At 43.1% G+C, this 71,408-nt stretch overlaps 2 protein-coding genes across 4 annotated transcripts; one reads left to right on the forward strand and one right to left on the reverse strand.

Annotated features, from left to right (window-relative positions):
* Positions 1-5,882: 5,882 nt before the first annotated feature.
* On the reverse strand, positions 5,883-49,430 carry THBS4 (thrombospondin 4). The gene is made up of 22 exons (XM_062612350.1): positions 49,234-49,430; positions 44,243-44,446; positions 39,863-40,110; positions 38,702-38,807; positions 31,580-31,662; positions 30,897-30,948; positions 29,412-29,584; positions 26,346-26,483; positions 25,689-25,766; positions 21,630-21,782; positions 20,202-20,306; positions 19,859-19,966; positions 17,292-17,451; positions 16,519-16,637; positions 15,646-15,698; positions 13,437-13,630; positions 12,972-13,150; positions 11,727-11,775; positions 11,432-11,628; positions 10,768-10,940; positions 8,083-8,222; positions 5,883-6,105 (listed from the first exon to the last, which is right to left on the reverse strand). Exons 1-22 carry the CDS (start codon positions 49,319-49,321, stop codon positions 6,044-6,046), a joined length of 2,862 nt encoding a protein of 953 aa, XP_062468334.1. The 5' UTR covers positions 49,322-49,430; the 3' UTR covers positions 5,883-6,043.
* Positions 49,431-56,245: 6,815 nt separating this feature from the next.
* Positions 56,246-69,036, forward strand: MTX3 (metaxin 3). Of its 3 annotated transcripts, XM_062612427.1 has the most exons (9): positions 56,246-56,329; positions 56,856-56,925; positions 58,937-59,013; positions 60,515-60,607; positions 63,821-64,003; positions 64,151-64,227; positions 65,162-65,319; positions 65,674-65,762; positions 67,117-69,036. In XM_062612427.1, the coding sequence occupies exons 1-9, from the start codon at positions 56,249-56,251 to the stop codon at positions 67,225-67,227; spliced, it is 939 nt and encodes a 312-aa protein (XP_062468411.1). In that variant the 5' UTR covers positions 56,246-56,248; the 3' UTR covers positions 67,228-69,036. The 3 variants fall into 3 exon arrangements, with proteins under 3 accessions (XP_062468411.1, XP_062468412.1, XP_062468414.1); XM_062612428.1 differs by lacking the exon at positions 65,674-65,762 and having other exon boundaries at positions 67,091-69,036; XM_062612430.1 differs by lacking the exon at positions 65,674-65,762.
* Positions 69,037-71,408: the final 2,372 nt, after the last annotated feature.

Below are 71,408 nucleotides of genomic sequence, written 5' to 3' on the forward strand. Positions count from 1 at the left end.
AAAACCTCATTATGAATGTTTGGAAAGCAGATGAGTGTGCTTGTTTGCTGTTTACCACCTAGTTCCTCAAAGCGTGCAGGCAGCCCTTGCAGCTGGATGCCTAGTAAGGAACAGCACTGTGGTCACACATCAGTATTGTTACACGCTTGTGATACTCTTAGCTCTGCACTTCAAGCATTTCCATGGGGTTCAAAAAGCTCGTACTTGCCCAGCTAATTCAGTAAACCGTGGCTGGGTTGGGCCACTTTCATCTGAAATGGGTAATTCAGTGTTGCTAATCTATGCATAGTCAGAAGGAGGGCTTGTCCCCCCCAGAATCATAAACGCTGCATGTTTATTTATTTATTTATTTTGTGTTTTAGCACCTTTTTACAGATCTAGAAGCGCTTTGAGATTATGAACTGTGCACGTACAAATGCTTCATCGGCCACTGGTGTGGCCATTTCTGGGCTAGAACGTTCCTATTAATGAAGTAACTGTTGCACTATTGAAAAAAAGCTGTCCTTTAACAGTTCTCTGGTTTTGACCAGTGCATCAGCAAAATTTGGGAGCTCAAGACAGACTGCTCAAACTTTGGCTAGCAGCCCACGCTATCATGGGCATCTCTGAACAGACTGGTAACAGAATAATCCGCTGACTGCATTTATAGCTGACTAGCTATAAAGATTTTCTGCTATCAGCTGCTAGGCTTTTCTCCTGAATACGTTGCTGAAGCATGATACCATGAGACTGTACCTGTGTGGCTAGATGTGTTAGCTCAAGTCTCCATGCAGACTTAAGCTAAAACTTAAGCTACAGTTTTGCTCTCGTCTTTCCTTCTGGGCTTTAGAAGCAATGTCTTTTGTTTGCTGGTTGTCTCTCCCTGTTTTATTTGCCTTTTTCTCCTTGAATTGTTTTTAAAGGCATTGTAAACCTGCTTCACTCCCATTCTGCTTCCTGTCAAGTGGGATGTCTTTGGTGCTAGAAACTAGCAAAGAATTCTTTGCTATGTCTTGTTGATCCTTTCCTTTTATAGCAGGACAAACTGCAGTGTTAAAGTCAAGGATCATAGTTGATTATATGGATCAGTTTTCTCTATGAAAACTGCTTCTTTGTATTTTGAAATGGCCTACGAGTTCTTGTGGGAGGAAAGCACATAATGAGCGCCATGACATCTTACTTTGTGTTTTCAATTTTGTAAACAGTAATTTGAACTGAGCATTTCACATGACTGTACAAGGGAATGCCAGCGGTCGAGTGCTTAGAAAGCTTTGGCTTTTTGTTCTTGTAACAGAATACATAACTTGGGAACTGGTATCTCTCTGTGTTTTCAACATCCTGATGGCAGAATGCCCATGTGCCCATGGGTGGAGATAGAATCATAGACTAGTTAGGGTTGGAAAGGATCTTAAGATCATCTGGTTCCAATGCCCCTGCCATGGGCAGGGACACCTCACCCTAAACCATGTCAACCAAGGCTCTGTCCAACCTGGCCTTGAACACTGCCAGGGGTGCAGGCACACTGTGCAGGGTTTGAAGTAGAAACTTCAGGAGACTGGCATGGTGGCTGCTTTCTAATGCCAGATGAAACTCTGTAGGTGTCAAGGGGGTCTTAAATCCAGCTTTGATTTGGTTTGTTGGTTGTTTATCAAACCTGGTTTTGACTCATTCCCACCTGTTCAATAATGCTTTTTTTTAAAGGTGGAATTTATTTAGATACAAGCCCCATTTGCCAGTCTCCAATAGCTCCCAGGGCTGTGCTGGGCAGCCATTTGCACAAACTTCTTCAGAGCCACAGTGATCAGCTTTGAGACCTCTCCAGCAGCTGAAAGCTTCCAGGGCTTTTGCTCAGCAGAGCTGCGGGGTGCACCACTGCCGCCACATGTTTGCCAAAGAAGCCTTGGTGTGAAGCCAACAAGAATTTTGGAAAGCTATGGGGAAATAATACCTTTTAACTCATACCAGGGCTTTACTTCTCCTTTAACCAACACATGTCCAGGTGCTTAGGTGTCATTGGGCATCCATACAGACAGACTTAAGGCAAAAAGCATTGACTTTCAGAGAAAATTGTTCAACTTGCCATATGCAAGGTGAGAAAATAGTTACTGAGAACATACAGGTTCACTGTCTGCTTTTTGTTTACCACGAGGAGCAGTGCCTGGTCTGGTATATGCCATGTTTGAAAACTGGATGCAAAGTAGTCAAAATGTAAATGCATTTTCTTAGCAATGAGGGGATTTTAATTAGTCTTTTACAAGGTTCTTAATATCTCAAGGGAACTTTTTTGGTGTGTGTGTGTTTTGTTTCTTTTTTATTTTATTAAGCTGTAGCCCAGGGAAGTGGAGGTTTGCTCATTTATTGAACTTTTTTTGTGAGTTTTTGTGATCTGTAGTAACTGTAACACTTTGACTTTTAAGGCTTGGTAAAGAAGTCAGAGTTTTAAGATCTTAATTGTAAAATAGTCAACAGCTTTGCGTTTTTTAAAGCATGTTAATGGTTTTTATGAACACTTCCTTTTGTATACTGAGTGAATGTATTGTTATAGATTTAATGTTTAATGGACCAATAAAGTTTTTCATACATTTGAAATGAATTGGTCTTCTGTATAAAAATTGAAAAGTCCATTTATTTTGGGAGAAACTTGAGACATATACAAATATATGAGGTAAGGAGTTGCTGAGGCAGTAATGGTAAACTGGTTGATCGTTTTTATTCACTACACTGGGACATTGTTTAGCAATGAACATGTTGGCCTATGGAATATTACATGTCTTCCCTGTCCATCCGGTTTTGAATCCCTCCAGAGTGTGACCTTCACAAGATGACAGGTTGCACAGATTCATCTGTACAATCGAGCTCTGAGATGTGTCGGATACCTCTGACAGCACAAACAGAATATTTCCCAGGCCAAGGATAGACAAGGATTTCTCATTTGTTTTCTCACTTGCCTGGATGGTGTGGTGGATAGCAGCTGAATAAGACGCCTAGATCCACACCAGGGAAAGTGCTGCATCTCCCTGCACTGCCCTGCAGTCCTTGCTTCCTGCCATCCGCATTTGGGCTGTTGCAGTCTTGTATCAGCATCGGCTGGCTGCAGCCTGCCTGCTGGGGCTGGTTGTGTCTGTGCCATAGATCACACCAAGACGTGGGTTCCCTGTGGCTATGAGAAGCTGCCGACCGAGTTTCATTGGGTGGAATGGAGGCTGCTGTTCTCCATGCAGCTCTGGTGTGCGTAGTGGTAGGCTCTGTCTTTTGAGCATGGTGCAGGTGGCTCCTGAGCAGTGCAAAGAGTCTGTGAGAGCAAGCAGTCTTTGCTCAGCAGCCTGCCGCTGTTGTGCCCACCCCTACCTTCACCTCACCCTGCAGCACCACGGCAGGATGTTCTCCCATGGAGTTTCAAACCAGGAGAACAGAAGCATTTGAATTGTGTTTGTCACAGTGTTTGTAGCATGCAGGAAAGAGTTAACCTGTGGTGAGACGTTAGACCCTGGCGCAGGAGCCCCAGGACTCTGCAGCTGCCTCTCCAGCAGAGTGCTGCTCTGCTCTGCAGGTGGTGGGGGCAAGGGAAAGCTACACATAGGGTTTGAAAGATGTAGGATTGCAGCATTTTCACTTGCCAGAGGCCACACATGAAGCTATATCTGTGCTGCAGAATCATCCAGAAAGAGGTGGTGATGCAAGAGGAGCTTGTTTAAACACACACAAGGGACCGCACTGTCTCCGATGGGAAGGTGAAGGGCAGGAGGCTTCCCAAGCCCAGACCATGACCCAGGGGCAAATGTTTGTCTGCAACAGCCGGACTTGCTATTCCTTGGTTCGCTGTTCCTCAGTTCCAGCAGTCGGTGTGTCAACACAACAGGCAGTGAGCTCTGGCAGCCTGCTGTAATGTTCCAACAGCACCTTCTGAAACAAAGGAAGAGCTCGAGCTGCCTGAGCTGCAACTGGTTTCTGTGGCTGCCGGCTGACAAAGGCAGTGTGTTTTCTCCTGGGGGAGGTTAGAAGCTCACAGCTTCATGCAATTGACTTTGACAGCACAAGAGCCTCCTTCCTTCCAGTCTCCAGTGGCAGTGACAGTGGCATAGACTTGAAGAGAGCCTGGGAATGGCCAGATTCGAAGGTGGCAAGCTGGTGTGACCAACAGCCAGGGTGCTCCCTTCCCAGCCCCTGTACCAGGAGGAGAGCCTCCAGCCATGGGAGAGGACACAATGGGTGGAGGTTCAGAGGCTGGCAGGAGTTCGGATGTTTCCTGATGGAGCTGCTATGTGCTGGCATGCTCTGACCAGCACACGCTGCAGGCAGGGCATGGTGGGCCAGGTCTGTGGCACCCACTGTGAGGAACAGACCACTTGTGCAAGATGTGTGTGCTGCAGGCTCACACAGCACAGAATGAGAAACTGCTCCTGCTCAGACTGCACCCAAACCATCCAGAGAGCATTTCTGCCTGGGGAAGGGCAGCTCCATCCAGTGAAATCCAAGTGCAGGAGAAGGAAGACACAAATTTGCTTCATAGTCTGTGTTCTCTTTCATAAACAAATAATACTGCAGTTGCAGCCTATGTTCAGCTAGAAAAAGATGTTTATTCTCATCTTCTAAGCATAATGTGACAATACCCTCTGTGTTGCTCCAAAGTAACTAGCCTTCCAGTCCTCAGTTGAAAACCTAGTGATTGAAGTTGGGTTTGGTGAAGCCAAGGGGAAAGGAGGACTGACACGGGAGGCCCTTTCACAATTAAGTGCTGTGCCAGATGAGTGCTCCAGTGTTGTGACTCTGGGATCCCTCGTGAGTCAGGTCCCAGGGCTGTGCTGCTCCCAGAAGCCTTGGTGATTATCAACAGGCCCCGAGTGAAAACTCTTCCTGGACCCCAAGCTTTTGCTAGCACCATAAACTTCAATGGCATTTTTACTGTACTGAGAACAGGAAATGTTTTTATTGTTTTGATGCACTCACCTGATAACTCCGCATTTTCCCTGTGCTCTCATGCTGGGAAGGAGCCACAGCTTTTCATTTGCTCAGGGCTACTTCTGATTTTTTAAACCCTCGCCATACTCCCTACCTGCTGAAATACCATTTCCATTGTCCCTTTTAAAGCAATTACTCTAGAGGCTGCAATATCCTTCTCTTCAGCTGTCCTTGGAGCTTGTCCCACCCTCCCTTTCCTTACTTCAGCTTGAAGAAGAATATAGGAGAAATCACATGGTATCCAACACCTTTCTATACTTCAAATTACAGGGTACATTGTGATAGGGTGTTTTTTTACTGTTTGTTTTTTAGTCCTTTCCTAATGGTTGCTAATGCTTCATGCAGTGGTTTGGGGTTTTAACTTGGTGACTTTTCATGAGTGCAGTACCTGCTGAGAGAGTGCTCTGAGTGCAGACCGCAGGTCAAAGCCCGGCTTTGCATATGTGAAAATTAGGATCATTTTCTCTGTATAGGTGACTCTGCATTTATTTCCCTATGTCCTTTTTTTTTTGTTTAGTCACATGCAAGTAATAAGCTGTGAATACAATGCCCTGCAGTCAGCTTTTTGGCTTTTACAGGATGTGACAGTGTTACTCACAGTTTCCGGGGAGTGGGAGGGCAGGGAGGGAGGTCTAATAGAGTTCTTAGAGGAGGCCTACCAAAGGAGTTGAACTGCTCCACAGGAGAGAAAACTATCCTAGCAGGACTAGAAAGGTACTAAAAAGCCCTTGGCTTTGCCAGACTGCTCCCAACCACTTTGTGACTGGCTGCAACCTGTTGTTTCTGACACATTTCAGATATAGACAAAATTGCACTTTCTTCCCCACTCTCTTTAATATCAAATCCAAAATGGCAATAGATTCAAACTTTTGCTGAGAAACCACATGTCACCCCATTACATGCTGCTCCCTAGATTTCAGGGCAAATTCAAAAACAAGTGAAGCTCCAGCCTATTTTGTCTCCTTTTTATTTTATACAAAAAAGAAGTCTGACAAAGTCACATCAATGAGAACAAGCTGCAGTGTGCACTCCACAACAACAATCATATAAGGATTTAAAATATATTGGTTTATTGTTTGCAATAGCAGTGTTAGTTTGCTTGTTCTTAAATATCCCCAACTCCAAATTGCTGAGCTTGAAATTCTTGAAAGTCCTCTGGGATGGTATCTGAAAATAGGGAAATATGTAAAAGTTTAGTCTCTTCTGACAAAACAAGGGAGCACTTCAATTAATGAATTACCTGCATATTCTTCTTTAGGTACCATGCCTTCTCTTTTGTTTATGCATTAAGAATGAACAGGGACTGTTCTCAGTTTTAGCTGTATACCACTGAAAAGCAGAGGGAGGCTAACTAGACAGTGCATGCTATGGCGCCAGCCCATAATGGAGCACTACCAACCTTCAAATTACATTTCCATCCAAAAATTTTGTGGCTTCCACATCTATATTTTTATTAGTAAATGCTGACTGGAAAGGCAGAAAATGCGGTTGTCTTTCTCTGTACCCCAGACATGTCTCTATGTCAGCGCCTCTGTTTCTCATGGCTCCTAATTCAACTTCCCTGTAATGGTTTCCCACGCCGCAAGAAGAGACAGAAACATTAATTCAAGGACTGGTAGAAGAAAACCACTTCAGCATTGGTGAAGTTAAGCTGGAGGTGGGTCAATGTCATAAGAGCAACTACAGTTCTGCTGGAAGTGTTGAATTTGCAGGGTGCCTTTGCCAGCTCCCATTGTATCTGGACAGCTACAGAGCTAACCATAGAGCTAAAGCTGCAGCCAAAGATGGAGTCTCAACAATGAAGCTCAACTGCGTGACCTCAACTTTATTTTGGTTATTTCCACCCCGATGCAGGACAGGTAACTAAACTAAAAAAGGAAGTAACTATGTAAATACACACAGTATACAGCAAAAAAGGGCAAGTTCTTTGCTTTTTGTTGACCTTTTTTTGAGGCTTGAAAATTCCTTTTAAGCTTTTTCTAAAATGAAAGCAGGATGCTTGGGGACTCCAGAGACTTCTCTGAGTGGATTTAATCGACCTACTGAAGTGCCTGCAGCAAAGTCACTACCTGCTCACTGCCAGGACAGTATCTACAGCTTCAGCAGCAGCTTTGAAATATTATTGCTGGGAAATCACATATGTCTGCAAAAATTACTTGATAAGCGTCTGTTTTCAGACTCTTATCAAGTAATTTATAATTGAAAGTACCACTGTCTAAAAGTTTCCCTGTTTAACCATGACGTCCAAGCACTCGCTATAAGCATGCCGAGTGCCCAGGAACCAGGGTTCATCATCGGAACACACCACGGAGCCAGGGTCTGGCTGTGCAGTGGCTGTGTCCACCGCAGACATGGTCTTGGCTTCTTGGATCCACAGACAGCAGACAGAGAAACTATTCCAACTTGGCTAGTAACTTGTTTTCTGAAGGCTGCTTTGGTCAGGTAAGGGTTGATGCTGAGAGGAGCGGGGCAGCCTCTCCAACCTCACTACCAGCAAGGTAGTGTTGCCAGGGCAGAAATGTCCTGACACAAACAGCTTCTGTGTGAGTGACCAAGGATTGAGTTACTCTATACAGTGGGAGATTAGGGCTAAGATGGGAGGCTCTGACCCCAAGAGGTGTAAGCCAGCATGATCCGACAGTCTGAGAAGGATTCCTCCATGGGACAAAGCACATCTCATGATCTTGTCCTAACACAGACAGGAGCAACCAACAAATACACGTGTGATACTGATGCCTGGTGACTGATCCCAGTGGCTCTCCAGATTTCTTTCATGCTGTATTTACAGCTCAAGGCATCCTACATGTATAATGGCCCCAGAATGTATATTGTGTGTGTACAGCTCACAGTTGGTTGGTTTTAAATAACGTATTTAATTCTCTGATGACAGCTATACTACTTAGTTGGCACAATCTCTGCAGCAGAGTGACTGCTCTGGGAGGAGCAGTTGTGAGGTGTCAGTTCCCGTCTGGCTGGGCTGGAGCATGCTGCTGGTGTCAGGGGAGGTGTTTCACAGCTGTGAATAACTTGTGAATGAAAAGCAATGGAAGGGATGCAAAATGGCTTAATCCAGCAGCCACACTACCACACTACTTCATGGTCATTTGCTAGTTGTTAGGTAAAATGATGTAAAAGCAACATTACCATTGCAGCGGTATTTCAGGTTGGACCAAATAATATTTTCCTGAGAGAAGCAGAAAACTCCAAGCCGTCCTCCACGCATCGTGGTGTCTATAGTTACACCAGAGTCTGCCACTAGGTCAGAGCCTTCATAAAATCTTGCCCTTAATGAAAGCAGACAGAAGGTCCATTATGTCTTTTCCAGGGCTGCAACATTCATGAAAGTAATCTCATTATCGATGGCAGCTCCAGCCTTGGAAATGGTATTCTCCCTCCTTCTCATAGGAGAAAAAGAAGCTAAGATAGCTCCTCTTGGAGTCCGGGGACTGCAGTAATGCTGCATGCTGTCAAGAGCTGGAGAGGGAGGGTGTTTTGGTGGTTTTGGGGGTTTTTTACACATCCTACAAAAGCCCTGGAATATTTTTTTGTAGTCAGTCAGGTTGAGAGCTTTAACTCTGAAAATTTCCACAGTCAACAGTTACAGGAGAAAGGGAGAACCAGATTAGGCCAGTTGAAGAAGGCCAGATGGATATTGTCTCACACAGTTTGAAGCTAAACCTTTTTTTTCTCTTTTAATAGGCAAAGTTTCAAACAAACCATTTTGAATGTTAAACTTCACTGTGAGTTTCTTTAAAAATGTGACTGTGATTAATTCCAGGAACAGTTCTGATGATCTGGCATTTCGTTGTTGCAAATTCCCAAGCAGCTCTGGGAAGAGCTGTGCCCTGCCAGCTTCCCAGCATGTGCCCTGCATTTAGGGCTTCAGCAGAACCATGCTGGAGCTAGCTGGGATGCTGCAACACTGTCTGCACCAAGTCCTCAGCCTCTGGGGAACTGGGTAAGTGACTTAGAGGATGATGAGCCTGAAAGACCCTGTTTGGATGAGGACCCTGACATGCAAGAAAACAGTGGTAAAGTGAAAGAAAGTTCCTGTGTCTTTTTATAAAATAAGAAAAAAAAACAACCATCAATTCCTGTTATGTTCCTGAGTTTATTTCCTGATTTGCTGAGGTAGTTCAAAAGCATCTGTACAATGAATAGATTTCTGTGGGAGAGTCTTACCTCAAGTGACTTTTTCCTATGCTTCCTTGATGCCTCAGAAAACCTTTGCTAGACGCATTATGGTCTGTGGCACCTGGCCTAAACAGACCGCAGCAAGATTTAGACAGAGAGCTGGCAGAGGTTCACTTTAGGCCTGGCTGCCTTTAATTTCTGAAGGACTGTGACACTGACTTCGCTAGCTTTCCCAGTTGCAGGGGGCATTAATCAGGCTGGCTAGAGACTGCAACCACAGGCAGATGTTTGCTTGTGAAGCAGCTTCACAAACAGCTTGGACTAAACAAAAGTTGCCACCCAAGACCTATTCACAACTGCCCTGTGGCTGGGACACAACTGATAGAATAAATACTCATAATCCACTTTAGCAGGAAGTCAAATATGCTCATTCCCATTACCAATGAAGTTGATGCTCTGCACCAGAAAACTGGAATAAATATAATATCAAGTTACTGCATCTCAACTGCATGGCGGTGATTTTTTGAAGAACTGACATACATCTATTTCTGTTCTATTACAATGCTGCAAAACTGAGCTGATGATGCCAGTTTTTTTTTTGGTTTTTTTTTTTTTTTTTTGCATTTTAACACTGCCATTGATCTACAGGTATAATTCCTGCTGACCTGGATGGTGCAGAATGAAATGCTCCTTCCTGAGGGGTGATTTCTTCTATGTTTTTCAAATAAAAAAATAAATAACATGCATTACACAGCTTTGACAAACTTTCTGAATGTATGCTATGTAATCTCAAATCTATCGTGTCACAACAATTACTGATCTTAGTTAGGATCATAACCTTTTAAGTGGACAACTTTTACCAATTCTGTTATCCCAGAATCTGTAAATGAACTATCATGATTCCAACAAAAATACTCTAAAGGATCAAAATTAAGAAATTTTGAAATGAGGATGATCAGGGGACTGGAGAACCTCCTGTCTGAAGACAGGCTGAGGAAGCTGGGGCCGTTCAGCCTGGAGAAGAGAAGGCTGCGTGGAGACCTCATAGCAGCCTTCCAATATCTGAAGGGGGCCTATAGGGATGCTGGGGAGGGACTCTTCATTAGGGGCTGTAGTGATAGGACAAGGGGTAACAGGTTAAAACTTAAACAGGGGAAGTTTAGATTGGATATAAGGAGGAAATTCTTTCCTGTTAGGGTGGTGAGGCACTGGAATGGGTTGCCCAGGGAGGTTGTGAATGCTCCATCCCTGGCAGTGTTCAAGACCAGGCTGGACGAGCCCTTGGGTGATATGATTTAGCGTGAGGTGTCCCTGCCCATGGCAGGGGGGTTGGAACTAGATGATGTTAAGGTCCTTTCCAACCCTAACTATTCTATGATTCTATGAGATAAGTGGCCATCAGTTGCTTAGTAAACAAGGTATTAAAGCCAGAAAAGGGCTTATTAAGGTAGTAACCAGTTACAACACCCAGATGGCATAAAACTCGGGTTACAAACAGGCATAACTTGGAATTATGTTTCCTAAGGAAAGTATTGCAGGCTGAATTTCAAAAGTCTAGCCTGTTACAAGTTTTCATCAGTTGAAAGCTCAAACATCTCACAGGTTCCCAGGTTGTTGTCTGAATTAGGTGTTGAGAAACAACAGTTTAGGCAGACATGTATCTGTACTCACCGTATCTATCCTTTCCTCTCTTACCTGATGTAACCGATCTGAGGTCTATGCTGCAAGAACCAGCGGTAGGAGACTTTGTCTTTCCACCCTACATTTCGGGGGTCCTTCCACAGCAGCCTGACCTGGTCAGTGGTGTCCCCCGTGTGCCAGAGGGAGTTGCGAAGGTGCTCACCAGGGCCCGTCTTGGATTTCACAGCCTGCAGAAATACAATTTGCCAATGCCAATCACAGAGAAATGTGATTTTCAGGAGCTATAAGTCCTTCTGTAAAGGGGAGCAGGTCTGCAGAAGTACCCTCCCTCCTGCTCACATGCTCCTAACTTCTTTTTTTTTAACTCGAGCCACTGCTTGCATGGAAAACAAGGACAAGGAGGCAGTTTGACCAGCTACAGTCAGAGCACAATGACAGCAGAGACTAAACCCTCCAGCTGATGAGCAAGGGCAAGACTGCATGTATTTCCCTAACAAATACTGCTATTGAAAGGGCTGTGTGGCAGTTTTGCACGTTTCAGGGAGACAATAGCAGTAAGGCAGAGCAGCCACCATGCAGTGATGGCTTGGCAAATGCACAGCATGATGGCTTAGCCCACAGTAGTCAGATGGTCTGGTGGCACAGCCAACCCACGGCAGGATGGCATAGCCAGGCTGTGGTGACTGCTGTGTCACAAGCTAAGAGCTATGACCAGTACCTTTAGCTGAATGCCAGGCTCTGCAACAGCTCTGAAGGGAGTCGCTTGCCAGTACGTCTGTTCAGTCTGTTTCCACATTACCACATAAAAGCTAGAGCTGTCTTGATAACCAAAAATAAAGCCAGCGTAGTCATCATCTGTCACGGTGTTCACATGGAAAGTGCCCTCAAAGTCAACACCGTTAAAAGCCGTGTAACCTGAGGGACACACATGGGTTAAATTAAGTCTGCAGAAAATGAGTTCACATGCTCTAAGTTTTTTGCTGTAAAACTTGAACCTCAGAAAAGGTACTTACCAACAGCAAGGCCAGGATCACTGTTCATAGTCTGCACAATTTCCATGCCCTGTAAGAGTAAATTTAGGCTGTTTGGTGTCTGTGATGAGCTGAACTGGCTACACCTGGCAGCCCCTTCTGCCTCCCTCTAGCACTCCCTCATCTCCTCCCTTTGCTCACAGTAACACTTGTAATTAATTAAATCATTTTATAGATATTTATTTATAATTCTATATAATACAAATAATGATTTATAATATACAAATAATAATATAAATAAAAATGTCAATATAAATATATAATTATAATATGTAATATGAAATAATACTTATAATATTAATAATAATTTATAACCCTGTCGGTGTTTAAGGCCAGGCTGGACAGAGCCTTGGGTAGCATGGTTTAGAGGGAGGTGTCCCTGCCCAAGGCAAGGAGGTCGGAACTCAGTGACCTTAAGGTTCTTTCCAACCCTAATTATTCTACGATTCCATAATCTCTTTATATATTTATTTATAATTAATCTGAATTACAATGAGGACTATAATAAAATACTAATGTTTCAGCTGCTTGTGTGCCCTGAGTCAGGAATGATTTGCCTTTCCTACTGCAAAATTTGATTCTGCAAATCACTGAACCAGAACTGGGCACAGGGCTGGGGGGATGTCAGAAAGAGGGCTGGGGCAGAAGAGAGCTTTTCCTACCCTTAGCTTGTACAGTTTGATCATGGAATTTGGGATTAAACTGACTGCTGGGACTGAGTTAAGGAAGGCGTATACATCTCAGCTGGCTTGGCAGTGACTTTGCCAGTGGGAATAAACTGCACATTCCCTGTGACTCAGAACACATTAGCCTCCTGGAGGCTAAGATTTGTTAGTATAAGTAACAGTTACTGGACTCCATCTAGAGTAAATGCTCTGCTACACAGCAGGTCAGACTTCCAAAATTTTGGGAAGGATTCATGAAACTGTTGCTACAGAAATACTTAAATAGTGTGACACAAAAGTTGTGTACTCACCTTCTTCGCAGCAGTGAAATCTACCCAGAAGAAGCTGACCACCCTGTAGTTATTTTAGACTATGAGACGCACCAAAGCTATCATATGCTAAAAAAAATGTTTCTTTGTTGTAACTCCTGTAAAATAGTCAACCAACAACAGCTTCCACTTTCCACTTGTTTGTCAGAGGTCCAGCAATTACAGAGACAGTTTTACTGTGGTTTTCAAAAGATCTTTCTCAGCTAGGTAAGAAACATTAGATGTATTTTTACCTGGTTAAGAACCACCCAGTTGGGATCAATCTGCGCATCTCCCTCTGGGTCCAGCACCACTGTCTGATAGGCCCTGAAGTCTGTCAAGGTGATCTCTGCGTTCTCAGGGCACACATCAATCCGATCAATCACTGCATCCTGGTCAAAATCAGACTCACAGATATCCCCAACTCCATCACCTGAATGCATCAGAGAAGTGAAAGGTTTATGATTTAGCAAGTAGCCACCTCTGGGTGGATCAAGGTGTTTGAGAAGCAGCTGAAGTCTCAGCCCTGATGGCTGTAGTGCCTGGGGAGGGGACTCGAGGTCCTCTGCCTGGGCCAAAGGGTCTCTGTGTGTTGGGTTCCCTCCTGGCACTAGTGTATGCAGATCCAGTGACTGTGTTTGATCCTGGTGCACATGTGTAGTGCCTGGGGAAGGACACAGTGCCTAAGCACTGAAATGGCTCCTGAAGGCCCATCTTACCATTATCATCTTCCTGCCCTGGGTTGGGGACCAGCCTACAATTGTCAGGGCCGGGGGGCAAGAGGTCAGGAATGCCATCATTATCATCATCCTCATCACACTCATCACCTAACCCGTCCTTATCCGTGTCCAGCTGGGAGCTGTTGATGATGGTGGGGCAATTGTCTGTGCTGTCCTGGTGCCCATCGCCATCACTATGAGCAAAGAAACAGAAAGAAACGGCATGCCAGCATCAGCTCTTGCCTTTGCATGGGGGACAGCATGGGTACTCAAGTGGGAATTGCACTGGAGGCATGCCATAACAGGAAACAGACAGTGGTCACCACAACCTCTTGTCACTCAGGTGGCTGAACAGCAAGGAGACAAGCAGCAGACACAGACCATACAATAAAGCAGCAGGAATGTACAGACTAAGCCTGGAGCTATAAAAATACTCAAACAAGAAAAAGAAACCTTACAGGGAGTGGGAAAAGGTACCAAAGCCCAAGATCTCAAATGACATCCACACCTAAAGCATGTGTAAGACACATCCAACAAGTTCAGTGTCATCAATCAAAGGCATCCAGGAGACAGCAAGTACTCAACAGCTGATGTCCCTTGTCAGACATGTTGTCCACAAGTGTCTTGCTGCTCATGAACGTGCAGGTAGGTGTGAGTGCGAATAAGAATTTATGGAAGACTCTGCAGGAACACGGGAAATCAGACTTGTTTAAAACCAAGCACCACTTTCCCCCTCCTGCATATCAAGTTTGCTTATGTTACAGTCCAGCAGGCGAGCTGCATAGAGAGAAACAGAGCAGTTTGTAGCTCCCAAGCACCGCCCCCAACATCAGCTGGTTACAGTAAAGAGTCACAAGGAATGGGGAAAGACTACAGAAAAAGAGTTTGGGAAGTTATGGGGTGGCTGCATTGTTTCTCCATGCCAACAGTTAAGTGCATCTGTGCAAAAAAAATGGCCTGAAATCAGGTGTGTCTTGTACATATACCATAAATCAAATAGTTCCTGGTGATAAGCAGGCATGTTTCCTCTCAGTAGCTTTATGCTGAACCCAGGCAAAGCAGGTGACATGCAGCCAAATTAGGGCAGTGCTGCAACTTACAGCTATGCATATTCCCACCCATCTTTCACTGCTTAAGAAAAGTACTTTTATTTTAGGTCAGAGCAACTGGTATTTGCACATTCTTAAGATGAAATACAATGAGGACCATGCACATACATTTACTGCAAGGTTAACCTCAGGCAGAACTATAGTGTTTCTATCAGGAAATGCTTATACATATTAGCTAGGTTTGAGGAAAAGAAACCATCTCCCTTTTTAAAACAGGAAAAAAACAAGGCCATATCTACCTAAAACAGCTCTCAGCTGGGCCCCTTTGCAGCTAGTGGCCCAAGATTGGGAACGCTCCCTGTGGAGGTCAGGAAGTGGGCTCCCTGCACTTATCATCCCAGGCAGCAGCACTCACTAACTACCTGGGGGTAAGACCTTGCAGCCACCTGTGGCTGACAACATGCTGTGCCAGCATAGGATTTATCACTTCCCTTTCTTCTTCATTTAAGTATGGAGAGCAGGGTAGCACTTGCCACCCCTAATGCTGGTTATGCAGAAGCTGCTTCCAGGCAGGTGTGAGCAGTTTGTCACAGGACATGCTCCATGAATGCTCAGGGTGTGTAAAGCCAGAAAGGAGCACTGTCACTCTTGCTGTGCTAAAGCAAAGGGGCTTATCTTTTTTTTTTTATATGTTTTATTTTATTTTACACTTAGTAATAAAATTCTGTTTCTGGAACATTAGATTCTTATGGGAAAACATGCAGCCCTTAACTGAAATTCCTGCTGGATTGAAAAAGAAAGAAAAGAGGAATGAAAATAAAAGAAAAAAGCCTTTTACCTCACTAAAGTTCTGAGCAGTGCTCTGGGTTTTACAGCCAGAGAACTGCACTGAATGTCACTTCCACAGGAACTTGCAGGAAGCCTGTGTGAACATGGGGCTAAAGGTGAAAAGCTCTTAACTGTACTGCTGCAGGGAAGTGACACAACAAGGCTGATGGTTCAAACAATGTTTCCTGAAATAACACCTCTTTGAGGAGGTACTGGAGTTAAATTCAGGCTAGTCTGAGGGATTAAAGGTCTCCAGGAAGTCTGAGCTTGACTGAGCTCAAGACAGGCCTCTCCCCTTCCCTGCTGCTGTTACAAGCCATAACACAGCATACCTGTCCTGATTGGTATCACAGGAATCTCCAACCAGGTCGTTGTCAACATCTGACTGCAAAAGAAAACAGTGAAAGTTCCAGTATCAGCTGCTGAGAGCATCTACTAAAATGGCAGTATTAAACCAAAACACAACCAAATCAAATGCAATTAAAATAAAAGCATGGAAAAACATTTGTTTCACAAAACATATATTCTTGTTTGCATCATCCATTTAACCAAAAAGACAGTTTATTTAAAGGAAGAAGAAGAAAACAAAACCAACAGACAATGAGTAAACAGGGTTAAACTTGATTGGAGCAGCCCAAGCAAGGTGAGTAGTTCAAGCAAAATTCTTCTACTACTGGAAATAATTATCCCTCATTTCTAACCACAGCTGATGTCTTCAGCAGCTTTGAAAATCTACTGTTTCTATAAAGTTTCCAGCAATTTAAGTTAGTCACAAGGGGCTTAATCAGAATTCAAAACATGAAAAGTCTCACTGACTTCTCACCTAGCAGCAATGAAAAGTTTTACTAAATAAGGACATTGGGATTTTGTCCTAAATAAAGAAATATCAAGTGTAACTAAATCACGCCACTGTGTTGGGTCTGGCATTGGACTCTGTGGGATTGGAGCACGCCCATATTTCAGAGCACTCCAGCAGAAGATACTGTCAGGGCAAAAGTGCTAACAACTTCCCAAACTATGATAATACACCTGGTACCTCCCTTTTCCCATTGTCAGGAGACTCTGAAGCTCCATAAAACCTGCCCAAATACCTACTGTTAAAAAGGTAAATACCCTGCATGAGCTGCTTGATTCTCATCTCTTTTTTTTTAGCCTCAAAAGTACCTATCCGTCAATGAGGGTATTTTTTCCTTGTGCCTGCTGACCTGATTTGGGTTGCTGATTGTAGGGCAGCTATCACAGGCATCACCAACACCATCACTATCTGTGTCCTCCTGGTCCTGGTTGGGGATTCTCTGACAATTATCCAAAAGGTTCTTAATACCTAGTGAAAAGCAAGATGTTAGTTAAAAACAATTCCTTCATTTGTTACTGGACAACATAAACATCAAGAACAGTAGAGATGCTATTCCTCTTCAGCAGCTACTTCATCTTGGAATGACATTATAAGCCCACACAGCAGAGCCTTCTTACATGTGCATCCGTTCACTTAACAGAAGTTAGAAACATCTTGCTAAAGAACAGCTTTCAACCCCATCACACACACTTCATGAATTATATACAATTCATGCTATCCTGTTCCTGTTTCACAGCTTAGAAGATGGAACATTTCACCTTTGTTATTACGTTTGAAGGGTTGTGATTCTTCTTTTAAGCTCCTACAGCAATACAAATTATGTGGCTCTTCAGCATCTGGGATAGGCAGCAGCTGGGTACTCTGGGCCATGTTTGTACCTTTAAGGAATTACTGAATGACTAATGACCCTAACTTACACAAAAACCATGGCTAGGTTTATCTGTTACAGTGTCTGGGGCTTCCAATGAAGGCTAAAAGTTACGTATTAATATAAATGAAAAGGACTGGAAATACAGGTTTCACAAAGACAATGCAACTGGTGACAGGAAATCTCCTAACACATGGCACATTCTGGGCAAGTTTCAAGAACATCAGAGAAGCTGGAAGTGAAGAATGACCAACCATCTCCATCCATGTCATCATCACAAGCATCTCCTTTCCCATCACCATCTGTGTCTCTCTGGTCATTATTCAGAACATTGCGGCAGTTGTCACAAGCATCTCCAAATATATCTTGGTCGCTATTTCTCTGATTAACATTGGGAACCAAGACACAGTTATCCTGCAAGAGACACAGATCCAAATCAGGCACAGATTGGGTCCCAAATACTTAATTTCTACTTTTGTGGATTTATAAAACTCTTACATTTACGTCTACTTTCATAAAAAAGTATTACTGTGGGCAGTTTACATTTTACGTGAATATTGCTGACACCAAGCTGTCTGGTTTGGTTGATACACAAGAGGGAAGGGATATCATCCAGAGGGAACTTGACATGCTTGAGGTGTGGCCAATGCCAGCCTCATGAAGTTCACCAAAGCAAAGGGCAAGGTCCTACACCTGGGTTGGAGCAATCCCAGGCACAGCTACAGGTTGGGCAGAAAAGAGATTCAGAGCAGCCCTATGGAGAAGGAGTTGGGGATGTTGGTTGATGAGAAAAGGAACTGAACATGGCTCAGCAGTGTGTGCTCATAGGCCAGAAAGCCAACTGTATCCTGGGCTGCATCAAAAGGAGCATAACCAGCAGGATGAAGGAGGTGATCCTGCCCCTCTCCTCTGCTCTTGTGAGTCCTCACTTGGAGTATTGTGTGCAGTTCTGGTGTCCTCAACATAAAAAGGACATGGAGCTGTTGGAACAAGTCCAAAGGAGGGCCACGAGGATGATCAGGAGGCTTGAGCACCTCCCATATGAAGATAGGCTGAGAAAGGCTGTTCAGCCTGGAGAAGAGAAGGCTGTGTGGAGACCTCAGAGCAGCCTTCTAGTACCTGAAGGGAGCCTACAAGGATGCTGGGAGGGACTCTTCATTAGGGACTGCAGTGACAAGACAAAGGTGTAATGGGTTCATACTTAAACAGAGGAAGTTTAGGTTATATAGAGGGAAGACATCCTTTACTGTGTGGGTGTTGAGATGCTGGAACAGGAACACCCCTAAGAGTGTTCAAGACCAGGTTGGACAGAGCCTTGCGCAACATGGTCTAGGGCGAGGTGTCCCTGCCCATGGCAGGGTGATTGGAACTTGATCTTAAGGTTCTTTCCAACCCAAAACAACCTATGATTCTATGATTAGCTCTAGATAAGATTTCATGTGTCCCTTAAAGTTCTCCTTTGAATCATGCTGGGGGAACAGTAAATATAAACATGCAGATCATAAGCCTTTAATTATAACTTTGACTTCTGATTCTCATTTTGTCCATAGTGAGTAACTGAGTAACCTGTTTTGGTGCCCTGGCTTTCCTACATGGTCTTCCTCAAAAGCTGTAGCTCAGGGACCCTAACAGGGTTTGTCAGATGCTCTCAGTGAAAGTCCACTGCCGCCTTCTGGTAGAGACTCAAACCAAAGCTGAAACACTTTGAAAAACATGACTTTCTGACACAAAAGTACACAAGCTGGTTTTGATGTTGTTTTGGGGTTTGTTTGTTTGTTTGGTTTGGGTTTTTTTTTGCTTTTTGCTTTTTTTTTTTTTTTGTCAAACTGCTATTGACTTTCTTAAGATCATCAGGAAGCACATGGAGAAGACTTTATTTCAAACTGGTGTAAACTTTCCCTTGCCATCTAGCACACCCATGATCTCACCCTCTTGCACCCATGGACGCAGAACACAGCTTAGCAACAATACAGAAGTTACTGGTTGCAAAGGTCTTGAAACTGCATATAGATTTACAGTTAAAGGAGGATTTAACATGTTTCCTTGTAGAACATTAATAAAACCAGTTGCTTCAAGCTACCTGGATTTAGGCTTCGCCTCTGTGGCAGAACAGCCTGGGACAGACCTTCTGTGATTGCCAGTCTGTCCTAGCTCCGTATGGACATTTGTAATCTGAATAGAGTGCTCTTTTTTCCATCTTGGAAGTGCGTTACACAATACCACAGAAAGATCTTCATGTAGAACCACAGTGGGCTTGTGAGGGTATGGGGTGAACACAGAAGAGCTTTTATGGTCTGATTTTAATCTCTGATACATTCTGCAGTAGTGTACCCACATGGAAACCTCTTCCACTTTCAGAACATGATTCAAAGCTTTCTTCAAGCAATTGGCAAGACACCCATTGATTTGCGTGGGGTTTGGATCCCCCATGGAATATGATGTGAGGTCAACCTACTATTCAAAAGGACACTAACGAAGGTAATGTTCCTGAAGGCCATGCTATAGGAAAGTGTGACAACGACACAAGTTCTGTATGCAAAAAGCTCTAGAATTCAATGATAAAATATAATGGAGCATACACTAGTAAATCCCTCACAGAGGGATTTAAGGCTCTGTGAAACAGGCTAGGTTTTTTAGGTCTTATAATAGCGAGCATTCTGTAAAAGAAAAAGACAAGATTTAGACAGCTGCTTACTCTGAATGTATGACATAATCACTGGCAAATAGTAGTGAGCCATATTTCAAAATCACTGCCTACTGCACTAGTGTGAAATCCTACTGTTTACACAGACCCCCCTCCCCCCAGATCTATACACAGCACCTGCTCATTGGGAATGCCATCTCCATCTGCATCATCATCACAGGCATCTCCAATCCCATCACCATCGGCATCTTCTTGTCCAGAGTTTGGGACAAATCTGCAATTGTCCTAGACATAAAATGAGACTTGTCTAGTGCTCTATGGGTAAACTGGATGCCTTCATAATTTCAGGGACTTTTTCTATTACTGTTTTAATTAATCAATGAATAAAACGTAAAACAATTTAGCCAGATAAATTAAATTCCTTGAAAAAAGATTAATACATCTAATCGTGTTTCTTTCACTCTTCCTCTTTACCCCTTCATTCTCTGAATTATTATAGGATTAAGAAAGAATGTCTTACTTTTCTGCAGTTTTCAGCAGAGCATGAGAGTTCTTCATTAGGGTAGCCATCAATGTCAACATCTTTTCCACAAATATAACCATCACCAGCCCAGCCAATGCCACACTATCAATAAAACACCATGGTAGTACTACCAAAAGGTTAATGAGTCACTATAGCAATATTCAAGAAGGAAACCCCACAACAGTCTTGAAAACACAAACATACACCAGGAATGGACAGTCCCTGAACTACAGTGAGGTACGTTTCACCATCTCTCAAAAATGTGGAAAGAAAACTTTTGTTTCAAGCTTTCTATATCTAGACACAGCTAGAAAGAGCCAAGACTTGATGCTAAATGGAATGTGTGTCTGCAACACAATGGTATCAGTGGAAGCTTATAGATTTATTTTAGACACTGACCAGGAAGATGCGACCTAGAATATGCAGCTAGTAGTCAGCAAGGGGACCATGGCTTGATGGGATGACTGTGTTTTGTTCAGTATCTCAAGAATACGCCTGCAACTAGAGGAAGTTTTAAGATAGAACTGCACTGACAGTTACTAAATTTGCATCAGCAAAGCAAGTGCTTTTGCATGCAAGTTTCTCTTAGCCAATTAGAGTGGTACTATTTAAAACTAACGCCTAATTTGTCTTGTAACTGAAGACTGATGCATAGAAGTGCATGTCAAACTCTGTCCTATCCTTAAAATGAGGGCTTGCCTAACACAAATTTCTAGCTATCTTACCATTACAGTATGGACTTAAAATATCTCAGATTCTTTTTGAAACAGATGTACTTAAAAATGAGACCAAAACAAGTGCCAGCAAAAGCATGCACGGCATCCAAATTTAGGACACAGGATTAGTCTCTTGTTTCTCCCTGCAAGCTGGAAAAACTAAGTAATATACTTCAGTTACATTCTTACAATGGAAGTTATGTGCCACTTGGCACTCCTCTGGTTCCATGGCTGGAAAGCACAGTACAGCCTACCTACGTCTAGAATCTGTGGTCTTGGTCTCACTTAGAAAAACATCATCTCTGTCAGCAGGCAAGTACAGGCACACTGGGTATGCAGAGAGGATCCCACAGCTATGCAGATGAGTAGCAGGAGAGGAATTTGTCCTTGTGATGTCTTCTGTAGAGTGACATTCAACAGTCCTTTCTGAGGAGACTATAGAAAGTCTATAAAAGCCATTCCCAAATGATCTAATTGTATAGACACAGTAAATATGGTAAATGAGCATGGCTGCCTTAGATGCAGCTGTGAGAGATGCTGCAAGAAGAAAGCAATTGCAAGACAGACTTAGCCTGGTTATTTTCATAGCTGGTCTGGGCTAGTGTGCCCAGTTAGGATCCAGTTAAAATACCCAACACAAAGACCTTCCCAGTTCCAGCCTAAAAAAGGCTATTTTTCATTGTACAAAAGCATGAATTTATGAACTCACAATACATGTAACCTCTCCTCTCCTTTCCTCAATACAACGAGCATGGACACTGCATGGATTGAGGGCTCGATTTCTGCAGCTTCTTTCAGCTTGACATCCCCTGATTTGGTCTCCTGTGTATCCTGGTTTGCACTGGCCACAGTGGTAAGACCCCTGTAAGAACAAAAAGTTACTAGCCAGCCCTTCAACGGGACTTTTTTTCTTTTAAATCAGACACGTAGGCAAGATTCATGCCACACTGCTTATGCTGTGCAAGTGTAGTCTTTCATCCAATGAGGCCTCCTTGCACTGTGAACAAACTATTTCCTACACAAAAATCAGGTTTGGTTCCCTTGGTGAAAGTCGAAAAATATGCTCAACTGCTGCCTTTTAGATGAGTCTTTTGTTAAGCCAGAGAAAAGTTATGTAGCAGCAAAAGCTTCTTCACGATGTCTTGTTCCTGCCAGCATCAGTCTGAGCTGCTTCCAGGCAGCTTCCAGGTAGCCAAAACATGTAAAATTGTAAGCAGCACCTGTTTAATCAGACCGGATGCTCTTATTTCAGTGTAAAGCAGATCCATCAGTTTTTAATAAACTCAACTAGGCACAATTTTTAACCAGTGAGAGACAAGAAAGTTCAGCATGTCTTTGCTCCTTTTTTTTTTTTCTTAACTTGTATGTTTGTAAGCCAATTTGAGTTAAATGTTGGTCTTCAGAAAAGAATTCAGGAGCTGAAGACATAGTCATCCTCATTTACACTGCAATAAGAACATCCACGTCACCTTTTCCAGTGGTTTACCTAGATGCGTATATATATTTTATATTATGCCACTCTCTTGTGTAAACAAACCCCAAGGAGCTAAGCCAAGGAAGTGTGTGCTGGGATGATCACCATGAGATACAAATGGATAAATGCTGGTAAGAAGGGCTCTTCTTTTGACCCTTAATATGGCTTTTGTCTCAAAAAAACCCCCAACCCCAAAACTCACACACTTGTAGATTTGTAACCTATGATATAAAAGTTTATTGAAAACAATTTTTTTTTCTCTTATAAAGAATAATTATTTTTGACATGTTGAGAAACAGAAACAGTTAGATCTCCATCAAACTTGTGCATCCATCCCTTTGTAAAATTGAGGCGCTTCTCACATCATCACTCTTCCCCTACAAATCTTGGAACTGCCAGGACTGTCCTAGTCAGCCATCACAGACATATACATTTTCTGCCCATCTGGGTATTATTTTTGTCCTATGTTCGTAGCTTCATTCCAAACTTTAACTCTGTGCTGTCTGCATACTTCCAGGCTGAAGATGAATATAGGCAGATATATAAGGAGTAAAATAATCACTGGGCTATGCAAATGGTATAGCCTATATAAAACATAACGGCCTGTGCACTTTCTCCTAATGGATGCCAGGCTAATATCTTCTGGAGTGTCCTGAATTCACTCAGTAAATTCTGCCCTATATCAAGCCCTGGTATGCATTAAAATAGCCTTTAAGGCAGCACTTCCAGACCAAACTGTCTCTAAAGGAGACAGGAGTAAGAAACCCACACTGCTGTTTTGACAGATGGCAGGACACTTGTTGCCATCTACAAACAGGTCCTCATGACTTCCTGAAGAGAACTAGCTATGTCTAGTCATGCAGTAAGATACGGCAAGTGATAGAAATGTTCTAGATATTAAAAACCCCCAAATTAAAAACCACACAAAAAAATCCAAACCACAAATCATACTGAACATTGAAAGCAGTCCTAGAAAAACAACGTTATTCACAAAGAAAGCAATCATTTCAAACACTACTAATAGCCTCAACAATACTTAGCTGCACAAAGGACCACTTTTACACCCACAGGATACTTTCAAACTTTCCCTTGTAACGGAGAAAGGCTGCTTTGTACACCCAGCTATAGCAGAACAGTATTTACAGCAGCATAAGTGGCACAGATGGGACAACCAGGTGATCAGGCCCAGTCAGCACGTGTTTATGAAGGACAGATCCTGCTTGACCAACCTGATCTCCTATGACAAGGTCACCTGCTCAGTGAATGATGAAAAGGCTGTGACTGTTGTTTACCTGGACCTTAGCAAAGCCTTTGACACCATTTCCCAGGGCATTCGCCTGGAGAAACTGGCTGCTCGTTGCTTGCTCATTACTTTTCACTGGGTAAAGGACTGTCTGGGTGGCTGGGCCCCAAGAGTGGATGTGAATGGAGTTAAATCCAGTTGGCAGCCAGTCACAGGTGGTGTTCCCCAAGGCTCAGTACTGGGGCCAGTTCTGTTTAATATCTTTATTTTATAGTAAATCAAAGTTACTAAAGTCTTATCTTTGATGTGGATTAGAGGATCAAATACACTCTCAGCAGGTTTGCAGACAACACCCAGCTGAGTGGGAGCGTTTATCTGCTGGAGGGGAGGAAGGCCCTGCAGAGGCATCTGGACAGGCTTCATTGATGGGCTGTGGCCAATGGTACGAGGTTCAACAAGGCAAAGTGTCAGGTCCTGCACTTGGGCCACAACAACCCCATGCAATGCTACAGGTTTGGGGAAGAGTGGCTGGAAAGCTGCTCATGGAAAAGGAACTGCGTGTGCTGACTGACGGAGCTGAACATGATCCAGCTTGTGGCCAGGCAGCCAAGAAGGCCAACAGCATCCTGGCCTGTATCAGCAATAGCATGGCCAGGAGGCCCAGGGCAGTGATCATCCCCCTCTACTGGGCACTGGTGAGGCCGCACCTTGAATCCTGTGATCAGTTCTGGGCCCCTCACGACAAGAGAGACATTGAGGAGCTGGAGTGGGTCCAGAGAAGGGAAACAAAGGTGGTGAAGGGTCTAGAGCACAAGTATGATGAGGAACAAGTGAAAGAACTGGGGTTGTTTAGGCTGGAGAAAAGTAGGCTCAGGGGAGACCTTATCTCTTCCTACAGCTACCTGAAAAGAAGCATGTAATGAGGTGTCAAGTGATAGAAGAGGGAATGTCCTCAAGCTGTGCAAGTGGAGGCTTTGATTGGATATTAGAAAAAAAAAAAATTCAAAAAGGGCTATCAAGCACTGGAACAGGCTGCCCAGGGAAATGGTTGAGTCACCATTTTATAATGGTGACTCAATAATATATATTTATATTTATATATATTTTTATATATATTTTTATATATATATAAAAATATATATAAAAATATATATAAATATAAATATATATTTTTATATATATAATATATATAATATATATTTTATATTTTACATTTTATAATTATATTTATATATTTAATAATATATTATTAATATATTTATAATAATAATAACACCGTCCCTTGAGTTATTTAAAAGATACATAGATGTGGCACTTAGGGACATGGTTTAGTGGTGCACTTGGCAGTGTCAGGTAAATGGTTGGACTTTATGATCTTAAGGGTCTTTTTCAACCTAAATAATTCTGATTCTGTGATTCTAAGTGAAAGGTCTAACTTGCTTCATAGCATTTAAAAGGTTTGTGAGCCCTGTTCTTTTGGAGCCTAATATCTTTCAAACCTTTCAAAGCATAGCTGTTTGTACTTCTGTTATGCTTGCTCTCCTAGACTAAATACCTATGGGTATTAAAAATGTTGTACCAATTGCAGCTCTCCTCCTCCCTGTACTTATTAAGGAAGATACTGATACTCTATAAATACCCTAACAAAGTGAAGACATCACTCGTATGTAAAGAGCACCTAGGAGAACAGCTTGCTGCAGCAGTTCCCAAGTGGGAAGAGGAGAAGCAAAGATTTAATTTTTCAAAGGAGGTTCTTTGCAATAGCATACTCACAAACACACATAACTGGATGATGTGGAGAGAAGAGTTCCTGACATTCCTCAGGGAAATCAATAAGCATACAGCTCAAAGGGACATGTTAATGACAAATAAAGTATTGATTTTTTTTTTTATTAATAGACAGGAAAAGAGGAAACGATTGTTTGATTTAGATGAAGCCAACAAACAAACTGTATTATTCAGCTCATCAATCAGAGCCATAAATCCAATCCTAGCCTCAAGGAATTTTAGAACAGTTGATTTTTTAAAGCCACAAATGAAAAGGTGCTTACCAAAGTGTTTATGCAATGGGAATTTGGAACGCAGAGTCCAAGTCCACCATTCTGACATTCATCAATATCTAAGCAGACCTAGCAACAAAACAAATCATCATGTGATAGGAACAGTGTCAATCTGAGATCCAAGTCTGAAGAAAAGCCACTGAAATTTAAGTCTAGAAAAGAGTCATAGACTCTCCTGAAATCACTCTCAGAATGGCACAGACATACCCATAGGCATACCTTCCAATGGATCTCTGTGATACAGAAAATTTCAAACTTAGGATGGGCTTCTGGTTTGCCCACAAGAGTTTAGACAACTGTAAGGTGGATGCTACAGAAACATGAAAAAAATGACAATAGGCCTTTTCTATCACACTCTTCCTAATTCAAAGGCAGTTTGCAGATATCAACAGAGTGCCCTTGATCAGAAATACCTGTGAAGATACTGACATTTTTTCTTGTTTATATACCAATCTGAGTATTCGACTCTTAATACTCCCATTAAAGCCAAGCAAACACAACTCAGATCTTCTGATTGAAACACTCAGCTCTGCCTAACTACACAAGGCATTTATGGAATGACTGAAGTATAAATAAAGTGCAACAGAGATGCATTGATATAAATCAGCAACTTGCAATGGTGGTTGCCACAGGGATGCTGCCACTCACCTGCTTATTGCTCTTGGCATAGCTGAGGCCTATCCCTTGCACGGTTTGTCCTGTATATCCTGGGGGACAAGACTCACATCGGAAACCCGGAGCAGTGTTCACACATCGCACTCCAGGGAAGCAAGGGTTGTAACGACACTGCAAAGAAAAAATGAACCGAGCACGTTTGTGCTTCAGTAACATCCAGATCCTGACTATGCACACAGACTTCTCAGTCAACGGCATTGTTATGTGTAATGTCTGTATGTCTTCTGTTCAGAACTGGCTTAGAGAGGAACAGACTCTGCAGATACTTCTTATCCCAGTAGGTCTTCAGCTGTCTGCAATCTTCCATGATAGCCTGCAGTTGATGCCCTAAGCTCTCATGCCAGTCCTTTTTGCTGGGTAGGTTCAATTCCCTTGGAAGCTGAGAGCCCCCTGGAAGCAACCCAACCACAGTATCAGGACAGACAGCTGTATAACTACAACCCATCAAATGGTCCTCCAGTTTTGTTTTGTGCACACAAAAGTGGCAGCAGCATCTCCCCTCATTTATATTTGGGCAAGTCTCACAGCCAGAAGTAACCCAAACATAAGGCAGATGAGCAAGGATGTGTCAGTGGCACTCACACATTTCTAGACTTGAGGCCCACACACAACCCTTGGTACTTCTCCCAGAATTCCACATGCTCACAGCGTCACCCTTGGCCTGAAGGCACCATCTGCTTTCCTGCCATCATGTAGCCTTACAGAACAGTTATGACCCATTTCACCTGCCTTGTGGGTGCCAGTTTGGGAAACCACATCCTGTTTTGCTGCCTCTCCATACTAGGTAGTATTTCTAATGGTACTGAAAACTTCAACATACCATCATGCTACCCATGGCTCAAAGACAACAGTAAATAAGAAATATGAGAAAGAAACAGGAAAGAGCTTTAAAAATATGCATTTTTCTCCCCTCTTTGATCAGTAACAGAAAAACATCTGCACGATAGAGGGAGAACAAGCCAGAAGATACCCACCTACAACAAACATACAGCTTGTAACTAAACACATACGTAATGGAGCAAGAAAAGGCATGTTTAATATCAAAGTGTGTTTGATGGAAAGATCTATTAGAAGTAGGCCCACAACTAGCGTAAGGAAAACGTAAAACCTAGGACAGACATTTTGTGCTCCTTATTTGCTGTGGATTTTTTATTACAGGCAGCAGAGGGCACTCAAGTTACACATAAACAGAGCAGAGCGGCAGCTCCCAAGATACGGGATATGAAAGTAATGTCTTCAAACTGGTAATGAATAAGGGAGCATATTGCAGAGATGCTAAAAGCCTCAGAAAAGATTACGGCAGCACTGAGTGAGGCATCTTCTAGATTTGTTTTTATCAGAATTTTTATATTAACTTCTTTTTAAATGCCAGCTACTAGGAAGTACAGAAATAGTTTAGTCAGTAGAAAGGTGCTCTCCCAGAAGATTCCAAAAAAGCTTTCAAAAATAATAAAAAAAATTACTTCATACTCTCAGCTAACTCAGGAAACCAAATATGACACATCCTCTCTTATTAGAGAATGAAAATGAAAAGCTATTGCCATTTATTACCTCTTTCCCCCCCTGCACAACCATAAGTGAAAATCCAGCTGTTAAAAGTTATTTACTGGTGAAAAGACCCACACCAGACTAGGTGACATTTTAGTAGCAGTGTTCATGTAAAGGCCTCATATAAGAAAGCATATCATGACAGACCAGTCTCAGTTTGTTTTCCTACCACTGCTGTCAAGAGTAGTGTTGCTCCAACTCTGAAAATGGCAGGGAGATAGATTATCACCATGCTCCACCTCAGTCTAGGTATGGTTCAGGAGGAGGAAACTATCTGTACTGGTAGGCTGCAGTTAGGCTGGCTTGAGACTCTCACCACAGCTCTTTCAGCTTCACCTCTTGCATTCACATTTCAGGGCTTCACCTCCATTTTTTGCACCTTCTGTTGCAGTAGACATAGCACATGTCATGTGAGGCAAAACAAAAGATACTGCCTGCAACTCGGGAAGCTGCCACACTCAACCCACTTACTTTTCCACAAACAGATAAAAGTTCGACGCATTGCATCCTTTCTGCTGATGGCCTACAGGAGGGAGTAAACCAAAAGAGCAGTCAAAGCACATCTCCTATTGCCTGGGAAGGAGAAAAAAGGAATTGCTTTTGCTGTGCTACGTCATTAGGCAGCCATGTTGGTAGTACGGTGCTATCTGCAGGCACAGTTAATGACCTAGTTCTCCTGGTTCCTTGGTCTACTACATCCAGGTGTTTTTCCAGAAAAATCACTAAAGAGCAATGGCAAAAATCATCATACAGAAAAAAAAAGTGGTGAACTGGGAAGTGGTTTTGTTGTTTGTGTTCTGAATGTCACATTCCAATTAACACAGATTTTATTTAACTGCTTCAGATGTCAATTTATTAACTCAGTCCTTAGTACAAGCAAGCTCTGACTTTCTAACATAACACAAGGAAAAAAAAAAGCAAATTTAAGTCAACATTATCAGCTTTCAACACAACCATAAAGAAGAAAAAAGCAACAATAACAATAAATGTTTATTTTCTTTCACAGACTTTTAACACAAGGCTGAAAAACATTGCTCCAGTCTGGGTTGAAGAGAAGACTTTGGTCTTCAAGGCTGGTTCAGAAGCACTACAATTCAAAGAAACAAAGCCCATATTGATAAGAAGGGCTTCTAAAGCCTGTAACAAAAGCTGCTGCATCTTCTTGGGGAATAGAAACAACTACATCAAAAGCTTCTTTTGTTTGTTTTGGTTGGGTTTTTTTTCCAAAATTAAAGTCCTTTAAGTGACTTCTCAACTCACCAGGGTATTTCAAGTTTTAACACATATAACCTCCATAAAGTTGCAGCAACAGCAAAATAAGGAGGTGGAATCAAATCAGAATGAATAAATATTTACCACGCAAGCAGTCAGCAAATGCTGAAGACAGCAAGGATCAGCAAGCCATTGATATGTATGAAACAGTTGCTTTTTAGCTTTTCCCCCCCCCATACTTTTTTTTTTTTAAATTCAGTGAAAGTCGCTATTTTTTACCTCATCAATATCTGAGCAGGTAACTCCATTTCCCGTGAGTCCTTCAGGGCAGGGGCCACACTGAAATCCCTCTGCTGTCTCCATGCACCTGACTCCCCTGAAGCAGGAATTAACTTCGCATTTGGGTTTACTGCGCCTAGGAAGCTGAGTTGGAAAATTCACAGCTCCCAAACCTTTAATGCAGAAAGAACAACAGTTTCAGCGACTGAAAGAAACATCCACCATGGCTTTTAGTTGGCAAGTGCTCTGAAGAAATCCCCAGGAGGCTGCACAGCAGGGGCTTGGTGTTTCTGCACAACGCTGCTACCAGCTGTGCTGTGGCTGAAGAGACATCCTGCAGGGAATGGCCCAGGAGCTTGTTGTGTCCCCAGACAGGGGAAATTAAGGCTATTTTGTTAGATCCACGTGCTTCTGGCTACACATGGGAGCCTTCCTGCTAGGTTAGTCCCAGCACAGATCTGTTTCTGGCCAGAGGGAGGAAACTGAAAGCCAGTGACCTCGGATGCCCCAAGGGACTCGTGTCATAGTACAACACATTTCTCTGGCTAAATTGGCAACACTACCACTTCATAAGAAAAATAGTGCCATGGCTTTTCAAGAGCACATCTGACAGTCTACAAATAAGAGGAATAAAGAAGCAGCAGCTGGCAGCCCATGAATACACAGAAGGACATGCAAGTACACTGGCTTAGGTGCACAGAGACCAGGCCCAGGGAAGAACAAAGTTTTTTTTGAGACTGGCAGGTGCTGAACCTTGGTACTTATGCATGCAGACTTACACATAAAGGTTAATCTGGTGGGAGCTCAACTTGAGTTTTGATGAGGCTGACAGAAGAAATAAACTAAAAGGCTTGATGAGTTTAAAGCCTTTTGCCCCACTCAGTGAGGGGGTATTCTGGTTTTTATACTGAGTGCATGTATGTCCTGATTGTCAGTCATGGAGGAGGTCCATGCAGTGGCATTTAGGAAAGTATTGCTTCTATTTAGTGAAAAGATGGAGACCATGTTTTGGGTCTTCCTGCTGTTCACCAGTGACTGCCTACTCAGAATCAGATGACTTTCAGGTGGACTGCATAGGATCTTCCTCAGACTGACAATACCAGCTAGAGCAGAACATGATTCCTCCTTTGTTCTCCTACTAAGATTGTTCATAAGATTCCTGGCATGCATTGTCTCCCTCCCCAGGAACACATGGCGCAGCTTTCCAGCAGAGCAAGAACTGACAGTACAGGGTGAGTGGTACTGCTTGATTTAGTAGGGGTTTATCCCCTGATAGATGATTATCAGGCCTATGGAAACTGAAAAATTTTTCTCTGATGAAAATCCATTTTAAATTTGTGTCCAATACATCTAAAACACTGAAAAGTAATATTTTTTAAGAGTACTTCTTAGAAACAACATAAAGCTGATGCAATGAATACTAGTTTTTAAATGACTGTACATCTCATCTGATTGCCTTGTACTGGGAATACCAGGAATACTTACCACATGCTTGGCACTCAGCTATGGTATTTCTCAGAAAAGTTGTTTCTTTGACCTTGAGGATATAGAAACCAAATGTTATTTGGATACAGGCTAGTTATTTTGCACCTGGCTGCCAGAGGAGCCATTACCATTCACCAGGGACCATAGCAACAGGACAAGGGATAATGGGTTCAAACTACGACAGGGAAAAGTTCAGGTTAGATATAAGGAAGAAGTTCTTTACTGTGAGGGTGTCTATCTTGATACAGGTGTTCTTTATACCATAAAATTAAGGGCAGTGGTAACGGTTGCTATACTTCAGCCATCATCAGCAGACCCTTAGGAATAACATACTTAGCCAAAGGCTTGTGCCACCATGTTCTGATACCCACAAGCAAGTGAAACAAACGTTAAGTTCAGTTCTGATAGACCTACCTCTACCTAACAGCAAGCTAGGATGGTTACTCTAGTTCCTCTCCACTTAAGACATAAGATTTTCTGTATCTGAATAAGCACTCCTACATTCAGTGATCCTCCATAGCAAACCCAGGGTACCAGGACCTATACGGTTATTTCTTCCCCACTGTGTCCTACCTCTGAGTCAATGAACTCTACACAGGAGTTTATTGCTTATGTGAATTTCTCACCGACTCTATTAAAATTGCAAGCTTGGGATATTTCACACTGAAGCCTTTATACAGTACCTGTTGCCTGAGAAGGTCTTTCACATCTCCCAGTATCTGGTTCATCTGCATCATCTGACCCATTAGCTGCCTATTAAAATCACCTGCAGGGAAAAAACAATGCGAAAGTGTGCACACAACTCTCCCTTATTTGCCAGGATAATTTTGAGATACAAGGTGGAAACACCATGAAGAGCTAAGGAGGGCAGACGTTACTGTTACTTAAGCCCTGTAGGAATCCGTAGACCAAACACAGTATCTATTTCCAATTTTTATAGTGATTTGCATACTTAACGGTTTTCTAGACTGAGCTCCACTGTGTATCACAGAAACAGGCAAATCAAAAATCTCTCCATGGAGAGAAAATGAGTCTGTTTTTCTACCATTACTGCAGTGGCAAGGCTCTCTAGTAGGGCCTAGCATCACTAGGAACTAATGCCATCAGTGCTACTGGTTCCCTCCACACCTGAGACCAGCAACCTTAAGTGACACCTTAGGATTTCAAGCTTATAGCGGTAACTCATCTGGGGCAGGAGGGCAAGGTGGGCATGAAGTATCTCAGCATACAATAGGAAGTCACCCTTTGTAAGTGTATTCCATGTCACCACAATTGATTCCTGCACACTTTCAAAGTGAAGTTATCCAGCTTCCTGAGCAAACTCATTGTGCAGCTCTGACCATGCATCAGGAGTGCCCGCTCTGATGGAAACAGTCCTTTTAAGACCTGCAATTGGCTTTTCTTCCAAATGGCAGCTCATCACATTGTACACACATTTCATGGCTGCCTTTGCTTCTAGGAGGTGCAGAGTTTGCATGGATTCCCAACATGCTATGAATTCACACTAAAGCCAGTTCTCAATAACAAGCAACAAACTGAAGACCTCCAAGACAAGACCAAAAGTTACATCTGTCCATAAGCCAAGATCACGAGACGCCCACCTGTTAAATGAAACACTAGTTTTGACCTAGTGACAGAAGAGTAGCAGAGAGCATGGTTAGTACATTACCTTGTAGTAGCTTCTATTTGTGGCTCACTTCTGAGTTTGTAGCTCTCTTGAGCAGCCATTTTTTTATTTCTCTAAGTCTGTATGTCTTAACAAATTTCACAAATATATGCTCTTTTGCATTCTAATCAGGCAGGGTATTTTGATATTACATCCAATGGCTTCAGGGAGATTTATTCATGTATCACTTTTGTGAGTACTGAAAAAGTATGTGAAAAACGCTTTTCTTAACATTTACCTTACTGTTTCAAACTTCAAACCATGTCTAGTGGGAATTATCCCACTCCTAACATACTAAGTTTTCTTCATTTCGGACTTTCTCATCAAAACACTGCGTAAGTTTAAAAACTTGTGAACCACCTGCTCCAGAACCTGCCCCTGTTCTAGTCCCAACCTTGTCTTAGTTTTATCTGTGAGAAAGGCACAAGAATCACGGGTATTTCACAATCCCACACTGGAACTTTGGCACACAGGCTGCTAGGACAGATTGCTAGGGTCTGTTCTTGTTTTGCTTGGGTTTTTTGTTGTTGTTGTTTGGTTTCTGTGTGTGTGTGGTTTTTTGTTTGTTTGTCTGCAGCATAGACTCATAGCATGGTCTGGGTTTGAAGAGACCATTAAAGATAACCTAGTCCAACACCTTTGCCATTGCAATGACATGTTTCACTAGGTTAAACTGCCCAAAGCTCAGCCCAACCTGACTTCGAACACTTCCACTGACAACTTCTCTGGGCAACATGTTCCAGCACAGGGCCTTGGATTTAGAAGGGGGCACCAGCTCCATTGCACAGCTAATTGGCAGAGGCAGGACAAATGCACAAACACTAGCTTGTGTAAGTACAGGCCACAATTAAATGCCTCACAGATACTTCTAGCTTTCTTAGGAACAACACTGGTTCAAGTACGCTACTTGCCCCCATTTGGCAAAGTCAGAGTCCTGAAACATCATTCAAAGAGACTGTGGTTACCTGGGCAGAGATCCAGCCATGATTAAATTGTAGGTCATGGCTGACAAGAGAAGTTTCCTGTCAGCCTATAATCCTCCATCAAAGAAGCTACATATAGAAGTTGCACATGGAACTAGAAGAGGCAGGTTCAAAGTAAATAGAAGAAGGTATCTCCACAGACATGATGAATTTCTTACCAGGAGACATTCTTAATCAAGCATTCAAAACTGACTTTCTTTCATGGAAAGAAACACATATAGTGTCGGTTTAAAACCAGCTGGCAACCGAGTACCACACAGCCACTCACTCACTACCCTCTGCTTCCTACCTCCCTGGGCAAGATGGGGAGGAAAACTGAAAGAATGTAAACCCAGTGGGTTGAGATAAGAACAGCTTAATAACTAAAGTAAAATGTAATAATACTACAAATAAGTGAAAATTAAAAGGTGAAAATAAAAAAAAACCACCTCAATAAACACAAGTGATGTACAATATAGTTGCTCACCACCCGCTGACAGATACCCAGCCCAACCCAAGCAGCAATCAGACCCTTCTGGGTGACTCCCCCCTGTTTATATACTGGGCAGGATGTGCTGTGGTATGGAATATCTCTTTGGCTAGTTTGGGTCAGGTGTCTTGTCTCTGCTCCCTCCCAGCTTCTTGTGCCCCTCCTCATTGGCAGAGCATTAGACTGAAAAGTCCTTGATCAGGGTAAGCATTACTTAGCAACAACTAAAACACTGATGCATTTCCATCATTATTCTCAGACTAAAGCCAAAGCACAGCACTGCACCAGCTGCTAGGAAAAAAATTAACCAGGACAAGTACAAAACACAAAGACTCCATCTCTGAGGGAGGGCTCTATATACTATGAACTGCTGGAAAACAGGACAGCATTGAGGGAAAACCACACTGTAACTCCACTCTTAATTCTTGTCCTTGGGTCTATATTAGTCTCTAACACTAGCTAGGTTAGAGGAACCTTTGGTCTGGTGCAACACGCTATATTTTTTGAATTATGTCAGATTCAGGTACCCTACATGAACTAGATGACCTCAAAAGTTTCATTCTGACCTGAATGATCTTATGATGATGATTACACGCAACATACTAATCTCATTTACCAAATGAGCAATCACAACTTCTCTGGGCAACCTGTTCCAGTGCCTCACCACCCTCATAGTAAAAGAATTTCTTCCTAATAGCTAATTTAAATCTCCCCTCTGTCAGCTTAAAACCATTTCCCCTTGACCTGCCACTTACATACTCTTGTAAAATATTCCTCTCCAGATTTCTTGCTAGCCTTTTTTAGGTACTAGAAGACTGTTATAGGGTCTCCCCTGAGCCTTCTCTTCTCCAGGCTGAACTAAACCCAGCTCTCTCAGCCTCTTCATAGGAGAGATGCTCCAGCCCTCTGATCCTCTTTAGAGCCTCCTCAAGCATGCTCAAGCAGCTACACATGCCTCTTATGTTGTGGGGCCCAAAGCTGAACTCAGTACAGCAGGTGGGATCTCATGAGAGTGAAGAGGGGGAGAATCACCTCCCTTGACCGGCTAGTCACACTCCTTTTGAAGCACACAGTTGTCTTCCTCGGCTGCAAGAGCACACTGCTGGGTCACGTTGAGCTTCTTGTCAACCAGCACCTCCAAAGTCCTTCTCCTCTGGACTGCCCTGCCTGTAGTTGTGCTTGGGATTGCCCTGATCCAGGGGCAGGACCCTGCAGTTGGCCTTGTTGAACTTCCTAAGTTTTACACTGGGCCCACCTCTTGAGCCTGTGCAGGTCCCTCTGAATGGCGTTTTTTCTCTCCAGTGTGTTGACTGCACCACACACCTTGGTGTCATCGACGAACTTGCTGAGGGTGTGCTCAATCCCAATGTCCATGTCACTGACAAAGATGTTGAACACAACAGGTCCAAACACCAACCCCTGAGGGACACCACTTGTCAGTGGTCTCCCCTTGGACATAAAGCCATTGACCACAACTCTCTGCATGTGGCCATCCTTATCCACCAAGCGGTCCACCTGTCAAATCCATGCTTCTCCAGTTTAGAGACAAGGATGCAACGTGGGACGGTGTCAGATGCTTTGTACAAGTCCACACAGATTATCTGTCACTCCTCCCTTATCTACCAATGTTGTGTCCCCATCATAGAAAGCCACCAAATTTGTCACATGATTTGCCCATAGTAAAGCCATGTTGGCTGTCACCAAACACCCCCTTATTGTCCATCTGTCATAGCATACAGTAACTGCTATGAGGATCTGCCCCATGATCTTGCCAGGCATTGAGGTGAGACTGACTGGCCTGTAGCTCCCTGCCTCTTCCTTTTTCCCCATTTTTAAAAGTGGGGGTTATGTTTCCCCTTTTCTAGTCAGTGGGAACTTCACCTGACTGACATGACTTCTCAAATATGATGGATAATGTCTTGGCAACTTCATCTGCCAGTTCCCTCGGGAGGCACAGATGCCTCTCATCAGGTCCCATGGACTTGTGCACCTTCAGGTTCCACTGATGGTCTCAAACCTGATCTTCTTCTACAACAGGCAGTTCTTCATTCTCTCAGTCCCTGCCTTTGTCTTCTGCAACTGGGCAGTGTGACTGGAGCTCTTGCCAGTGAAGGAAGACAAGGCAAAAAAGCCATTGAGTACCTCGGCCTTCTCCATGTCGTAGGTAACCAGGTCTCCCGTTTCCTTCCATGGAAGTCCCACACTTTCTGACATCTTCCTTTTACCCTCACTATACCTTCAGAGGTTTTTCTTCGTGTCCTTAACAAGGACAAGCTCTCCTTGTTGTCCCTGGTCAGATTTAATTCTGTGAGGGCTTTGGCTTTCCTAACCTGATCCTGGCTGCTCAGACATTTTCTCTGTATTCCTCCCAGGCTACCTGTCCTTCTGTCCTCTGTAGGCTTTCTTTTTGTGTCTGAGTTTGTCCAGGAGCTCTTGTTCATCCACACAGGCCTCCTGGCATTTTTGTCTGACTTCTTCTTTGTTGGGATGCATCACCACTGAGCTTGCAGGAGGTGATCCTTGAGTACTAACCAGCTTGCTTGGCCCCCTCTTTCCTCCACGGCTTCATTCCCATGGTACCCCACCAAGCAGGTTCCTAAAGAGGCCAAAGTCCACTCTCCTGAGGTCCAGGGTAGTGAGTTTGCTGCACACCCTCCTCGCTGCTCTCAGGATCTTGAGCCCCACTATTTCATGGTCACTGCAGCCAAGGCTTCCCTCCAGCTTCACATTCCCCACCATGTTGGTGAGAACAAGGTCCAGCACAGTCTCCTTCTTCATAGCTTCCTCTGTCACTTGGAGAAGGAAATTATCATCAACACATTCCAGAAACTGCCTTAAGTAATCCTTAAATATTATTCAGCTTGCTTGGGTCCCTCTTCCATCCAATGCTTTCCCAAGCATTTTCCAATTAATATAAAACCATACACTTTTACCAAGATACATAGGTCTCACATCCCTATACAGCTAAGCTTTTGCATTCCAGCTTTTTCTTGCTGAAGGCAAACTGTGGTTGTCTGATATATTGCTCCTGTAAAAGGACACCATGAAGCATATACCAAGTGCAATGCAGCTGAGTTAATATCGCGGTTGGAACATTTGTGCCTTTCCTTTGGTGGATTTGACTACGTAGACTTTGAATATATTCATGCAAGTTGTTTTATTATTAATATGATACTAATTCCACTTGAAGGTAATAAGCAACTGAATCTGAGAGGCTCAGCCAGGCAGAGGCAGCCAGGGAGAGACAGTATGTCTTGGTGTTGCTGCCATTTGTATTACTGATTAATAAGCGAAAAGTTATAAATGAGAAAGCTGCAAGTCTGCAATCTGGAAACCTCATTCACAGAGCTGCGAGCTTCTAGAGGAGGAAACACTGAATTGCCCCTCCTTTCTATGTGTAAATGTCTGTTGATTTAGGGGGAAAAGATAGACTTTTGATGATAAAACTCTGTTTTTTGCCTAGATACACATGTTAACGAGCAAGAAAACAGAAGCACATACAATTGAGGATTTAAATAATTAAAAGGCAAAACAGATTTTGTTACTGCTGCACACCACTGACTCTTACATTCATATAATATACTCAGGATGCCCTCATCTAAAATTTGTGTATCTTGACTCTATTCTAATCAAAACTAGCAATTCTGCAGGGTTGCTGGGGTGCTGGGGTGGGGGGTGTATATAAGCAGGCGAGGCAAGAAATGGTGTGAGAGAGAGAACTTCTTAGTGATCCCATTTCAAACCTGGCACTCACTTCTCCCCCTGCCCAGTTGTCACATATTAACATACTGCACACACAGTGTGAACCCCTTCTTGTCCCTCACACCCACAGCAGGGTGGCAGATAAACAGGGACTAGGAAGGAGTAGAGGCGGGGCAGTCTACCCCAGGTTTACTGGGTTGAGAGGCTAGAGAGTACGCTTGCCCATCACAGGGGATTTTTCACCCACCTCCTGGGGACCTGCAGAAATCTCAGTATGCTTCAGCTCCTTTCTCTCCTCCCTGTTCCCTGCTCAGTCTCCATAATGCTCAGCACATGCAGAAAAGTAACTGGTTCTGGAGCAGGTTTCCAGTCCAGCAGGTGACACAAGCCTTGGCTAACTTGCAGCAGGGCTAGTGGTTGCCTCGTGATGGCTCTCCCCTCCTGCACCCATGGGCTCTGCAGCTGTAGCACCAACATGCTCTGCAGTCTCCTGTGTCCTTCTTCACACCCCATTCCTCCCCTCTCAGGTACACTCCAGTGATCAAAATATGAATACTGGCCATTGTACTGTACATTGACAGGTCTTGCTACTCTACCTATTTTCACTACGCCTGTAGCAGTGTATCACACTTAGGACTGCTTCCTGTCTGCAACTTGAATACTTAAAATATTATGAAGTCGACACCAATAGATCAGGCTCACAAAAGTCTGTCTTCTAAACAAGGCTAAAAAGCCTCTTTTAATCATTAAGACTTCTCCTTCAGTAGGAACACTCCTCATCGCTTTATCACCAGCAACAGTGACTGTTTTTTCTCCAAACTGAGCTATTTCTAAAACATTTACAGGAAATTATCATGGCTGTAGTTCAGTCAAACAACTGTTATTACTTATCTCTAGAGTTTCTCCACATTATTAATATTCATCACATTAGCTTCTTGCACTGGGATCCTAAGGAACAATTTAAATTTCTGGTTGCAGGCCTTACCAGTGTACTGAGGAACAGGTTCAATTTGTTGAAGAAAACAATCCTGCAGGTTCCCCACTTCGGCAAGTGTTCCTCCAGTTACCAGCTTCAGCTCATCTAGTGCATCCTGGAATCACAAGAAAAACAGAGTCCACAATTCTGGGACAATGGAAAAAGTGTGAAGTATCAGGCAAAGTAAATTATTTTTTTAGAGAGGTTGTCCATTTCCCCGAGCAGGGCTTCTACACCATCCCCTTCAGGACCACCCATCACCATCTGAATTGTAATAAAATTCCTAAGCTTTGCCTTCCAGACTTCTACATAGCTGTGGTTTTATTTCAAACTTCTTTTTTTTTTTTACTATTCTGATTCATATGATCTCACATACCAGGAAGTTCACATATTTTTATATCCATGACATAGAATACAAAGTAATCTTTCCCCCACCACTCCCAGTCAGGTTTACATTCATGTAAAGAACGTGGCAGCTTAGCAATTCTCCATATAAACAGGATCATTTTCAAGCCTGAAATGAAACAAAGCAATGGGGCAACCTTGGGGGCAGTATGCCTTTATGCCTTCTAATGCATATGTTGCATCAACAACAAAGGAAGCTGTTTGTGGAAGACACTGTTTACCTCAGACTGTTGATATGGAGGTGACAGGAAGCTATGCAAACCTCAGAGAAAAAAAAAAAAGCTGTTGTAGTCAAACAGATGGGGACTGGACCCTTACACCATGCGAGTCCCCCTCTTCTTTTGCCTTTTTAGTCCATGTGGCTTATCATGAAGCGTAAAGCCACACTACACAGCCAAGGGCTGCTCATACTGAACAGCTGTTAGAAACTGATGAAGAGCTGCCATTACTGCACCAGCTCAATCCTTGCAAAAGGTTCAATCCCCAAGAAATTAAGCCTGAAATAAGGCAGGCAGCAATTTATTATTTTTTTTAATAAGCTACAAAATTGTGTTTCAAACAAACAGCATAACTATTATTACAGGGTTCAATGAAACTAAGGTTTCACCTATTCTATATGGAACTTATATTTATTTCACAAGTTAATACTCAGGTTACTGAAGCACATTGTACAGAGCTTGGCCACTGCATGGGCTGAGGTCAGGAGACAGAGGATCCCTGGTGATCCCTTTAAGTGCTCAGCCTGCTCCCAGTTTTTCAGCTCACCTGTGGCTTCTCCTGGAAAGTGCGTAACTCTACCACCGCCAACATCTGAGACAGAGCTGAAAACGCTTTTGGCAGGTCCTGAATGGCACCTACTTGCAGGCAGTCCAGATACAACTCTACTGTGCTTGATCCCTGCTGCAGGCCACTCAGCCATAAGATGACAGCATGGGGTTTCCCATCAGCCAGCTGGACGTTGCTAAAGATCACTGAATTCAACCTCCCATCACTCTTCAGATAGCGCAGCACCACTAGTACAAAATACACAGATGAACTATCAGAGGGCAGCTGATAACCCAAGGTTGGTCAAGCAAGGTCATGTGGAAATCTGCAATTCTTCTGGTATATTTCCACATGTCAGCTTTTGCAAATGCATTCCATATGCAGATATAAATGGTAATAATAAATGAGTAATAATAAATGAGACATTGACTTTCAGAGCAGGATTACCAGGAATCTTGCATGACTCCCCGTCTTTAAAGCACTGCTGCCTGCAGAGTGTGTTTCCCTACTCTGTCCAGGCCTCTCTAACTGGTTTACCCAAAATCACTTTACAGGCCAAAATATGCCAAAATACAAGTGGTAAAAGTAAAGGGTGCAATGGACAGCTTCCAGTCAGCACTTTGGCAAGTACATATCTGATACCCAGAAATACTCTGCAGCAGAAAAGTACAACTAGAAAAATCAGTTTCAGTGATTCATATTGCACTGAGTGAGGCCATCTGACAGTGTACTCAAATGCAGCATTAAAGAAACCAAAGGAAGCATGAGTCCAAGCCAGTAACCAGCATTTCTCTGCAACAAACAATAAAACCAAAATATAATGCACAGAAGACATATTCCACCCCTAGAGATGACTAAGCCTCTTCTCAACTATTTTTAAGGCATTAGTGAAAGACCTACTTGATAATTCACCCAACAAATTTTCATTTTATGATGTAAAATTCACCTTCAGAAAAACACAACAGCAAACAAAAACTTGCAGCATAATATTGAAAAACTGTCTCTTTCCTAAGGAAATTGGATTGGTAACCCAGGATCTGCAAGCTAAATCTCTCAGACCAACTAGCTAGCTCTCTACAAAATCTCTCCCAGGCTCTGCTAACGCGTATCTTCAGAAGCAACAAGCTGAGTGCATCTAGAGAGTATATAACTGCTCTACACTGTTAGTCAGACCTTGTTTCAAAGATCCCACTGATCACTAGCCTGTATGTCTCTTATTTCCTCATGATAAGTTATGTGCATTGAGATGTCAAGCCACACAGATGATGGGCACCTGAACAGTTAAGTACTGGCTCTTTGAAGTCCAGAGGGCTGCTACTATTGCATCAAGGAAGAGCTCACAAATACTCTGACCTTCATACCTGTGTTCATAACCTGTGTTAACATGAGGTAAACTACAATCGTGGATAGAGTGAAGGGAAAAACTCTTACTAGGTTCAGAGCTAATAACACCTACTGAATTCAACCCATTTCTATTCATTTAACAAATTAGCTTTCCATCTCTCAGCTACTAATGTACCTTCTTTGATGCTGCAATACCTCTGTTTGTTGGTGACCTTCTGAGTTACTGAGTACACGTTCCCAACTATTTTTCTAATTGTTCAGCCTAATGATTAAAAGAATTCAGATTTATACCAGCATAAATAGGTCAGGGTATGTCTCCATCTTTAGATTCTATGCTCTTGCTAATGTCCCAGAAGCTGTGATCAGTATCAGGAATATTTTTACTGCTGTCTATGTCAAGACACTGCCAGAGCTGAGATTTCTACAAAGATGCATGAGGTTACTTGCTAAACTTGCACTTGTAACTTGCTAAAAGGTAGCATTTCTTGGCAACCTCAAAGATCTGGCAGGATAGAGCACCTCACAGGCGTTATATTTGTGTGAATATTATGCACACCTGGTCAGATGAAAGTATGGTCTTTGGATCATGGCCCTGCATTCAGATTGACCAAACACAGCTGTAAGCTAGAGAAAGAATGAAAAGATGGTGGCAGACATAATGGACCCTGCCAGAATAGTTTCAGGACAATAAGCACTGGCTTGGAAGGTGGCTCAAATATTCCTTCCTCAGGCAGAGCCAAATATCCATCTGGTTAACTAGAGTAGGCTTTCAACGGGAGATTTTGCCTCTGCCTCTATAAGATTTAACTCATCCAAGCCCCTGCATTACGTGTTTGCTGCTACGACATTCTACACTGACTTTCATTAAAGTAAGTGGGTCACCTGTACCATTTAAGAAACAGATTTTAAATGAAATTAGTAAACCTGCAAGTAAATACTAACTGCTTCACAGAATTGTTGTTACATCACTGTTAAGCACTTACTGCTGTTTAATCTGTAACAGAATCATTCAAAAAAAAAAAACCCACCAATGCTACTTGCCTCTGAAAAGTACATTGGTCTAACCAAAAGAAGCTGAACACTTGCCCAGTAATTCAGACCTGTGCTTTAAAAACATTTAGGCATTATGAACATTTTACTACCAGATATACCACAGCAAAACCAGAACAAACAATTTGGAACACAGCTCTCAATGTGGCACTTAATATGGGATAACTAAGGTCTGTTTTGGACTACTTAGATCAGACTTAGGTGCATAAGGGAAGACACCATGCATATGCACACCCTTCCAAAACTATAGATATTTAGACCCTGCATTTTGCTAAGATGGCAACATTGCCTGACCACTTAAGTGGTGATCTCCCATCTTGACAGGATCACAAACAGCCCCCACACCTCATACTCTCAGCTCACACAATGATTTCCTGGATGTAGTTTAACTTACTGTATAAAGCAGCCGTATGTATAAAGCAGCACACATGACACTTCCAGAGAAATCACCTGTGTAAATACCAACTACTACTCACAAACTACCATACACCTTCAACAAGGTGTACTGAAGCAGTAAGTAGGCAAAGAGACCTCTACAACTGGCAGGTTACAGATCTTCCCCATCAACTCAACACTGGTCACTGACAGGACAAGTTTCTTTATGTTGTTGCCTATCTATATGGCACCATCCTGTTACAGACACTTGTCAAATACAACACTAACATACTGAGGACAAAACCGAAGGAAACCACATAACCTTCCCCAGTACGTCTCTTCTGTCTGTTAAAGCATATCACTAACAATCAGTTATGCAGGTATTCTTGAATGTCAGAAGAGTTTGATGTATTCACAATTGTATGGATATAGACGTATTTCTGTGTATACCTATGCAGACCTATATATAAAATTTACACACATAATTCTGTGTGTATGAGAGGGCGGAAGTGAGAGAGGGGATGTATGTGTAATCTATCATTTCTTTACCGATCAGGTAAGTCAGTGTTAGGAAATGTGTGACACTGATAAGGCTGTGTGGCCACCCCCAACACACACACAGGACAAATGCTCCTATTCCCCACACTCAGAAGGACTTCGGCAGACCTGATCAAACTACCAACATTACATCTAACTCATCCCCCTACATTTCCCAAGCAAAAGGTGTGCTTTTACTCCGTACACAGAGTCATTTTCCTATGTATGAACTAAAGTTTACCAGTAGAGTTTCTCAGTATACTGTCCTTAGCTACCTGCTTACAACATTTGTAGCAGCAAATTATCATGGCAGTAGTGAAGTCAACAGCACAACACTAATTTGCATAATTCACTAATTTTTCACTGGATCTTAAAATTGCAGTATATCCTAGGTGTGGTCTAGACAGCAATGCAAGCTCTCCATATCTAAAAGTCTGCTGAAGTTCTTACTCTGATTCCTGATTAACTAATTTCAGTAAGCAGAGAACACACACTTGAATTCACCCAAAAGATCCTGCAAGTGCTAGGAATGTTTGTCTTGCATAGTCACATCTAACCTCCAGGGTCAGCAGAACAAAAACCTGCCCTTCATATGCATGAGGCGGCATGTGCGTGTGTCCCTCGCATTCCCGAGTAATAAGAACCAGTGATTGTCCCAAGGGGGAAAATTAAAAAAGGGAATGGAAAAAAACCACCCAAATGAAAAAAAAAAACACCAAAAAATTCCCAAACTGACTCCTTTCTGCATATTACATTTTTTTAACTCCCTTCTCAGGATTGCTCAGAGCATAGTGGAGATACCAGGTGATTGTCAGGTCAGCTTCCCCTGGACAGGAAAGAGCAGCACCCAGCAAGACGAACAAAAGTGAAGGGGAATGAGAGAGGATGTAACCAACAATTTTATCTTGGGATGAGGGCCGGGGGGTGGGGGCTAAATGGTGACAGTATGCAACAGGAATTACTCAAGCACAAAGGTTAATCACGCAATTTTCAACATCCGTGACACACCATTAACTGTGGAACCAACAGTGGTTTTCCCCCCACAATACTTCATGCATACTTCAAACAACTCACCTTTATTCATCCGTCCCATGACTGTAAATTCAAAATACTTGCTGTTGTCAGCTGGTGAATACAGGCCAAATACAGTGGCTGTGCTCTTTGGCTGCAGTTTGAACGATGAGAGCAAATACACATCATTCAGCATAGGATCGCTAAGTGCTTGTTGCAAGAAGTTTGTTACCACTCTCTCGTTGGAATACGGAAGAAGATCAAAAACTGAAAAATAAGCGAGTTTCAACAGCAATTTAAAAATTAAAATGACCAAAGAAGAATGCAGTCTAAAGCCAACCATTGCAGATTATACGCTCTTTGCTATTTCCATATGGATATTTTAAAATGAACCCAAGTTGTCCTACCTAAATAATGTGAAAACAAAAATTAATAACATCTTTAAAAATCAGCTAGTCCAATCACTCTGGCATCAGCAGGGACATCTAAAGCAACCTGATCTAGTGAAACATGTCCCTGCACATGGCAGGGGGTCTGGACTCGGTAATATTCAAGGGGCCTTTCCATGAAAACTATTCTAGGAGTCTGTCAAAATATTATACAGATTTTGTTGCAGTGGATTATCTTTTAGCAACTTTTTTTTTTTTTTAACAAGAATTGTTGGTAAGTTACTAATATAGAAATATCTAGTCTTCAAACTGCAGTACTCAGTATTTTCAGGTAGAGCTATGAAATCTTTCTCTTCTGAGGATGCACCTCAGCAGAAAGCTTTTTAACCTATTTCTGCTATCATAATCAGATGCTTGCATTCACATTTTGTCCTGGGTTCAGCAGTAGCAGTCATTTTTCTCCCTCTTAGTAGCTGGTGCAGCTCTGTGTTTTTCAACTTTTGGCCTGGGAACAGCGCTAATAACACTGATGTTTTTAGTTACTGCTCAAACGTTTAGTTTGGTCAAGGACTTTCTGAGCCTCATGTTCTGCCAGGCAGGAGGAAAAGGCGGGGAGGAAGCAGAGACAGGACACCTGACCCAAACTGACCAAAGAAGTATTCCATACCACAGGATGTCATGCCCAGGATGCAACTAAGAGTTACGCGGAAGGCCTAGTTCACTGCGGGGCTGGACTAGGTATCAGACTAGGTGCTCAGTTGGGCAGGGTGGGGCAAGTTATTGGTCGGCGGGTGGTGAGGTGTTGTATTCTCTTCCCTTGTTACCTTGTTATTTCCTTTATCATCATTATTATTGGTGGTAGCAGTAGTGATTTGTGTTATACCTTAGTTACTAAACCGTTTTTATCTCAGCCCATGGGAGTTGCATTCTTTTGATTCTCCTCCCCATCTGAGGATCCAGCATCAAAAAATTCAGATTTCCAGTGTACTTATCCCAAGAACCATTTTGATGACATCTACAGTGCACCAATTAAAATTCTAAAAAGCAAAGTAAGCAATATGATGTTCATAAGATCCTTCTCAGTTCACTGACATCTAAGAAGCTATATTATATAAATAAGACTTATCTTTTCCTTCCGGCACAGATAAAGTAAAATAGCCTTTACACACAAAAAAAAAACAAAACAAAAAAACAAAACACAAAAAAAGAAAAAAAACACTGCACCACCACCACCCCCCCCCCAAAAAAAAAAAAAGAACAAACCTTGAAGGAACAGTAACAGCCATTTCAAATTTTTCTTGCAATTTCTGCACAATGAATTAGTGAAAAGCATTATGACATATATATGACATTATGCAAACATGTATATGTCAGCTACCTCCCCTTAAAGCACTGAAACATGAACTGGGGTTTTCCTCAATGTTCCTAAATCCATGATGGCTCCAAACTCAATAAACTATTCCGCTAGGTTTTTTGATAATCTCTATTTCAACCCACTGTTACTTAAGAAGTGTATATATTATACCCTTCCAATAAAGTCTGATGAATGACTATGCACAAGTGTTATTTAAATATAATTGCCCATTTAGCCACAGTATACCACTGCCATTCCATAGGCCTATCATAGCTGGGCCATATTTTTCTCCCACACCAGCAGAATACTCTAGAGCTGTCACTGGAGAAGAGCCCTAAACACCAGTCAGACAGCAAAAGCAGATGACAGCACATTGATTGGAGCCTGAGGTTGTGCCACTTCAGTTTTCCAGGCCAAAAACCAATGGAACTTTGGATAGGAGTCCTTTCTACCCAGCATGACCTCAAAGCTGTCTTCATTGACTAAGATGATGGGGTCATCCTACCAATGCAGTGTTTCCATATGCTACAAGCAGGAGGAGACTAAAGAGCACCCAGGACCATCCCATAAGCACACAGACCTACACTCAGCCACGGGGTATATAACCTTACGTTAGGCCCTGGGATCACGCTGCTTCCACTGCTCATTCTGGAGCATCCATTCATCTAGAGGATAATGCAATTCCCAAAAATAAAGAGATTTTCCCCTTCATCTCATGAAACCATTGAAATACAGATCATTGCTTAAGTCTACACTTGTATTAGGTCTAAGGATTCCATGACTATGGATAGTTTCCAGGACACAATACAATAAGAATCAGGCCCTTGATTTGCATGCACTTATTATACTGTTGTCAAACAAGTAAGAAACACATATCTGAGATGGATCTGATCAAAGGACTTCTTTTTCAGTCAGTTCAGATTTACAGCATCCCAGGACAACTGCTGTTCCCACTGAAAACAGGGACCCAGACAGCAGAGGCAAAAGGCTGGGCATTTTATCATGTTCAGGGTACAAAGAGCAAAGCAATTGCCCAAGCAAGAGATTGAAATGCAACTCACAACTATATACAACAGCATTTTGCAGGTAATAATCATTCATAAAATAGAGCTGTATCTTCTCACCTAGAGCAGCACAATACGGTATTTAAGTCTCAGACAAAATAAAATATAGCTATACATTTTATCTAATCCTTCTAGGTCTGTTGGCAGATTTTATATCAATTTCTGTGAGACTAATTAATTTCTGCTACAGTCGAACACTTAAAAATATAGGAGAGGTATTACTAAAGTAATGACTAAACACTGGCAAATGTCTGTCTAACCTCATGGAAAACGTTTGCCGAAATTTGCATACTGAAACCAGTGCTCAAATTGGTTTGCTAGGTGTGTTCTATAAACCACATTGCTTCAACTGGATCCTTCAGCACCGTGTTATGGAACCCTCTCTTGGCATATTTCTACTGACTAGCATGTAGATGCAGTCGGTGTATGGATCCATCCTTAGTGTAAATTACACACATGCTAGCAAAAGTGGCTAGCAGAAGAGCAATGGGGTTATGAAAACTAATTTTATATCCTCAGTAGAGCTGTCAGAGAGACAGCTCTTGGACTCTACAGAGACAACTGCTTGTTTGGAAGGAACAAGATAAAAAAAAGATTCACAAGGATTTCAGATTCAATTTTTAGAAGACTCTCATCTTTCTCTCTTTGTCTCTCTGGAACACTAGACTTAAAACAAATGGATAGAAAAGGACTGCCAGTGCTGTAAGGCACAAGCAGCTGTTTTCAATCCATGCAGGGAAAGTGAAGACTCGGGCATGCCTCTGAGCACAAGCATTTATACCCATGGGGATAAACAGAGCCCACTCAAGAGACTGACCAGGAATTCTTTCCCTCACCTGCTTCCTGTGGTTTTTAGAAGGGAGCTGCTCAACCTCCTGTGAAAATGCTAACAAGGGATCAGCTACACCTTGAGACAGTGGCAAACCGCTCTGGAGATCTGCCCAAAAACATCAAGGTTATCCCTTCAGATGAGAACTAAAAGACAGGACATAAAACCCTAAGAGATGGAGGCATGGAGGAGTGAAATTAGTGGCACATAAGAGAATGGAGTTCAAAATAAAAGAGTCTTTTCTTTCCCCTAATCCTGCTGCCATGTCACACCAGCTTTTTGAGACCCTCCAAGGCTCTTCTCCGCTCTCAGCTAACCATAATAACTGTAAATTTAACATTGTTCGGCACTTTTCAAGGTAAGTAATGATGGCTTAGGCACCTGGAGTGAAACCCTAACCCCACTGCAACGGCTTCTGATGACTGTTAACAAGGTGAACACTTTACGTTGTTGAAAGTGGCACCTTTCACAGGCCACTGCCCCTTACAAGCTGGAGATATGCCTCAATTGTTTTTTTTTTTGGTGTTTTTGTTTGTTTGTTTTTTAAGTATGGCAATACCCTACTTCTCAACATAACAATTTTCTGAAATGTTTTTACATCAAGAAGGACTTTAATAAAAGCTTTCGGTAATACAGGTAAATTAATCTGAATGACTATCTTTTAGATCTGCTTCACTTAAATAAAGAATGAAGTAGCCGATTAAAATATCAAAGATCATTTCGTAAGACAATGGAGGGGTTAAAAACGCAGAGAGAAGAACGCACACTTCTAAGACTGCCGGAGCCGCATCAAGTTACACTAACTGCTGCATTTGGTAGCTGAGCTGGTTCCAGTCAGAAGCTACTGCTGGGTAACAATACCACACACTTCATGCATGCTCTAAAATAAAGATTTACTATGTGCATGATATTATCAAAGTAATTATGGATTTGGAAGGTAATATTTTTCTTGCGCACTTTATGAAGTAGTTTTCCAAGGAGTTTTTCTAGCTCAGTAATTCGCCTCTCGAGAGAACCTGAAACCGAAGAAGAGCCCTTCAGATATTCAACACACCTACCAGCACCTCTATAAAACCAGAGCATCTTTTGCTTATTTCAGGGGGATGGCTGATGGGGAGGCTACACCACCACCACCTCCTCCGGGTCCCCCCTGCGGGCGAGCCAAGGCGTCCCGGGCAGCCGGCGCCTGCCGCCTGCTCTCAGCACCCCGCCGGCCAGCAGAAACCAGGCTGCCCGCGGCAACTCCGGCTGCAGATGTGCAGGTGCCGGCGGAGCTGGCGACTCCCCACCGCCTTCCCTGCCGGCACAGGGCTTCCTCCCGGGGCGACAAGGCGCTGCAAACCCAATGCCGTCCTGGATGAGAGAGGGGACTGTCAAGGGTGCTAGCGGGAGGGAGGCAGGGTCGGAGAGGTGCTTACCTCGGGGAGCGGGCGAGGCGGCGCGGCCCCAGCACAGCTGCAGGGCGAGAGACAGCAGTAGCAGAGCAGCGCCGCGCTCACACCCCATGACGCGCAGGCCGAGGAGCGCGGCGCAGGACGGCAGACCTTCTGCTCCGGGCCCCCCAGTTTAAGGGCGGTGGCCCCCTGTCCGGGGAGGGACGGCGGCGGGCGGTAGGCCATTGGCCCGGGCTACGCTGCCCCCTAAGCGGGGGGAGGGCGGGGGGTAGGGTTGCGCCCGGGAAAGGCCGAGCCCTGAGGTGGTCCAAAAAGGAAGGAACGGTCGGGGGCCGAGCTCGGAACGACCGGCGTTGGTGGGGGTCCACAGAGCCTGGGCAGAGCCGGAGATCAGAGTCACAGAATGATTTGGGTTGGAAGGGGCCATCTCGTTCCAAATCCCACTGGCACCTTCTGCTAGATCAGGTTGCTCAAAGCCCCATCCACTGGCCTTGAAGACTTCCAGGGATGGGGCAGCCACAGCTTCTCTGGGCAACCTGTGCCAGTGTCTCATCACCCTCACAGTCTTGCTGAGGTTCAGCAAAATAACAGCCTGTCAGAATCCTGGCTGAAGTCTGCCCTTTGAGGAGCCCTGGAAACGGAAGCATATTTGATGGCATTGAATTCAAAACAGGTGGAGATGCATTGGTCTGTAGGTTTGGTCTTGGCAGGAGTTTAACTCTTCCACTTTTCCTTATCTAAGAGTGTCACCAAAAGGGCCATGCTGATTGCACACTGGGCAGGTTGGGTTTCTAGAAGACTCTTAACTGGCAAAGTGAGGAATGTCTTACCTGCTCTTTCATTTCACTATGAGAGTTCAGGAGCATTGAGAGAGCTCAAACTGCCTGGGTTGAGGCTACTGGAAAAGGTTGCTTGTCTTAACAAACCCCCAGACCTGATGACTTTACCAAACTCATTTTTAAAAAAAAACATTCTGTTTCCAACTATGACAATTTTCAGTATTGTGTGTGCCCTGGGATGTCATTATCCCACTGTTTCCCCTTTAGTTCAGAAAATTCTAGCCTCTACATCGCTGGTGTTTAGAAAGGACAGGAGAAAAGGAGCAAGTGAGTGAGCGAGCAAGCCCTTTCAGGGCTGAACAGCACCACCAGTATCTTCATGCCCACATGAAACCATCCATCAAGCAGCCCCCGTGCTCACAGAAGGAGTCTTCCACAGGACCCCATGGAGCTGACAGCACGTGGTAGGCTTCCCAACCTGCTGCATTGCTCTCTTTGTCCTGTGCTTCTCTGTGCCTCAGCCCTGCAGACTCCCACATCAGAAGAAACCCAGGAAGCAATGGTTGATCCCCTCATAGTTTGCTACCTACTCAGCATGCAGCTGCAATAGCTGTAACTGTCTGATATTATTTACATCATTAAAAGAAAGGCATGAATAGGAGGAAAATTTTGTGTTCAGTGAGAAAAATAGTGTTGAATAATGTTCAGTCACATCAGGCTTGGCGTATACAGCTAACAAGCACCAGAGATCAGCCCTTGGGGCACTCATTGTGTGGAAGGCAAGAAACAGCACAGTGCAGGGCAGGGGCAGCAGGGCACACTGAAGGCCCTGTCCCCAGGCAGAGCACGAGGGCGGGCTCCTCTCCAGTGCAGCTGTGTTGAGATTCCAAATACATCCAGCTGGACCATACTCACTCTGTATTTGCCTGCCCTGCTTGGTATATACCCTATATCACTCCCTACTTTGTAGCTTCTCTGTGTAACAGAAACCATTCCTTCAGTTGCTCATTCCTTCCTCTGCCTATTGCCAGGCTGGATGGTGCTCCCCTGTACCCCTCGTGTCCCAGCACAGAACTATTCCTCCTCCTCACGCTGCTGCTCTTCCATATATACATCTGCACACAGCGGGAAATGCCTTGCCTCCACTTCCACTATCCTTGCCCCTGCAGCGCTAAGTGACAGGATGACATGGTGGTGTCATTAGGCTGGCAAGAGAGCTGCACAATGGAGTGAGAAAAACAGAGCAGTAGATGCCAAGTACTATATGGCAGGGAGAAAGAGGGAAGCTGAAAGGAGGTATAGCAGGAGGCAAGGGTGTGGAATGAAAAAGGAAGGAAGAACTTAAAGTGCCACAAGCTCCCTAGAAGCTTCTGTCTCGGTTCAGAACTCCTCCCCAGGCTAAAGGATGGAGGTGGCACAGATGCTGCAGGGGTTAATACATGGAGCTAGAGCAGTGTTGATGTTGCTCTACTATCTATTAAGGGGAAGACCTGCATCACCAAAAAACATTCTTTGAAAACAGAGGCTTAAATGCCTGACACAAAAACATCTGCAAAATCATCACAGTTCTGTATTAAAGCATTTACTAAGCAGACAAAAGAAAGGGGATAAAAGGATAGTAAAATTTTGCTTTCATCTATCTAAGAGAACACCATCAATTATATACATTATATAGTGAATAAAAAACAGACTAGGGACAACGTAGGCCCCTTCTGGAAGCTATTAGCAGAACTGGCTACACAGGATTTGGAGAAGGCTGAGGTTCTGAATGACTTCTTTGCCTTGGTCTTCACTGGCAAATGCTCTGACCACACCACCCAAGACTTGGAAGGCAGACGCAGGGACTGTGAGAATGAAGACCTTGGGCCCACTGTAAGAGAGGATATGGTTTGAGACCATCTTAAAAACCTGAACGTACACAAGTCCATGGGACCTGAAGAAATCCATCCGCAGGTCCTGAAGGAGCTGGCAAATGAAGGTCCTAAGCCATTGTCCATCGTATTTGAAAAATCATGGCACTCAGGTGAAGTTCCCGACGACTGGAAAAAGAGAAATATAACCCCCATTTTCAAGAAGGGGAAAAGGGATGACCCAGGGAACTACAGAGCAGTCAGTCTCACCTCTGTGCCTGGCAAAATCTTGGAGCAGATTCTCCTGGAAAGGCATGCTAAGGCACATGAAAAACAACAAGGTGGTTGGTGATGGCCAGTATGGCTTCCCTAAGGGGAAATCCTACCTGACCAAATTGGTGGCCTTCTGTGGTGGGGCTACGGAACTGATGGACAGGGGTAGAGCAGTTGATGTCATCTACCTGGACTTGTGCAAAGTGTCTGACACTGTCCCACGTGACATCCTTGTCTCTAAAGTGGAGAGAGATCAATTTGATAGGTGGACCACTTGGTGGATAAAGAACTGGCTGGATGGCCATATGGAGAGTTTTGGTCAATGGCCCAATGTCCAGCTGGAGACCAGTAGCAAGTGGTGTCCCTCAGGGATGGGTGTTGGGACTGGTCTTGTTCAACATCTTTGTCGGTGACATGGGCAGTGGGACTGAGTGCGCCCTCAGCAAGTCTGTCGATGACACCAAGCTGTGTGGTTCAGTTGATACGCTGGAGGGAAGGAATGCCATCCAGAGGGACCTTGACATGCTTGTGAGGTGGGCTGATGCCAACCTCATGAAGTTTAACCATGCCAAGTGCAAGGTCCTACACCTGGGTCAGAGCAATCCCAGGCACAGCTACAGGTTGGGCAGAGAAGAGATTCAGAGCAGCCCTGCGGAGAAGCACTTGGGGGTGTTGGTCGATGAGAAAATGAACATGAGCCAGCTGCAGTGTGCGCTCGCAGCCCAGGAAGCCAACCGTATCCTGGGCTGCATCAAAAGGAGCGTGACCAGCAGGTCGAGGGAGGTGATCCTGCCCCTCTACTCTGCTCTTGTGAGACCTCACTTGGAGTATTGTGTACAGTTCTGGTGTCCTCAACGTAAAAAGGACACGGAGCTGTTGGAACAAGTGCAGAGGAGGGCCACAAGGATGATCAGGGAACTGGAACACTCCGTATGAAGACAGGCTGAGAAAGCTGGGGCTGTTCAGCCTGGAGAAGAGAAGGCTGCGTGGAGACCTCATCGCAGCCTTCCAGTATCTGAGGGGGCCTATAGGGATGCTGGGGAGGGATTCTTCATTAGGGACTGTAGTGACAGGACAAGGGGTAATGGGTTAAAACTTAATGAGGGGAAGTTTAGATTGGATATAAGGGAGAAGTTTTTTCCTGTTAGGGTGGTGAGGCACTGGAATGGGTTGCCCAGGGAGGTTGTGAATGCTCCATCCCTGGCAGTGTTCAAGGCCAGGTTGGACAAAGCCTTGGGCAGCACAGTTTATTGTGAGGTGTCCCTGCCCATGGCAAGGGGGTTGGAACTAGATGATCTTAAGGTCCTTTCCAACCCTAACTATTCTATGATTCTATTATTCTATATGAAACCATTTATTATGCCATTTATTTGACTTTATCAAAACATCAGAAATATTTTCTTGAAAAAAGAAGAAAATCCCATCTCTGTCAAAAGTATTTGTTAAATAATTACAACTTATCAATTTTCACTTCTCATTTAATTACAGAGAAGTCTCTTGCACTGGTGCTTATCAACCTTATGGGAGGAGGGTGTTGTTTGTAGTATTTTATGTATTGGTTATTTTTGTGAGGGTCATATTCTGTTTGTACTCTACATCTGCTTATTCTTTGTGCTTATTTGCCAAGAATGCACATGGAAGCAATATTAGCAAACACAGCATGCTGCAGAATACAATATAACAGAAGGCAACCAGTTCACAGTATTTATAAACAGAAGCTTAAGTCCATGTTTAGGTGAACTTAGCTAGTACACATAAAGCTCACTGCAATTTTTCCAGTTTTCATTTCTGTGATGAGCTTTATTATTGGAGAATGTTACAGATATACTCCTGAAAGGAATTTTGTGTTCAAGCACAACATTCTTTAAAGAATTTTCACAAAGTATAATGTTTATCTGCTGTCTGGAAGGGGCTATTTGACCTTATAATTGTAATTTTCAATGAAAACAATGGAATAGTAGCTATTGCCTTCTCACTTTTGTGTATTATCTGAAGTACATACTCCAGCTTAACTTACTGGAGGTTAGTATCTTGGATAAGAATCAAAATGTGATTATTAAGGCATTTTGTTTTTAAGGAGACTTTCATAAAGCCAGTAACATTTTGCAAGTAACTTTCTTACAGAAATATATATGAGTTTAATTTTATATGTAGAATCTGCAGGTAACCTCAACTGTTAAAATATTTTTAGTTTAGTTTTTAGTTAAATGTTTAGTTCACATAAATCAGTAAAATTCTAATCACGTAGAATACAGACAAGCTGCCAACATTATAGAAGCTGCATTGTGGAAATGTCCATGACTTGCTCAAACTCCAAGTAATGAGGCAGGGGAAGTAGAAAGGAATCCCTGCTGCTTAATTCAGCTTTCATATTTTGCTCTTAATATGAATCAGGAGACTCACTGTTTTTATGGAATTATATGGATGATTAAAAATCAGGATTAATGGGCAAGAGTCAATTAAGATGTAGAGTCTTAGTTAACGAAAGCGAAATATCAGCTCTAAGACACTTCCTTCCATATTTGTGTCAACACTTCTGGGATTGATCCTGCCACATTTTCATACAAATTTTGTAGAACATAGGGTTTCAAACATGGGTTTCAGAAGAAATTTTACTTTTTCAGAAACACAGCTCTACTTTTTCAAGTCAAGGCACATATCCATTCTCGATGCACTAACAGGAATTCCACTCAGGCAACCAAGAGGAAAAGTTCCTGAAGAGCTTTTGGATGGGTGTGGGAAGATGCAGATTACCTTCCATTTTTGCTCTGGACTCCAGAACAGCACAGAGATGATTTGGGCCTCAAGGCAATGCAGAGAAATTTTACTCTAACATTTACCTGCTAAGCCTCCTTGCAGCCTGACTAAGAACGTCCTGCCAGGTCATCCTCCTTATAGGAACAGATGATTGGGATCACAGGTGTTCACTGTTCGGAATCTCCCTTGCACATCCCAGTGAGGGCATAGGGCCAAAGCAAAGTACTCAGAGACAGTGACTAGAAGTTAGCTGGTCCCTGTAGAGCAGAAAAGAGAACAAAGGTGTCCTTAAGAATATGTACCTTAAGTACTTCTTTACAGGAAGAAATTTAGCAGTTAAAACAAAAATTCAATCCCCCCCAAAAACCAAACAACCAAAAAAAAAAAGTGGGTTTTGTTGTTTTTTTCTTTTTGTTTGATTGTTGGTTTTTTTTTCTCCCTACTGTTAATATTGCCAGTGGTGTGTTTATTCCTGAGGAAAAGAAATGGATACATGTTTCCTCTCCTGTACTCCTCATAAGCTGGCGCAGAACGGTCTCAAGATCTGTGTTGTAGATTTGCCATACGTTTCTGCCACAAAATTCATGCGGATCTGAAACCACAGATCTGGGGTGGGGGGAAGATGAAGCTTTGACCTCGTTCTCATTTCTTCATACACAGAAGACAGGAGTAAGGGTGGTCTGCACATGGGTGTTTTTAAGTCAATTGTATGGGAAGGATGGAAACATTTTAGTTGATGTAATATACAGACATGCTCTGGCATGTCTGCACCAACGCTGAAATGAAACAGCTGACAATTTGATGTTTCCAACAGTCCACAGGAAAAAAAAACAACCAACCAACCAACCAAAAAAAACAACTAAACAAAACACAACAACAAAAAAAAACCAAAACCCTGAAAGGGTTATCATTATAATCATTATAACGTGGTCAAAACTGGTACCATATCATCAGAATTCCTTATTTTTAAAGCCGAATTCCTGGCAAGTGATCTTCACATTTGCTTGAAAGCCACATTTGCTCTTTTGGGAAGTCACAGCTTCCTGTGTAGTAACGGAGCCAGAAAGCTGGGTTCAAGCAATGCGGCAGCAGGAGCCCCCGAGTAAAACGATGGCGCCTCAGGGCAGGCGGCGTCCCCTCACAGGTAAAAGGCTTGGAGCAGCCGACGCCCCTACCCCCAGGGACGCCTCCAAAGGCCTCGCCCTCGGGCCTCGGCAGCCGGCGGCGGCGATCGGGAGGGTCCGAACACCGTGACACGGAAGCGCCTCGCAGCCTCCCGGCCACAGGGCCACGGCCCACCCGGCGACTTGTCCTTCCCCGGGGCTCGGCCGGGGGCGCTCCGGCGTCGCCATGCGAGGGCACCAGCACCGCGCGGACAAGATGGCGGCTCCCATGGAGCTGAGCTGCTGGGGAGGTGGCTGGGGGCTGCCGTCAGTGCACCCGGAGTCTCTAACCGTCATGGTAACTGCTGTCGGCCGCCACCCGCCTCGGGAGGGAGGGAGGGAGGGAGGGACGGCGAGACGGCGCCCCGGGTCTCGCCTGCCGCCGGCACGGCTGTCGGCGGCACTCTTTCTCCCGGGAGAGGCGGCGCCGGCGCCGCTGGGCGCGCCCGCCCTCGTCGCCCTAGGGCGAGCCTTGTGCTGGGCGAGGGGCCGCCGCTGCCGCCGTGTTCGGCCGGGGGTGGGTGGGAGGTGAGGGCGAATGGGCCCGCGGTGGCGCCTTGCGGAGCGCACGGCAGCGGCGTCCCGGGATGTTGCTCTTTCCGAGGGCACCGTGCCTTGCGGTGGGCTGCCTGGCCTCGGCCTGCGCTGCCGGCATTGCCTAGAAGTCCATCAGGGCACTGACGACTGACTAAAACCGAATACGCCTACCGGTGCGTGGCCTTTGAGTCGGTCCTCAGTGCCCGCATCTGTTTAAAATAATTTCTGAAGTGCTGTCTTACCCTGCTGTTGCACACCGGACTTACTTCCCCTAATCTTTATTGCAGGCTTATGCCAAATTTTCAGGTGCTCCTCTGGCAGTGAATACTATAAATAATTCATGGAGAGCTCGCAAAGGTACCATCCTTGAGTTCTTTATTCTTTAATCATAGCCAAGTCATAAACGTGGGTTCCAATTTCTATGTTCTTTCTGCATTTGCTTTGGTTTTGTGTTCAAGGGTGTAACCTGGCCCAGTGAAGGCTGACTGCTTTCACCACACATCAGTAAATGACTGCAGGATCAAGTGTGATGAATCTGGGGGAATAAAATAAAGGAAGACAAATAAAGTGCCTTAAAGGACAGTTTATTAAAATGGGTATGGGTGAAGCAGCAGGCAGTCAACAAAGCAGTGGTGCCAAGGACGTACCTGTTCCTGTCAGCAGTCTAAATTGTTGTATAATGAAAACAAATTCTTAAGCTTTTTGCACCCTGTTTATGATGGTAGTAACTAGACTTGTGTATGGGAATAATGTTATATAATTAAAGAATTATACATAATTTAATGGGCTGATACAGCTGGAAGTGGAATGTGAGCTTCAAAGAGTATAAACTTACACTAGCTGGGATGTGTAGTACTGTGCTGAGTTAGAGAGGCTGACTCAGAAAAGGTGACTAACAACCTAGTTGCTGGGGAAGTTGAAGATCAGGCATCAGAGAAGACTTCTTTGTGTCAGATACTTCTATGCATTGGTTATCTGTTTGCTCAGCACTGTCTTGGTGTATTCCAGAGAGGTAAAATCACTGCAGGGTTAAAGTACTCTGTCATTTACACTTTCCACATTATCAGTTTAGGCATTACTGTATCCATGCAGAAGTAGTACCTTTGGCTCTTGCTTTTAAGCTTATTGTTTTCTGTTAGAAGAAAATACCAAGAACTAGCTGGGTGTACTTGCCAAATACTTCATAGCCAAAATACATAATATCTATGAAGAAGAAGATCGAAATAGTTAAGTGTTGCTGATAATTGTTACTTTAATAGTATTTAGCAGCACAGTCATGATAGGCTCATTGTGGCAGTTATGTTGGGAATTTGCTATAAGATAGACCTGTTACAGAAATTTTACAGTCTGCAGTCTTTGATCCTGCAATCTGATGAGTAACGTCTGACCAGTAGGCTTCTGGCAGAAGGGAAGTACTTGGTTCATGATTATGCAGTGGTAGCGTGGGCAGTGGCTCTAGAAAGACTAGAGTACTGTGTGCAGTTTTGGTGTCCTCAGCATAAGAAGGACATGGAGCTGCTGGAGCAAGTCCAGAAGAGGGCCATGAGGATGATCAGGGGACTGGAGCACCTCCCTTATGAAGACAGGCTGAGAAAGCTGGGGCTGTTCAGCCTGGAAAAGAGAGGCTGCGTGGAGACCTCATAGCAGCCTTCCGGTATTTGAAGAGGGCCTGCAAGGATGCGGGAAAGGGACTCTTCATCGGGGACTATAGCGATAGGCCAAGAGGTAGTGGGTTTAAATTTAATCAGGGGAAGTTCAGATTAGATATAAGGAAGAAGTTCTTTACCGTGAGGATGGTGAGGGGCTGGAACAGGCTGCCCAAAGAAGTGGTAAATGCTCGATCCCTGACAGCGTTCAGTGCTGGCTTGGATGGAGTTTTGGGTGACACAGTCTAGTGTGAATTATCCCTGCCCTTTGCAGGGGGATTATAACTAGATGATCTTAAGGTCCTTTCCAACCCAAACTGTTCTATGATTCTATGATTTAGAGGGGAATGGGAGGGAAAAATAGGCGTAGAAGGAAGGAGAGGTCGAGAGGTGAATGAGTTGAGAGAGCAGTTGGACTGTGTTAGAATTTTTGTCTTAAAATTAATATCTGAAATCTGGACAAGGAGCCTGGTTCTCGAAGTATCAGCGATTTACCAGAAAACATTGGGCTCTTTCTTATGTGTTGTTATTAATGAAGGCCATAATACCCTAAATGTATTTGTGACCTTGGTGGAACTCCCCTACTAGTTAAAGCATAGTTTGTGTGTACATGTTAGTAAGATCCGAACATGAGGAAAAGTAGATGAAGTGACTTGATTGCTTTCTAATTAAGTTAGAACTAATCCACATAAATTGTTGACTGTGTTATTTATGCCTTCTAGGGGATGTGCCAGTCCTCATATCAGAAGACATTGTCATTTCTCAGCCAGCAAAAATACTAAACTTCTTAAGAAAGCAGGTAGGTCACTTCCAAAAGGTTTGTTTTCTCTGCCTCATAGTGGCTCTTGTCAACTGTATACAGTGATACAGGCTTCTGAAAACTTGGAACTCAGTTCAGACCCAGAGCTTTCTTGTTGCTAATACATGCATGAGAATTGCAAAATGGTGGATAAGAGATAGTTGTTTGAAAGTTTGATGGGTAGTATGTGAAAGATACATAAATAGGCATGAGAAAAATATTAATTGAAAAGGACAACAAATTTACCTTAATTGAACAGTTTCTCACTGAGCACCCTGCTTATAACACTTTTACCACCATTATGACTTTGCAGACTTAGGATATCACAGTTTAGGAAGTGTGGTTTTAACTGCTTAAATGGATAATCATCTGTGAGTGCTCTTTTTTTAAAGGATAATATGGTGTCAGTTTTAATCTACGTAGTTTTTCTATAGCCTGTAGTGTAAAAATGTCTGCAAGCATTTCTTGATGCACATCATGTTCTCGTGTAGTCAGCTTCTGCTTGACTTTTGCAGATTTCTTCATGTTTTATTCACAAAGAATAAAGCTATATGATTTCTTCTTTGACAAAGTATAAAGATGTCTAGTAAAGCATTGCATCATCGTTTTATTTCTAAGGTTATTTTCCAGCTCACTGTTCTGCTTTTACATTAGAAACTCAGTTCCTGCCTAGCCAGGATTTAAAGTGAAACTTTAAAACTTTGGGGGCAGAAAAGCAGGATCTGAAAACTGCCTATTAGAGGTGGAATTTTAGACAGTTGTTTTAAAATTCAGAAGTGTCATAGTAATTTGAATACCAAAGATTCATTAATGTTAGGAAAAAAACCCTCCTTGGCTTAAAATGTTTGAATAATATGCTTGCATTTTAGATATCTAAGGGTCAGCACTGACCCTTTGTTTGACTATCTCCCTCTTAAAAACCTTATCAACTCTTCAGATAATGCTTTAAGAGGATCCAGTGTCAGAATTAAAAGCTCAGTCCACTGTAACTGCATTAATTTCGCTGTGCATTTGGTCCTTTATATTGTTAGCATCCAATTTCTCAACTTTTAGAATGGTAGTCAAAAGCAAAAGATGAGAATATGTGCCTTTTTTATGCTTGCACCAGCTTAAGTGTCAGATTCTTCTTCAAAGATAAAGGTGAGGTCTTTCCAGAGGTTTGTTACATCCATAAGTACTGAAAAATTGCCTCTGTATCACTGGACAGTTGCTTGGAAAGCAGTAGGAGGGAGACACAAAAGTTACTGTGGGAATAGGAGGGCCCAAAAATCTAAGAATGAGGATGTAGAAAAGGGAGATGCAAGGAGGTTTGACATAGCTGGCCTGAAGAACAAAGGAAATTCTAGGAGTGCATGATTTCTGTCCCGAAAAATGTTGTTTTATTTGCTGACTTGATAGGTGTTAAATTTGAAACAACTTCGGGTTGTGCTAATCATCTTTTTGGAAAGTTCCCAGTAACACTATTTATAGTATGTAATTTTTTTTTTTTCTTAATTTGTAGAAATACAATGCTGATTATGAATTGTCTGCAAAACAAGGGGCTGATACACTGGCATATATTGCACTACTTGAAGAGAAGCTGCTTCCTTCTCTGGTAAGTATTGAGAATTTTTGGAAGTGAATGGTACAAGAAGTGCCCAGTGTGAGAGACACTAAAGTCTCTCAGCCATAGTCCTGGCTAGAATTAGTGCAATTTTGGAAATACTGCCTAGCAACTTTTGTAAAGGAAAGAAGAGTGTATTTCATGGACTCATAGAATTGCTTGGGTTGGAAAGGACCTTAAAGATCATCTTTAAGGTCCCTGCCATAGGCAGGGACTCCTTTCAGTAGACCGGGTTGCCCAATACTCTGTCCATCACTGCTCCTCAGGCAGCCTGTTCCAATGCCTCACTACCCTCTTTTGAGGTTTAAGCCCAGCCAGTAACCCAGAAACACACAGCTGCTTGCTCAGTCCCCCCCTTCTTCCTTTCTCCCTGCTCCTGGAGGGATGGGGAGAAGAATCGTTAAGAATGTAGCTCCCACAGATTAAGAGAAGAGCCGTCCAGTAACTAAGGTATAAACCAGAACTACTACTGCTGCCACCAATAATGATAATGATAAGGGAAATAACAAGGGGAGAGAATATAAAACTAAAAGGAGAAAAGGAAAACTCCCACATGACATCCTTGTCTCTAAGTTGGAGAGACATCAATTTGACAGATGAACCGCTCGGTGGATAAAGAATTGGCTGGATGGCCATATTGTGGTCAATGGCTCGATGTCCGCCTGGAGACCAGTAATGAGTGGTGTCCCTCAGGGATCGGTGTTGGGACCAGTCTTGTTCAACATCTTTTTCGGTGACATGGGCAGTGGGATTGAGTGCGCCCTCCACAAGTTTGCCGATGACACCAAGCTGTGTGGTTCGGTTGATACGCTGGAGGGAAGGAATGCCATCCAGAGGGACCTTGACACGCTTCTGAGGTGGGCTGATGCCAGCCTTACGAAGTTTAACCATGCCAAGTGCAAGGTCCTACACCTGGGTCGGAGCAATCCCAGGCACAGCTACAGGTTGGGCAGAGAAGAGATTCAGAGCAGTCCTGCAGAGAAGGACTTGGGGGTGTTGGTCGATGAGGAAATGAACATGAGCCAGCTGCAGTGTGCGCTCGCAGCCCAGAAAGCCAACCGTATCCTGGGCTGCATCAAAAGGAGCGTGACCAGCAGGTCGAAGGAGGTGATCCTGCCCCTCTACTCTGCTCTCGTGAGACCTGACTTGGAGTATTGTGTGCAGTTCTGGTGTCATCAACATAAAAAGGACACGGAGCTGTTGGAACAAGTGCAGAGGAGGGCCACAAGGATGATCAGGGGACTGGAGCACCTCCCGTATGAAGATAGGCTGAGAAAGCTGGGGCTGTTCAGCCTGCGGAAGGGGAGGCGACTTGGAGACCTCATCGCAGCCTTCCAGTATCTGAAGGGGGCCTATAGGGATGCTGGGAGGGACTCTTCATTAGGGACTGTACTGATAGGACAAGGGGTAACGGGTTAAAACCTAGCCAAGGGAAGTTTAGATTCGATATAGGAGGAAGTTCTTTATTGTAAGTGTGGTGAGGCACTGGAATGGGTTGCCCAGGGAGGTTATGAATGCTCCATCCCTGGCAGTGTTCAAGACCAGGTTGGACAAAGCCTTGGGCAGCACAGTTTATTGTGAGGTGTCCCTGCCCATGGCAAGGGGGTTGGAACTAGATGATCTTAAGGTCCTTTCCAACCCTAACTATTCTATGATTCTAAGAAAACAATAAACACAAGTGATTCGCAGTACAATTGTTCACCACTCACCAACTGATACCCAGCCTGACCTGCGCAGTGATCTGGGCCTTCCAGGTATTTCCTCCAGTTTATATACTGGGCATGACGTGCTGTGGTATGGAATACCACAAACTCCTTTGGCTAGTTTGGGTCAAGTGTCTTGTCTGTGCTCCCTCCTGGCTTCTCGTGTCCCTCCTCACTGGTAGAGCATGAGACTGAAAAGTCCGTGATTGGAGAAAGCATTACTTAGCAACAACTGAAACATCGGTGTGTTACCAGCATTGTTCTCAGGCTAAAGTCAAAAACACAGCACTGCACTAGCTACTGAGAGGGAGAAAAAGAAGTTATTTTTCTGTTACTGCCAAATGCAGAGCACCCTTGTAGTAAAGGACTTCTTCCTTGCATCTAACACGAATCTCCTGTTTAAGTTTGAATCCAATACGCCATACTCTGTTTCTACAGTCCCTGATGAAGAGTCCCTCTTTGACATTCTTATAGGCCTCCTTCAGATACTGGGAAGCTGCTGTGAGTTTTCCACGCAGCCTTCTCTTCTCCAGGCTGAACAAGGCTGTTTGCGTAGCAGAGGTGCTCCAGCCATAGAATCATCCTCATGGCCTCCTCTGGACTTGCTCAAGCAGGTTCCCGTCCCTTTTGTATTTGGGGGCCCCAGGGCTGAATGCAGTACTTACCTGTGGGGTATGAAGTAATAATAATGAATGTATGAAACACATTTTAAAAGGCATCTATGATTTGCTTTTATTTTATGTGCTTTTCAGGAAACAATATCCTGAAAGCAGCTTATTGTTGCTGTTTCTTTTTCACTTGAGTGTTCTGAAAAAGTTGTGTTATGTCTGATGTGGGGTGCACAACTGTTTAAACCTTTTGAACAGTTCAGGTAGAACTTTTGAGAAATCAAAATAATTTCGTATTTAATTTCTAAATAACACATGGATGCATGCCCTCACCAATTTAGTGTAAGTATATTACAGCTATAAAAATCCTCAGACATCAGATCTCTTGAATGACTTTGGCTTCAGTTGTACAGGAAAAAAACATTCTGACCAGATGATACCATAGACTAGCCTCTTCAGCTGACCTGCAGGATTACAAGCCACCATTTATAAAACTTTAAGATTTGTATAAAATTAGAAAGAATATTACAGAAACGTCAACCTGGTACTGTATGCATGCAACATTTTTTGTAATATGTTTTCTATGTGTAGTGTGTGTGCATTTGAGTGTGGATATGTGCACCTACATAAACATGAGTGTGTATGTAATTTTATGCATGTGTGTATAGGTCTGTAATATCTTTGTTGTTTTTCTTTAGGTGGAAGTTGTTGTCTTAATTATATACTCCTACACTTAAAGAATGAGTATAGTTCTTTATGGAGCCTGATTGCTTTAAATTACAGTGCTACTGGTGCTACTGCTTCTGTGACAGAGGCCTTGCACATCAAACTTTTGAGAAGTATCTACTTTTCTTGCTGAAATTCCAGTCACATTTTTCTTTGTGTTGATACAGCTGCACACTTTCTGGGTTGATGCTGAAAATTACTGCAGTGTGACAAAACCATGGTTTGCCTCAAGGATTACCTTCCCACTGAGTTTGTATCTGCCTGGAAAGATGTCCAGGGAAGCGCTGAACAGGATTTTGCTGACCAGGGGAGGGCCTCCACTCTACACTCTCCCTGAAGTGGAAGCACAAGTATGTGTTGTGTAATAAAGAATTTGTAAGTTGATGCTGTCGAAGACGAGAATTGAAACAGCCTAGCACGCTGTCAAATAATGAATGATGCTATGCATAGTAGCCTTGCTAAACCTAGGGCTCTTAGCCAGTTTTGTGTCTTATCAGATATACAGGGATGCCAAGGAGTGCCTAAATCTCCTGTCGAAGAGATTGGGAACATCTCAGTTTTTCTTTGGAGATACGTGAGTGTGATTTTTTTGTTTTGTTTTGTTCTGTTGTTTGTATTTTGGTTTTGAAGGTTTTGTTTCTTTTTAATGACTAATAATGCAGGTACCACATGACTGTGTGAGCATGTTTCTTTTTTTGTTTTGGTTTGTTTTTTTATCTCTTTGAACATAAAAAGTGCTGCACAGTAGTTTCACATCTCACACTCTGCTTTACAGATAAATCTGAATAAATAAACAGGTCACTAAGAAGACATTTGGAGTAAGGCAATGTGGTGTCTCCCTTATCCTGAATTTTTCCAGAGGGGCAGACTACAGCTGCTAAGAAAATGTCTTGTGCTTGATGAGTTAATGTTGCACTAACGGGTGATTTTCTAGCCTGTGAATGTTGCCTCCTGTGCTTGTATGTAGAAAAACTGCTTTAAGCCGGGGGGTGATACCAGCACCTTCATGGGTGGAGGGTGTATGTCTGGGAGCACTCCTCTTCCTGTGGTACGTCCACAGAGCAGGAAACATACATTGCCAGTGGCATAGTGCCAGCAGTTCCTAAAAAGAATGATCTCTTCCTTTAGCCAGTGAAGTTGAACCACTTTGTGGGAGAGGATTCTGGTCCCCTGACATACAGTTTGGCTTTTATACTGCAGAAATATGGTTTAGAGTGGCTTATCAGCATGACAGTGACTGGATTTTAATGCTGAAGTTAGTGTTTCAGCTTGCCAGTATGTCTCTAGTTCAGAGGTGCTGAACTCAGTAGATCATCTGTACACTTACCAGATTGATTTGAAATCAAAGCATTTAACAGATTTATGTGAAAAGATGGAATGCTGGAAAAGCTGGCTCTGTTCTGTCCTAAGTTGTGTTTGACATACACACAAAGCAGTTATATTGTAGCAGTCTTAATGTTGTACTTCAGTCACTTTGGGTTTTTGTTTTGTTTTGTCACTCTTTTCAGGCCTACCACCTTGGATGCCTTTGTGTTTGGTTTCCTTGCGCCAATTTATAAAGTGTGCTTCCCCAGAGTACATCTACAAGAGCATTTGAAACAGCTTCCCAATCTGTGTCGATTCTGTGATGATATTTTAACTTGCTACTTCAGGTTAACTGCCTCAGGTAAGCTTTGTTTATTTCCCCCTTTTTGTCATCTGTAGTCTTGTTTGGATTAGGACTTCAGTATTCCACCTGCGAACCAAGGCAGAATTAGATTTTATGTAGTTTATGCTAGAGCTTCTGTGGGGAAATGAGGTAGTGAGTTGTGCTCTGCAAGCATTGCCAAAAATACACATGTATGCTATGGCTTATGCTTAATACTCCTGGTTTTCTCACTTAGAATGGCGTTTACACTTAATTTCTTGTTTGCGTAAAAATACTTTATGAACTTTCTCTCCAATGTGGGTACATTTTTAAGGATTTAAAGGCTTTTCTAAATAGCTTTTCACTCTTCATCTTTCTGCCTTCACCCTCCAGGCCATTCTCCGGCTGGACAGGATACAGCAGATGCTAATCTGCAGAAACTCACACAGCTTGTAAATAAGGAATCCAACTTGATTGAAAAGGTTACGTTTGCTTCAGTCTCTAATATTCCTGCTTCATTGTGGTTACCTGTTCACAGATACTTTTGCATGGCAAATGCAGCTGTGTGGTGGACATTTTATTTTAACTGCTTCTTTTCTAAGTGAGTTACTTTATGTAGAGAGGCAGGAAGAATTATGTCATTTGAAAATAATAATGAAGCCTTGTACTTCAAAAGTATTTTCATTACAATCAAAAGCATTATCTTGCAAGTGTGCATACGAACTAAAGAAGATGTCTTTCTGCAAGTACATTCCAGGAAAGAAATCAAATGTATTGCTCTCCTTGCTCCCAGCTGAACGCTGTAGTCACTAACGTACAGTCACTCTTCCTTCTGCTTGTTCTACATCCAGCTTTTATTTCTTTGTATTCTTTGTCTCTAAGGCTGTGTCACTTAGCACCTATCAAAAGCTATGCAACTCATGTGAAAAAGACTTGTGAAGAATTAGTGTTCTGATACAGACGGAACACTTTAACTAGAAGGATAGGAGGCATTTCTTCCTGGAAAAGACCAGAGTAGGAAATAGATCATTAACTATGAACAGCTTCTGTAGCTTTAGGTATGGATTGTGTCTCCTTTTTGTGGTATTGAAGTGGCTGTGGAAGTTTTTAAAGACTCCTGTCGTGAAGTGGGATGGACTAGACAATCTCTGGAGAACTACCCTGTGCTGTCTTCTGCAATTGGCTTTATTCTGTAGTAACTAGACTGTCTTTGATACCACATTATGCACAGGGCATTAGATTGATTTCCTATGAAAATGTAGAATCTTTATATTTCAGAGATTAATTTTAACATGTCTTTGAAAAGGTCTTGTCAGAAGTACTTTATTAAATACTTTTTGAAATCAGTAACTGATCTAAATTCACTCAGCGCCTCCAGAACATTTCTAATTTGAAAAAGGTTTGTTCTTGCAAGGTGCTGAACATGCAAAATCGTCCATTGATACTAGCAGTTTGACTTTTGATCAGTTTTCTTTTTTTTCAGCTTTTTTTTTTTTTTTTCCAAAATGCTGCTGCATTTGGCTATGGTACAAAATTGAAACATTGGTCTCTTAGAAGAAGGTAGCAGTGTTGCTTTCTTCAGTAATGCTGACAGAATTATTTGAGCAGAAGCAACCTATTTGCCCTTTGGGGTTGATGCACCATATGCTAGTGGAATGAAACAAGCATATCTTTGGGAGTGGAAAGGAGCCAAGGCATCAGTTTTAGCTGGGCCTGGAATAACAGGGGAAAAAAATATCCCAAACCAGCATTAATGATGGCAGCGCTGACAAACAGACAATTGTGTAATCTGTATTCTACTGTTTGCCAGATCCGGCTCTCATTATTTCCCTGCAGATGGACGACAACCTTCGTAAGAGTCCCCAGCATCCCCCTCGAAAGCTAAAGACGCTCAAGCTTGCTGCAGGTGGAGAAGAGGGCAGTCCATTGAATCGTTTGTCACCTTGACGACTTGTTGCTCATACACCTGCATTTGCCTTCAACTCAGAATTTTGAGCGCCACAGTAAATTTTTTCACGTGAATGTTGTTTCACAAGGGAAGAATCTGCTTATGGGTACAGCTAGGAAGAAATAGAGCTTTACAGTCTCCTATCTACCTGCTCTTTTAAGAAATTGCATAGTTCAGGCTGACCACACACTAAGCTGAGGCTAAAGTAAACAAGAGGCTTATTCTTGCAGATGTTAATGTGGTTTTGTACAGCATATTTTGGCCTTTAGCCTAGCAGAAATGTTGACCAAAAGTTAAAATTCCACTTACAGAATGTTCACCATAATTTTATTTTGTGGCTTTTGATTTTACTGTAATCATGTTACTATATGTGAGTGGGTATACTCTTGTATCTGTCTGAAAATTACGAAGTTGAGTTTCAAAATCATTGAAAAGACTGGAAGGGAAAAAAAAAAAAGTTGCTCTTTGTGGCAGCCAAGAAATGAAAAACGATGGGTGGAAGTTAAATATTTTTATTGTACATTCATGAACACTTCTGTGTTTTAAGGTGGTTTGTATTTTTGAAAACATTACTATGTTGTACTTTGACGGGGATTGTTGGAAAGTGTGTGCAATGTGGGAGCACAGTGATGTACACTACTAACATTTCACAGGTACCTGGTATTAGTCCTGAGTGAAGCAGGCTTAACCTGTGCATAGGGGAATGCCACATGCTGCAGAACCGTTACATGAGAATCAGAGAGCACCAGTAGTGAGCTGGAGAGATTTGACTGAGTCCTGTTGGGATGAGAGACTTGACTAGCAACTACACTGTGGTTCTGGATTGAAAGGGACTGATTAGGGCTTTATGAGAAAGTTGAGATAGGCTTTTAACTTTGTCACAAATGCCTCATGTTAGTTTTGTCTTAATTTTTTATAAGCACTACATTTCATTCAAAAACTAAAAAAAAATCCAAATTTTTGTTTTTTGACAGTCTAGTTCAGAGTTCTTTTATCTCTGCAAACTTTAGTACATTGCAGTGCATATATCTTCTGTTCTAATTAAGGGACTTAGGTCTCATTACATATTCTCTTAGCAGCAGCCTTGCCAGTTCTAGAGACCCAAGCAATTCCTTTACAAGGGAAACGCTGTCATTCTCTACTGGCAACGTGCTGGCAGATGCTTCATGAGTGGGTGAAGTATCTGCCAGATAAGAATTAATCAAGGAGATCAGCCAAAATGGCAGTTCTGGGGATATAGCATTCCCATATCTCTATGTATGGGATGACGTTTTTTTTTCCTTTTTTCAGGTCAAATAGAAATAGTCTATAAGCTTCCCTTCAGCTAGTAGTCATGTTTGAGATATATAGATAAATTATTTCCTATTTATAAAAACAAGACTGTAGATTGTGTACATACTGTACTTTCAGACTTGATATGTAAGGAATGTAAGATCTTTAACATTTCTTAATTATAATTGAAATGTTTGGTTTCTAAAGAGCACTTTAAAATAATGTTTCAGCTCCATGCTCTTACTAGAATATTTATTTCAGTGATTTGAAATTAATCTAGCTCATACTCATGACAGTTGTATAAACTGACAGTCCACTTCATCTAAAAGTAAGTCAGACTTTTAGAATTTTTACTGCCTGTATCTTGATAAGGTTTAAATGAGATCAAGTCACATGGCTTTTAAAAATATCTTAATTTCTAAACATGGCTATGGAGAACATGCCTTAGTTTGTTGCTTTTGTGAAGATGTACACTCAGTCTCTAAAATCTCTTTGTAAAATGGTCATTGTTCCAGAATTAAAACTTTTGATTTTTTGTGGAGTTCTGGTAGTATTTTTTCATGGAAATAGTGTCAGGTTTTTTGAACACTTTTCTTTCTCCTTATGAAAAAGTTTATTAAATTTTAATTACAGCTTTTCAGGAGAAATCTTTTCTTTCAACAGCTGCTTGCAGGGGAGGAGGCTGTGGGGAAGCACAGGTCTTGTAATCTTTCTGTTGTCTTGTTGCTACCAGGGCAGCTGGTGGGCCTTCTCTTCCCTGCACTGCTCCTGGAAGATGATGATGGCAGGGAAGAGGTTATTACCTCTGGAGCAACTCCAGCCTGCCATGCTTTCCCAATGGAGGTGGCTGCCAACTGTAAGCCGGCTCAACAACTCCAGAGGTTGCAAATTTAACACTCCTGTGCCCAGGCAAACTTTCAGTGGAAGTGCATGGAGGTATTTTCAGGGCTAATCTGTATCTTTCTGTCAGCTGGCTATAGGAACTTGTCTATTCCAGAAGAAATACGATGAAAAATGTTATGAATGAATTGCTACAAATATGGTATATTTAGCATTTCCAAGACACCTTTAAAATGTCTTTTCCCCCTGTAAAAACATTGTTGCATTAGGCTTTTATAAACACTTAAACATTGCTGAAATCATGTAGCTTTTGCTAATGTAGCTTAAACTCTGTCAAGAAAAACACCCAGTTGTATTTGATTCCTGGTTAAAATGGTTTCCAGACTCACTTGAGTAACTTTCTTCTCTCGCTTGGTATTATTCTTGGCATTGCAGTAGGAACCATTCACAGTGCTGAGTATTTTTCATACAGTAAGGTGGACCAGCTTTTTACATTAGCCTGACAAACTATGCTGTGGCTCAAATCTGGCTGGGTGCACTGTTGGCAATGAGTTGCCCAATCCCTAACGCACTTACAGACTCTGTTGACTAACAAGACACTGCATTAAAAGAATGTACTGTTTCACAGTACAAATGTCCAGTTTCACAAACCGTTTTGGTCTGTTGTTTGTGGTTAGCCTGGTTCAGCTAAATGGGTCATAATCCTGCCTGGTGCTAACCAGTGCCAGTGAGGTGATGGATTTTTGTAGAGCACTGATGCAGGATCAGGCTGTTTAGCATGCACGTACTATTAAAGAGCCGCACAGAGGGTGGAGCTGGTCAAATCCCAAAGCACACAGCCCAGAGCTTTCCACTTGTTCAGCCCTAACTGTGCCAGCGGAAAAGCCACTCTCTTCCATTCAGCTGGCCCAGGCATTTTAGCCACCACAGGTGCTCTGGACCATGTTGTTGGGACCTGCCAGGTATATGCCTGCAGTAGGAAGCTGGGGAACTGGCTGAGCATAGGCAGGTTTCTGAGTGAGAGGCTGTTCTCCCGGCTCAGCTGCTTGTCAGGCATATGCCCACCTGCTGTCTGTCATATAGGCCTCTTGTTAGCATTAATGTTCTGCACCTGTGCGAGACCTAGCCATTCAGGGGTGATGATGATGTGCAGCTTGATGTTCTGGTAGTACCTTGTGCCCTGGGTCTGGGCAGGAGAGCAGAAGCCAAGCTCCCCTGTCCAGGTCTACTTGCACTAGGGAAGTCTACCCAGCAGTGGGAGGGCCAGGGGCAGCCTGTTATGAAGCAGAGCTCCATATCAGGGGTAGCTTCTGGGAAGGCAGGTGAGGCTTTGTACCACCTCAGGGATATGTTAAAGACGGGAAGAAGGAGGTCCAGTATTCGCTATACCACACTGGTTTGCTGTTTATGCCTGGAGTAAAGCTCTCAGGAACAGATCCCAGGTGCAAGTGAAATTGGATCAGGTTGGATTCAGAAGCTGGGAAGGAGAAGAAAAGAAAAGGTTAGCAAGGGAAAGGCATCATGGGCGTGTGCTTTCATGCTCAGTGACCTGTTGTCTGAGAGATTTATTAGTATCACAGTACTTGAGACTGTGAAAGATTTCCTCACTAAGTACAATGGACTGTTCTTGTGGGCAGAAGGTGGGGAAAATCCAATGACTTGCTGCAGGTTTTACAGAAAAAAAAAGCAAGAAAAGGAAAATTACTTGTAATATGCTAGGCCAGTGTGGCCTAGTGCAAGACCGAGCAAGCAAGATTTACTGAGTTTTATTAAAAGCTAAGCTGAGACCAGGAATTAGTGGAGGACAACTTTAGTTCCATGGCAAGTAAGGTCTTGCAGTAAATCAGCCTATGGCACAAGATGTTCCTCAGCATTGTTCATCTCCCTTTTGCTCATTCCCTCATTAAAACTGTGGGGGGTATTTTTCATCATGAACGTCAATGTTCCAGTTTTTTCCAATGTTGAAGTATTGTGTGCGTGGTCTGTTGGTGATTTACTGTTATCAAGATACAGAGTGTAGCTGGTCCTTCAGTTTACTAAGAGTGCAGAGAAATTGCGTGCCTTGGGT

The sequence above is a fragment of the Pezoporus occidentalis genome, unplaced genomic scaffold, assembly GCF_034315485.1.
Source record: "Pezoporus occidentalis ecotype Australia unplaced genomic scaffold, CSIRO_AGI_Poc_V1 ctg16, whole genome shotgun sequence".
NCBI classification, from domain to species: Eukaryota; Metazoa; Chordata; class Aves; order Psittaciformes; family Psittacidae; genus Pezoporus; species Pezoporus occidentalis.

Coding starts and splice junctions, on each gene's coding strand:
- THBS4 (XM_062612350.1), bottom strand. CDS start 49,321: ATGGGGTGTGAGCGCGGCGCTGCTCTGCTACTGCTGTCTCTCGCCCTG. Junction 21,783..25,688: donor CCCATTGCATAAACACTTTG/GTAAGCACCTTT, acceptor TTGTTCTTACAG/GGGTCTTACCACTGTGGCCA. Junction 11,629..11,726: donor TGATCCTGGCCTTGCTGTTG/GTAAGTACCTTT, acceptor TGTGTCCCTCAG/GTTACACGGCTTTTAACGGT.
- MTX3 (XM_062612427.1), top strand. CDS start 56,249: ATGGCGGCTCCCATGGAGCTGAGCTGCTGGGGAGGTGGCTGGGGGCTG. Junction 59,014..60,514: donor TAAACTTCTTAAGAAAGCAG/GTAGGTCACTTC, acceptor CTTAATTTGTAG/AAATACAATGCTGATTATGA. Junction 60,608..63,820: donor AGAAGCTGCTTCCTTCTCTG/GTAAGTATTGAG, acceptor GTGTTGATACAG/CTGCACACTTTCTGGGTTGA.